Source organism: Bombina bombina, chromosome 3 (assembly GCF_027579735.1).
Source record: "Bombina bombina isolate aBomBom1 chromosome 3, aBomBom1.pri, whole genome shotgun sequence".
NCBI lineage: Eukaryota > Metazoa > Chordata > Amphibia > Anura > Bombinatoridae > Bombina > Bombina bombina.
The window spans coordinates 1,025,039,802-1,025,111,890 of NC_069501.1; the positions used below are offsets into that span (position 1 = coordinate 1,025,039,802).

General features: G+C 38.4%; 1 protein-coding gene across 3 annotated transcripts; it reads right to left on the minus strand.

Moving 5' to 3' along the window:
- Positions 1-24,520: 24,520 nt before the first annotated feature.
- On the minus strand, positions 24,521-45,071 carry METTL1 (methyltransferase 1, tRNA methylguanosine). Of its 3 annotated transcripts, none has more exons than XM_053704989.1 (6): positions 44,883-45,071; positions 44,400-44,563; positions 36,220-36,404; positions 26,314-26,427; positions 25,415-25,516; positions 24,521-25,270 (listed from the first exon to the last, which is right to left on the minus strand). In XM_053704989.1, exons 1-6 carry the CDS (start codon positions 45,008-45,010, stop codon positions 25,136-25,138), a joined length of 828 nt encoding a protein of 275 aa, XP_053560964.1. In that variant the 5' UTR covers positions 45,011-45,071; the 3' UTR covers positions 24,521-25,135. The 3 variants fall into 3 exon arrangements, with proteins under 3 accessions (XP_053560964.1, XP_053560966.1, XP_053560965.1); XM_053704991.1 differs by having other exon boundaries at positions 44,868-45,020; XM_053704990.1 differs by having other exon boundaries at positions 44,851-45,020.
- Positions 45,072-72,089: the final 27,018 nt, after the last annotated feature.

Consider the following 72,089-nt stretch of genomic DNA (forward strand, 5'->3'; position numbering starts at 1 on the left):
TATCAGTGTGTTAATGATCATGTAAATAGGCTTATTTTATTTATTTTTTTAAGCTGAAAACAAAGTTATGCTTCTTAGTTATTTGTTTAAAGGGACATAAAACACTGCTTTTTTGTCTACAGATAACCTCTCTCATGCACAGAAAAATAAAAAAATCTATCCAATAATCTTTTATTCTCTGCCCTGCTCTTTCACATCTGGTTGGTTTTTTTCCACACAGTTTCTTTCATCCGTGACATCACGCTGCTTGACTCAGCATGATTCAGGTAGGCAACATCAACAGATTAAAATATCCAGTGTATAGACTGTCAAGCGTGTTTGTATTAAAAGGATATTGCAGACAGATATAGCTGTTGCTGATAGTTTTTACTACATTATTGCCAATACAATTATGTTAAAAAATACTTGTATTTAACATTTTAAAAAGTGATACGTTTACAGATGGGTTAATAAAAATATTTGTCTACAGTCTTCCATTTGCAGATAATAACAATAAAGTGCTTTAGGGCTGGATGTTTCATCCGCTTGCTCGCTGATAAAGTTTACTTAGCTTATGCCCTTAACAAATTTGACATAGAATGCAATATTGTCTATTGCATGAATTCATTTATATAGAAAATATGCAAGTGCAGGCTTTACTGGGTAGTAACTAGAAAATGCAGTATTTGGCTTAAAACATTTTTACAAAAAATTAACTTATATATCAGGTGCAAATTTTCAGTAATACAGTAATACATCCATTATACATCCATTATAGCTATATTTCTCTTTAATAAGTAATAGTATTAATAACCCCTTCCCTTATCCCATTCCCTGGATTCAGGGATACCACAAAAATAGCAATCAAAGAAAAATGAGAAAAAGAATTTACAAAAGTATTCTAAATTAAATTCCAAAAAGTAATTTAAATCCTAAAAGTACCCTATCATTTGTTATTATTGGATAGGAGAAAATCTAATATACATATATTTTTGGTCAAGTGATCTATCAGTCTAAAAAACAATATATTGATGTGACTATATGGAAACACCCCTGTTTTCTGAATGGTTAATAAATATCATTGACATATATAATGACCAATTACTATGTAATGCCGCACAGCAATAGAACCTCAGTATGTGTACTAGTGTGGATTGTATTAATCTCATATTTGTAGCTTTGTACATGCCATAATTCTTGCTATGTATACTTTTTAATATCACATCATTTATAATCATAGTATTGTGGTTATTCTCCTCCTCCCTCTAGTCATGGGTGCTGCCATGTTGAAATCTAGTTTTCACTGCATTCCAGTGCCCATGAGCAGTAACCCTGCTTCAGATACCTTCAGTGTAACCAAGGTTCCATAATGGCATCACCCATGATTAGAAGGAGGTGGGTTGTGTTTAGTGTCCCTTTATTTTTAACTTCGATAAATAATAATTTTTATTTGATACATATTTAAATAATACAAATAATAACTACAATATTAGAGCTGTATTGCATTCCTTTGCCCATTGCTGTGTGTAGGTCTCAGTCTAAGTTAATATAATGCATTTAAGCTCTCCTCAGGGACAGATCTATTCCAATTGCATTTGTGTTAACAAGGACATCCAGGAGGTAGATATAAGTTACAAATTGTTTTGTTTAGGTTTATCTTTTGTAGTCTCACTGGTCTAAATATTAGTATTTAAAATAATAAAATACAGGTATACCCCGCTCATACAGCGGGTTAGGGACCAGAGCACCGCTGTAAAGTGAAAACCGCCTTAAAGTGAAACAAGGCAGTTTTAGCTATCTTTTCACTTGCCAGTGTGTTTAAAAACTTAAAAACATGTTTAAACTAACATATATTAGAGGTGCAATATTGCTATGTTTAGTTTAACACTAGCTCAGCACAGTATTCAATAAATACTGTACCTGTAAAATAATAACAATTACTGTAGTAAAATTTGCCAGACTATAATACTAAGACACGGATTGCACTGTAATGCTGTAAACAAAGTGAACTGCGCTTAACAAAATGGTGACAGTCACTTTTCTCGCAATCTCACGAAGATTACAGCACTGTTTCAAATTTTTGGAGGTTGAACTTCAGCTCCACAAAGCGCTGTATTAGCGAAACGCTGTAAAGTGAAGCGCTGTAAAGTGAGGTATACCTGTAGTAATCCCTCTACCAACAGGAAATGACAGGTAATTTAAATCTGTTTCATTTGATTTTCTTTAGAAACCAATTAAAAGTGTACATATTTAGACCACTGCTAATATTGCCTTTCCATTGTTATATTTGGAAATGATTGAAATTTAGATTATGTATAAAGAATATGGAGAATGGCTGATCCTGGTGGAGGATTTTGTGGGGCTGGAACATTCTAGCAGCAGGGACCTGTGCTCTCTTCTCACTTTCCAGAGCCTGTATGAAGCGAGACAGCATACCGTGCAAAGGGATCCCAGCAGGAGCACGGCCATCATCAAGATAGACGGTAAGGGGACTGTAGTGGACATGAGTTAACAGCTGGGCATACAAAGGACTGCAGGGGACTTGTCTGAGGGCTCTTTACAAATACAGTAGGTTTCAGAAGATAGGACCTGGTCTAAGGGTTTATAGTTAGACACACAGGAGCAGCATTTTGGCTCAAAGGGATACGCACCTAGGCCCCGATATTTAAAGCATCAACATATATTTAAAGGGGCGTGTCCAAGCAATGCTGGCGAGCGGTGATGTCTCTCCCACTGAAGTCAATGGGAGCGTGATGTCCCCACCCGCAAAAAATGTCATGACATCCGTTATGTTATGAGAAACAAAGGCCAGCTTGCTCAATACATAAAAACAGAATTTATGCTTACCTGATAAATTACTTTCTCTTGCGGTGTATCCAGTCCACGGATTCATCCTTTACTGGTGGGATATTCTCATTCCCTACAGGAAGTAGCAAAGAGAGCACACAGCAAAGCTGTCCATATAGCTCCCCCTCTAGCTCCACCCCCCAGTCATTCGACCAAAGGTTAGGAAGAAAAAGGAGAAACCATAGGGTGCAGTGGTGACTGTAGTTTAAACAAAATTTTTTTTACCTGACTTAAATGCCAGGGTGGGCCGTGGACTGGATACACCGCAAGAGAAAGTAATTTATCAGGTAAACATAAATTCTGTTTTCTCTTGCAAGGTGAATCCAGTCCACGGATTCATCCTTTACTTGTGGGATACCAATACCAAAGCTTTAGGACACGGATGAAGGGAGGGAACAAGACAGGTACCTTAAACGGAAGGCACCACTGCTTGCAAAACCTTTCTCCCAAAAATAGCCTCCAAAGAAGCAAAAAAGTATCAAATTTGTAAAATTTGGCAAAAGTATGCAGTGAAGACCAAGTCGCTGCCTTACAAATCTGTTCAACAGAAGCCTCATTTTTGAAAGCCCATGTGGAAGCCACTGCTCTGGTACAATGAGCAGTAATTCTTTCAGGAGGCTGCTGGCCAGTAGTCTCATAGGCCAAACGGATGATGCTTTTCAGCCAAAAGGAAAGAGAGGTAGCAGTCACTTTCTGACCTCTCCTCTTACCAGAATAGATAACAAACAAGGAAGATGTTTGTCTGAAATCCTTAGTTGCTTGTAAATAGAACTTTAAAGCACAAACTACATCAAGATTGTGCAATAGACGTTCCTTCTTCGAAGATGGATTAGGACACAGAGAAGTAACCACTATTTCCTGGTTAATATTCTTGTTAGAAACAACTTTAGGAAGAAAACCAGGCTTGGTACGCAAAACTACCGCGGAACACCAGGTAAGGTGAATCACACTGTAAGGCAGATAATTCTGAAACTCTTCGAGCAGAAAAGATAGCTATCAAAAACAAAACTTTCCAAGATAACAAGTTAATGTCTATGGAATGTAAAGGTTCAAACGGAACCCCTTGAAGAACTAGATTCCAACTCCATGGCGGAGCCACAGGTTTATAGACAGGTTTGATTCTGACTAAAGCCTGAGCAAACGCTTGAACATCTGGTACCTCTGCCAGACACTTGTGTAACAGGATAGACAAAGCAGATATTTGTCCTTTTAAGGAACTAGCTGACAATCCTTTCTCCAGTCCTTCTTGGAGAAAGGACAATATCCTGGGAATCCTAATCTTACTCCATGAGTAACCTTTGGATTCACACCAACAAAGATATTTCCACCATATCTTATGGTAGATTTTCCTGGTGACAGGCTTTCTAGCCTGAATCAGAGTATCTATAACTGACTCAGAGAACCCACGCTTTGATAGAATTAAGCGTTCAATCTCCAAGCAGTCAGACGTAGAAAAACTAAATTTGGATGCTTGAACAGACCCTGTATTAGAAGATCCTGCCTCATTGGCAGTGTCCATGGTGGGACAGATGACATGTCCACTAGGTCTGCATACCAAGTCCTGCGTGGCCATGCAGGCGCTATCAGAATCACCGAAAGCCTTCTCCTGCTTGATTCTGGCAACCAGACGCGGGAGGAGAGGAAACAGTGGAAAAACATAAGCCAGATTGAAGGACCAAGGCGCTGCTAGAGCATCTATCAATACCGCCTTGGGATCCCGGGACCTGGACCCGTAGAGAGGAAGTTTGGTGTTCTGACGGGACGCCATCAGATCCAACTCTGGGGTGCCCCATAGCTGAGTCAGCTGGGCAAATACCTCCGGGTGGAGTTCCCACTCCCCCGGGTGAAAAGTCTGATGACTTAGGAAATCCGCCTCCCAGTTGTCTACTCCTGGGATGTGAATTGCTGAGAGATGGCAGGAGTGATCCTCCGCCCACCTGATTATTTTGGTTACTTCCGTCATCGCTAGGGAACTCTTTGTTCCCCCCTGATGATTGACGTAAGCTACAGTCGTGATGTTGTCCGATTGAAATCTGATGAATTTGGCTGCCGCTAGTTGAGGCCATGCCTGAAGAGCGTTGAATATCGCCCTCAGTTCCAGAATGTTTATCGGAGAAGAGTTTCTTCCCAACACCATAAGCCCTGAGCTTTCAGGGAGTCCCAGACCGCACCCCAGCCTAACAGACTGGCGTCGGTCGTTGCGATGATCCACTCTGGCCTGCGGAAACATATTCCTTGAGACAGGTGATCCTGAGACAACCACCAGAGAAGAGAATCTCTGGTCTCCTGGTCCAACTGAATTTGAGGAGACAAATCTGCATAATCCCCATTCCACTGTTTGAGCATGCATAGTTGCAGTGGTCTGAGGTGTATCCGAGCAAAAGGGACTATGTCCATTGCCGCAACCATTAGTCCGATTGTCTGCATGCACTGAGCCACAGATGGCCGAGGAATGGAATAAAGAGCTCGGCAAGTAGTTAAGAGTTTTAGCTTTCTGACCTCCGTCAGAAATATTTTCATTTCTACCGAGTCTATCAGGGTTCCTAGGAATGGAACTCTTGAGGGGGGAGAGAGAACTCTTTTCGATGTTCACCTTCCACCCGTGAGACTTCAGAAAGGCCAATACAATCTCTGTGTGAGACTTGGTTCTTTGGAAAGTTGACGCCTGAATTAAGATGTCGCCTAGGTAAGGCGCCACTGCTATGCCCCGCGGTCTTAGAACCGCCAGGAGGGACCCTAGCACTTTTGTGAAAATTCTGGGAGCAGTGGCCAACCCGAAACGAAGAGCCACAAACTGAAAATGCTTGTCCAGAAAGGCGAACCTGAGAAACTGGTGATGATCTTTGTGGATAGGAATGTGCAGATACGCATCCTTTAGATCCACGGTAGTCATATATTGACCCTCCTGGATAATTGGTAAGATTGTCCGAATGGTCTCCATCTTGAATGATGGGACTCTGTCAGGGTTACTGCTTGCTAATGATCTGTCCCTTTAAGAGCCTCCTATATCAAGCACTTCCCCCCAGCATTCATTGCTGGTTAATTGAGAAAGGATTCACAGCACAAGCGTTACACTGAGAGTTTTCCTCACTCTCCAACAGCCTCATAAATTCTTATTTAAAGAGTTACTGATAACATCTCTTATTTTTCATTCCTACATCTAGCAGCTCTTCTACTCAATTCAACACTGGAAGATATTTCATACTATAAGGAAATCAAACAAACTCGACATCAAACCCTGAAGCATTTACAAGGTAACAGGATTCAAGCAGCTTCATACACAGCACAGCAAGTAGCGGTGACGTCATCAGCTGCAGCCGCAACCGCTCTCCCTCTAAGTACCACGCTGCTGTTCATTACAAACGGACAAGTAACAATTCCTGTGTTCTCAGGTCAGACCTAATTATTTTATTTATTAATCGTTATCCTTACTTAATTTGATGAACTTTACCTGCCTAATTAAGGAATACTATAATTTACGTTACTGCTTAATTTGAACTGTTTGCATTATCAAATGCCCTGAAAGTAATACAGTTTATGAAGTTAATAAACTGTCACTTATTGGGCAAATAGTAATACATTATATGAAGCACTGACAACGAATTCATCAAGCTTCTTTTATGTTACAAACCTACTTTTGAGGAAATTGTTGGTTCTTATTTATAAAACAAAATTAAATGCTTGTTCAAATTGCTACAAATACAAACTATTACAGAATTAACCAGCCATAAGGAAGAAAGGATTTAGTGTTTGTGTACACAGAATTATCCTATACTAAACATATACTTTCAACAGCAATTATGGAACAAGATCTTTTAAGTGATAAAGTTCAAGTCCTGTCAGACAGACTAGAAGCTCTATCAGGTTCTTTCCATGAATTACAAGTGGAAAATCAGGCTTTGAAGGCCTGCTTAAGAGAGACTCTGGCACCTAAACCTGCAAGTGCAGATTCTATCCCTGAACCTATGGTCTCCCCCCCAGAAAAATTCTCTGGTGACCGTTCAAGATTCAGAGAGTTTAAAAACTCCTGCTTGTTGCTTTTTCAATTAAAGCCACGTACTTATCCCACAGAAAGATCAAGAGTGTTCACTGTGATATCATATTTGAGGGGGGAACCTAGGGCTTGGGCTGACTCTTTTTTTGAAAATGATGATGCAATACTGGGATCTCTAGATGAATTCTTTGATCAAATGTCAGCATTATATGATGACCCTTTCAAACAGGTCACAGCTGAAAACTTACTTAGATCTTTAAAACAAAGAAAGAACCCAGTGGAGTCTTACATCACACAATTTAAAATTTCTGCCCGTGATTCGGGATGGAATGAGGTCTCCCTTAAAACTCAATATCGTTTAGGATTGTCTGAGGATATAAAGGATGAACTTTCACGCACAGGTATTCCAGATTCATTGGAAGATTTCTTTTCTCTCACTATTAACATAGATAGACGGCTTAGGGAACGCCGCTCTGAAAAGGCTAGCGGTACAAAAAGCTTTCTCTCCACACCTGTTTATCAAACTAAGGAATCACCACAACCTATGGACATAGGCTTCATAAAGGGTCCCCTCTCCTCTCAGGAAAAGACTAGGAGGAAGTTGCATAGTTTGTGCATGTATTGTGCCTGCCCTACACATGAAGTAAAGGACTGCCCAGTTCTGGCTAGGAATAAGAAGGGTAGGTTGCCTAACATCTCTGAATCCCTGTTGATGAAAACCATTAAACCATCATATTTAACTATCCCTATTATTTTACAGTGGGATCAAATCAGGATAACAGCTGAAGCTATCCTGGACACCGGCTCATGTAGAAATTTTGTTGATTTTTCTTTTGTGAAACAGAATAAAATACCTCTGGTCTCTAAGAAAACTCCAGTCTCTGTGAAGGTCATTGATGGCTCTTTTTTAAAATCAGGTCCTGTCACACACCAAACTACACCATTACAGGTAATATCTTGCACACACATCACAGAAACACTCACTTTCGATGTCATATCTTCACCAATGTTTAATGTAATCCTTGGTATAAATTGGTTTTGTAAACACAAACCAACTATAAACTGGAATGACCTCAGTTTATCTTTTCCTCATCTCACTCAAAATAGTGAGACAGCATCAGATTTAATTATGCTACAGGTTGAGGATAATATTTTACCCAAACAATATGCAGACTTCTCAGATGTTTTTAATAAAAAAGAAGCTGAATGTTTGCCCCCTCACAGGGATTACGATTGTCCTATTGATTTACTCCCAGGAGTTTCAATTCCCTATGGACATATCTACCCCCTTTCTAAACCAGAACTAGAACACCTTAAAAATTATATCGATGAGAACCTCCGAAAAGGTTTTATAAGACCTAGTACCTCTCCTGCAGGTGCAGGCATATTTTTTGTTACCAATAAAGATGGCACGTTAAGACCAATCATTGATTACAGGGAATTGAACAGGCGTACCAGAAAAAACAGATACCCCCTACCTTTAATCCCTGAATTAATTGAAAGATTAAGGGGGGCCTCAATTTTCACTAAATTGGATCTTCGAGGTGCCAATAATCTTATACGAATGAGAGCTGGCGACGAATGGCTCACTGCTTTTCGGACTAGATATGGGCTATTCGAATATACAGTGATGCCATTCGGTCTGTGCAATGCCCCAGCAACATTCCAATGCTTAATCAATGATCTTTTCAGAGATATTTTGGATGTATATGTTGTTGTCTATTTGGACGATATTCTAGTTTACTCACAAAATTTAGATCAACATAGAATGCATGTTAGAGAGGTTCTCACTAGGTTACGAAAAAATAACCTATACGCTAAACTAGAAAAATGTATATTTGAATCAAATAATATCTCTTTTCTGGGGTATAACATCTCTCCTGAAGGAATCAAGATGCAAGATGACAAGGTTCAGGCCATTCATAATTGGCCGACTCCTCAATGTAAGAAAGATGTTCAACGTTTCCTTGGCTTCTCAAATTATTATAGGAAATTCATTCCTGGATTTGCTGCTATTACCAAACCTCTTACTGAACTCACCAAATTGAATCATCCTTTCAGGTGGACAAGCCATACTCAACAGGTATTTGACCTTTTAAAAAATAAATTCACTACAGCACCCATTCTCCAATACCCGGATTTAGAAAAGCAATTCATCCTGGAAGTTGACGCTTCTGAGTTCGCAATAGGGGCAATCCTCTCTCAAAGGAAATCATTCAAAGAACCCTTACATCCGGTCGCATTCTTCTCTAGATTGATGCAACCAGCAGAGTTAAATTATCCAGTTGGCGAGAAAGAATTACTTGCAATAAAGTGTTCCTTCGATCACTGGAGGCACTTGCTTGAGGGTGCAACACAACCAACTGTCATATATACTGACCACAAAAATCTGCAATATCTTCAGTCTAATCGAACTCTATCCTCCAGACAATTACGCTGGAGTCTTTACTTCTCTCGTTTCCATTACATCATTACCTACAGGCCTGGTACAAAAAATGGCAAGGCTGACGCCCTCTCTAGACAAGGTCCTAAACCTATAATACCATGCATTCCTACTACTATTGTTCCTAAGGACTCTATCATTGGAGTTATAACAAGTCTAACTACAGTGATAAAAGATGCTACTGCTATTGATCCATCAGTACCTCATACAGATCTTACTTACAATTCTGATGGCTTACTCTATAAGGACGGAAAGCTATACATACCTCCAAATCTTAGATCTTCAATCTTGAAAACAGTTCATGAGTCCCCCCTCGCTGGACACATGGGAAGGGATAAAACTTTGGATTTACTTAAGAGATCTTTTTGGTGGCCTACTCTTAACCTCGATCTCAAAGAATATATTTCTAAATGTGTTATATGTGCAACCTCCAAACCTTCTAAACAACTCCCTGTGGGTCTTTTACAGCCTTTACCTGTACCTCAAGTACCCTGGGAGGCGGTATCCCTGGACTTTATCGTGGACTTACCTGTCTCTAACAAATATACCACTATAATGGTTGTCACCGATCTATTCTCAAAGATGGCACATTTCATACCGGTTATCTCCCTACCCACTTCCAAGTTCACCAGTGAATTGTTCATTCAAAACATTGTAAGACTGCATGGAATACCTAAAACCATCCTTAGTGACCGTGGAACCCAATTCACATCTAAGTTCTGGAGAAATGTGTGTGCTGCTCTGCATATAGAACAAAAACTCACCACTGCTTACCATCCTCAGACGAATGGGCAGACGGAGAGGGTGAACCAGTGGCTAGAGCAATACCTACGTTGTTTCTGCTCTCACCAACAGGATTCTTGGGCCACCTACTTGCCCCTAGCAGAATTTGCCTATAATAATAATAAGAGTTCTACAACTGGCACATCACCATTTTTTATAAATTATGGTTTACATCCAAATTTCACACTACTTCCGAAGATTGACACCCCATGTCCTCAGGTGAATGATCTGGTTAATGACATTTCTGCTAACTTTTCTTCAATTCGTGAACATATTCTTCAGGCACAGGCATCACAACGCAGGTACTACGATCTTCGCCACAGACCTAGTCCTCAATATTCCGTAGGACAACAAGTATGGCTCTCCACTAAGAACCTCAAGATACCTTATCCTTGTAGGAAACTAGGTAAACTCTTTTTGGGTCCTTACCCTATCGTCAGGGTAAATGGTCCAACAACAGTTACACTCCAACTACCATCAACTTTTAAGATACATCCAACTTTCCATGTGTCTCTTATCAAACCTTGCAACCTACCCATAACAAATATTACATCAGAAGACCCAATACCTTCTGCTAATCTTGATTGCCAGTATGAGGTTCATAGCATTCTGGATTCTAGACTACGTCGTGGGAATCTTTTCTATTTGGTTCATTGGAAAGGTTTTGGCCATGAGGATGATTCCTGGGAGCCTGCCTCGAACATATCTGCTCCACGTCTGATTTCCCTCTTCCATAGACATAACCCTGATCGTCCTAGGCCTTGAACCTCGCTGTGGTTCTTTTTGTGGGGGGCTCTGTCAGGGTTACTGCTTGCTAATGATCTGTCCCTTTAAGAGCCTCCTATATCAAGCACTTCCCCCCAGCATTCATTGCTGGTTAATTGAGAAAGGATTCACAGCACAAGCGTTACACTGAGAGTTTTCCTCACTCTCCAACAGCCTCATAAATTCTTATTTAAAGAGTTACTGATAACATCTCTTATTTTTCATTCCTACATCTAGCAGCTCTTCTACTCAATTCAACACTGGAAGATATTTCATACTATAAGGAAATCAAACAAACTCGACATCAAACCCTGAAGCATTTACAAGGTAACAGGATTCAAGCAGCTTCATACACAGCACAGCAAGTAGCGGTGACGTCATCAGCTGCAGCCGCAACCGCTCTCCCTCTAAGTACCACGCTGCTGTTCATTACAAACGGACAAGTAACAATTCCTGTGTTCTCAGGTCAGACCTAATTATTTTATTTATTAATCGTTATCCTTACTTAATTTGATGAACTTTACCTGCCTAATTAAGGAATACTATAATTTACGTTACTGCTTAATTTGAACTGTTTGCATTATCAAATGCCCTGAAAGTAATACAGTTTATGAAGTTAATAAACTGTCACTTATTGGGCAAATAGTAATACATTATATGAAGCACTGACAACGAATTCATCAAGCTTCTTTTATGTTACAAACCTACTTTTGAGGAAATTGTTGGTTCTTATTTATAAAACAAAATTAAATGCTTGTTCAAATTGCTACAAATACAAACTATTACAGACTCTGAGGAATTTGTTTAGAATTTTGAGATCCAGGATTGGTCTGAAAGTTCCTTCTTTTTTTGGGAACCACAAACAGGTTTGAGTAAAACCCCAGTCCTTGTTCTGCAATTGGAACTGGGTGGATCACTCCCATTGTATGTAGATCTTCTACACAGCGTAAAAATGCCTCTTTCTTTGTCTGATCTGTAGACAGACGAGAAATGTGAAACCTTCCCCTTGGAGGAGAGTCCTTGAATTCTAGAAGGTATCCCTGGGCTACAACCTCTAATGCCCAAGGAACGTGTACATCTCTTGCCCAGGCCTGAGCGAAGAGAGAGAGTCTGCCCCCTACTAGATCCGGTCCCGGATCGGGGGCTACCCCTTCATGCTGTCTTGGTGGCAACTGCAGGTTTTTTGGCCTGTTTAGCATTAGTCCAGCCCTGGTAAGGTTTCCAGTTTGCCTTGGGCTGTGAAGCGTTACCCTCTTGCTTTGCAGCTGGAGAGGATGAAGCGGGGCCGTTCCTGAAATTGCGAAAGGAACGAAAATTAGCTTTGTTCTTTGTTTTAAAGGCTTTGTCCTGAGGGAGAGCATGGCCTTTTCCCCCGGTGATATCTGAAATAATCTCTTTCAATTCAGGCCCGAATAGGGTCTTCCCTTTGAAAGGAATGTTCAAAAGCTTGGATTTAGACAACACATTGGCTGACCAGGACTTTAACCATAGCGCCCTGCGCGCCAAAATGGCGAAACCTGAATTTTTCGCTGCTAACTTAGCTATTTGGAAAGCAGCGTCAGTGATAAAAGAATTAGCTAGCTTTAGAGCCTTAATTCTATCCATAATTTCCTCATATGAGGTCTCCGTCTGGAGCGAGTCTTCCAGCGCCTCAAACCAGAAAGCAGCTGCAGTAGTTACAGGAATAATGCAGGCAATAGGTTGGAGAAGAAAACCTTGTTGAACAAAAAATTTTCTTAAGTAAACCCTCTAATTTTTTATCCATAGGGTCTTTTAAAGCACAACTGTCTTCAATTGGTATGGTTGTGCGTTTAGCTAGTGTAGAAACAGCCCCCTCCACCTTAGGGACCGTCTGTCACGAGTCCCGCATGGGGTCAGATATGGGGAACATTTTCTTAAAAACAGGAGGGGGGACAAAAAGGGACACCTGGCCTATCCCACTCCCTAGTAACGATATCCGCAATCCTCTTAGGGACCGGAAACGCATCAGTGTAAACAGGGACCTCTAGGTACTTGTCCATTTTACACAATTTCTCTGGGATCACCAAAGGGTCACAGTCATCCAGAGTAGCTAATACCTCCCTAAGTAAAACACGGAGGTGTTCTAGTTTAAATTTAAAAGCCAATGTATCTGAATCTGTCTGGGGAGGAACCCTTCCTGAATCAGAGACTTCTCCCTCAGACATCAAATCCCTCGCACCCACTTCAGAGCGTTGTGAGGATATATCGGAAACGGCTACCAAAGCATCAGAATGCTCATAATCTGTTCTTAAAACAGAGCTATCACGCTTTGCAGGTAACACGGGCAGTTTAGATAAGAAGGCTGTAAGAGAATTATCCATGACTGCCGCTAAGTCTTGTAATGTAAAAGGGTTAGACGCACTAGAGGTACTAGGCGTCGCTTGCGCCGGCGTAACTGGTTGTGACACTTGGGGAGAGGCAGACGGGCTACCCTCGTTACCTTCAGTCTGAGAATCATTTTGGGCCACATTCTTAAGTGCAACAATATGATCTTTAAAGTGTATAGACATATCAGTACAAGTGGGACACATTCTGAGAGGGGGTTCCACCATGGCTTCTAAACACATTGAACAAGGATTTTCCTTAGTGTCAGACATGTTTAACAGACTAGTAGAGTACACAAACAGGCTTGGAATCACTTTAATCAAATAAAAAACACAATTTGAAAAAAACGTAACTGTGCATTTAAGAGATAAAAAGAGCACACAATTTTACAAAACGGTGAAAAATGCAGCAATCTTTCTGAAAATTTCACAGTATGTAGCTAAAGCCTTAATACGATTGCACCTCAAGTTTCAAAACGATTAACCCCTTAATGCCCCAACCGGAGCAGCGTAAAGCCAACACCTGGTTAAATCACTACAGCACCTTGCCACAGCCTTGCTGTGGCCCTACCTTCCCTTAGGGATCAGATTTGGGGGAATATAGCTTCTTTTAGGCCCTCAAACATCAGCAGGACCCTCCATGTGAAACAGCATGAACTTATCTGCAATTCTAAGTGCGCATCTGAGGCACTCTACTCCGGAGCTGTGAGGCCTAGTAAATCACTCCTAAGTGACTAAAAAACAGCCATGTGGTAATAACCCCAGAAAAAACCCAAAAGGGCTTTCAAAGTGTCTTGCAAAATGATTTTTCCTTAGCCAAACAATCGATTGCCCTGAATAAGTGTCAACCAGTATATTAGCCCTATTATGTAAGCATTCAATTCCTTACTAAGTCTGTGAACATAGCTTATCCTCCCCTCATGGGGATATTGTCAGTCTCTTCTAGCATTATCTCAGTCTTGTCTAGAAATAAATGACTGAACATACCTTATTGCAGATCACACTGCAAACTGTTCGCCCCATCTGAAGTTTTCTGGTACTCCTCAGTCCTGTGTGGGAACAGCAGTGGATTTTAGTTACAACATGGTAAAATCATTTTCCTCTCAGCAGAAATCTTCATCACTTTTCTGCTAGAGAGTAAATAGTACAAACCGGTACCATTTAAAATAACAAACTTTTGATTGAAGATAATAAAACTACAATTCTAACACCACATTAACTTTACACTCCCGAGAGAGACCCTAGTGCTTAGAGCCATCAAAGAGAATGACTGGGGGGTGGAGCTAGAGGGGGAGCTATATGGACAGCTTTGGTGTGTGCTCTCTTTGCTACTTCCTGTAGGGAATGAGAATATCCCACAAGTAAAGGATGAATCCGTGGACTGGATACACCTTGCAAGAGAAATAGAGGTTTCTGCCAGCACACAGTGGGGTTAAAGATGTAATTACAATTTATATATATTAGCTATATTCTTAAATTAAGCAGAAAAAGGGTTGTAGGTAGTTACTGGTTTGTGGCACTAGAAGTGATGGAACTTATTATAAAATGGTGTGTAGCCTCCGTGGTATTTTTCAACAAGGAGCAAAATGTTATCAGCAAAAAAGATAAGTGAAAGTTTAACAGTATCCGAATATGTTGTAATGACCTAGCCAGTTGCTAAGACAACAGTAGAGGGCGGCCCTGAGATATATCAGTTAGATGTTTGAAAGGGCCTCTATAACAAAGAGTATGAAGGACCTTGTGAATATTGATATTAGACAGCTATGGGTACAGTCAGTTTGATTAAGATGTATTAGTAAAGGTATGGTCAAGTAGAGAAGATTTTAATTAAAAATTAAAGGATTTTGTAATAAATAATAGTGTAATTGGTAAATTTCCACCATGGAGTTACTTTGCTTTGTTTTAGTGTTTCTGCAGTGATATCTTTATGTAAGCCTTTACCGATGATGTACCCAGTTATATTCAAACATATAGACACACATTGATTGTCTATGGAATAATTTATCAGCCATTACTCTGTCAGACAGCGCCTTCTACTGGTCATCGGCTCCAGCAAAGAGAAAAAAAATCTGTTTTAATATTTCCTAGATACCAAGAATATTGAGAGGGATGGAAAAAAACTTTTTTAATGCAGCAAGAAAAGAAATATAACAAAATATAAGACTAATACTAAACTAATAATAAACCTTTGTTGCTAATTTGTTACCAGTCGTTTTTTGGCACCCAAAATAGGTAAATTAGATGTTTTAATAAAAGTAGCTATAGGATAAGCATTTCTGAGACTTTTAAATAGTATTGCTTTAAAATAATGCAATATTAAAAATTATAATTTAATAAACATAACATTTTAAATTAATGATTTCCCTAGAATTATCAATCAATGCATCCATTGCTTACACTTTTGGATTCCTTTGATGTAACCCTATGACAATCATAACCCTCCTTTAATCACTTCCATGACGTCCTAACAGCACTGGGCTTTAACGCCGTTATAACGGCACAGAAAAACTTACACAGCTTCCTGTAGCCTCCCCCTTTGCCGAAAGCTGGCAACAGTCAAAAGTCTGTATCCAGCACAAAATCTCCCAAGGTGTGCACAAAGCTGTGAGGTGCAAACTGCAAAAGCACCCAAGAAACATCCAATGAACAAAATCATAGCAGCACCACTGTAGTATTTCCAATCTTTTTTTCTTTATTCCATGACACAAGTACAGCAATAAAATAGAACGACGTTTCGGGTTATGTACCCTTATTCATGTTCATACTAGGTAGGTATGAACATGAATAAGGGTACATAACCCGAAACGTTGTTCTATTTTATTGCTGTACTTGTGTCATGGAATAAAGAAAAAAAGATTGGAAATACTACAGTGGTGCTGCTGTGATTTTGTTCATTTGCCGAAAGCTGGAATCGGACTGGGAGGCGTGTCTAGCAGCCTAGGCAGTCCCCCATGATCCTATCCCGACCTTGAAATCACGTGATCGCATAAACGATTGCCTGATTTCATTTTTAATAATAGTGTTTATATTGAAACTTTGTTCTGATGTTAACACTAAAGCACCAGCACAAAGGGGTAAAAGGTTCAGTAAACACTGAGATTTTAATTTAAAAGGTTTAATTATGTATAATAAAACAACTTTGCAATATACTTTATTTTGCCCCTATTCATGTAATGTGGCTTTTCTAATTCTCAAACCTGGAAAAGCCCAAGGCAGACATATCAAGGCTAACACTGCTACATATCATCCCTAAATGGATTTAGCAGATAAGAACTGCAAAATAATGTACTTTATGCTGATAATATGTAACTGCAAATTAAAAAGATCAGTAATTGCACATACTTTTGTGAGTTGCACTTTCACACAAAGAAACCCGGACCTGAAAAGAGGCATATTCGGCATTTGTTGTGCACATGAAATAACAAATGCACTTTCAACAGATAATGCAATAAGGATTATAAATGTTTTAAAGGAACAGTGTATACTAATATTTTCTCCCATTTAAAGGGACAGTCTACAACAGAATTGTTATTGTTTTAAAAGTTAGATCACATTAATACCTATTCCCTAGTTTTGCATAAAATTCAGTTATATTAATACACTTTTTACCCCTGTGATTACCTTGTATCTAACCCTCTGCTAACTGCCCCCTTATTTCAGTTCTTTGGACAGACTTGAATTTTAGCCAATCAGTGCTGACTCCTAGGTAACTCCACGTGCATGAGCACAGTGTACTCTATATGACACACGTGAAATAACACCCTCTAGAGGTGAAAAACTGTCAAAATGCATTCAGATAAAGGCGGCCTTCAAGGTCTAAGAAATTAGAATATGAACCTCCAAGGTTTAGCTTTCAACTAAGAATACCAAGAGAGCAAAGCAAAATTGGTGATAAAAGTAAATTGGAAAGTTATTTAAATTTATATGCCCTATCTGAATAATGAAAGTCTATTTTGGACTAGACTGTCCCTTTTAATGCATTTCCCAATTATCCATTTAGCTACTGGAATGTATTGAATTGTTTACAAATAAGCTCATTCGCCTTTATTTTAGCATTTGAAATAGACGATTGATATTGTTTCCTCACCCACACTGAACATTTCTGAATTCAAGTTCTGGTTACACAAAAACATGTAAACAAGACAGCTTAGTTAAAATAATGCTCCCTTTTTGGTGTCTGTGACAGAGAGAAGTACTAAAATGATTATTTTCCATTGTTCTTTCTAAGGGCTTGATGATCAAAAACTTACCGCCATGGAGAGAAATCACACAACATTTTGGGATTTTTCTTTAAGACCTAATACTTTAATAGAATCTCTGATTCACATAACCCTGCATAGTGAGATAAACACCTCTCTCTGAGAGGAGAGCTTTAGATCATTGGGCCCTAAGTAAACAGTAAAAAAGAAGATGAGGATTTGTGTAAAGGATTAGACAGATAATATAATGAGGTCTGCTCTAACTGCTAGCTCAACCCATTTCATTGGGTTGTGGATTCAACTAGCAGTAACAGCTACCTGGTAGCTAAGCCTCTGCAGACTGCCTTCTTATTTCATTTCTTTTGACAGACTTGAATTTTAGCTAATCAGTGCGGACTCCTAGGTAACTCCACAGGTGTGAGCACAATGTTATCTATATGGCACACTTGAACTAACACCCTCTAGCTGTGAAAACTGTCAAAATGTATTCAGATAAGAGGCGGCCTTTAAGGGTTTAGAAATGAACATATGAGCCTACCTAGGTTTAGCTTTGAACTAAGAATTCCAAGAGAACAAAGCTAATTTGGTAATAAAAGTAAATTGGAAAGTTGTTTAAAATTGACATGCCCTATGAGAATCATGAAAGTTTAATTTTGACTAGACTGTCCCTTTAAAGATGCAATTTCCCATACGTTTTAAACTCTGCAGTTGGTATAACAAGTCATTGTAAACACATTAAACAAACCAATTGTACAGTACACTGTCCCTTTAAGTTTGTGTTGTCTGATGTTTATAAAATCCTTCCAGCTTTGTAATTTGACAAGTGTTAAAGGACCCTGTAATTGTGTTAAGTATTGAAAATTTGGATTGTGATCATAAAAACAGGACACGCACATGTTAAAGGCCATTTTTCACTTACACAATGATAAAAAAAAAAGTGCTGCCAATAAACAATGTAAATGGCTGTGTCAGCTTTGAAAATGGCTCATAGGCAGTTAACTGACAGTGATCAAATTATAGTTTGTGATAAATCCCATTTATTGGTTACATGAAAAAAACTGTACTAAAAAGGGACAGTATACTTGACATTTTTTTATTGTTCAAAAAAAGATAACCCATTTTTTTACCCATTTCCCAATTTGCATAACCAACACAGTTATATTAAAGGGACAGTTAACCCAAAAAAAATCTCTTTAAAATTCTTCAAATTTATCAATTTTTCCTGCTAGAGTATTAAACGGTTGACTATTAGCTAATTTAAAAACTTATTTTGGCATTTGAAATAGCTGATTTAGCCTGTGGAATACCAACCTACACTGAACGTTTTTATACTGGAGTCTAGGCTATTGAAAAGCCTAAGTAAACACATCCAGCAGAAGAAATTACACTCCCAGTGGGGTGCAGGATAGTTACAGGGAGACTCCGGTCAAAATGTAAATGCACATAGATGAATAACATCTGAATAGAAACATATTTGCAATATACATGCATTAGCAAAAATGTTTCTAGTAAAAGTCATCACTGATTTAGAGTTAACATTTTTCTCTGTGCGTGCATGTGAAGCATAGCTAGATATTCTCAGTGCACCAGCATTTTAAATACTGAAGCTTCTCAGAGTGCCAGTGGGGCTTGTATCGTGTCAGCAATTAAAAAAAAATTAAATCATCAGATGATACAAGCACCTTAGGCTCTTTGAGTTAGTGCTGTGTTTACAATGCTGGTGCACGGTGCATACTTAAATACATTTTTGAAACAGCTATAGCTTTTATTAGAAAGATTTTTGCCAATACATGTAAATTACAAAAATGTTTCTATGCAAAACTGAAATGCATCCATGTGGATTCCAATTTTAGCTGGAATGTCCCTTTAAGTTATAAAACATTACATTTTCCATTGTTCTCTCTAAGTATTGAGCTTTGGTTACAGACAAATATAAGATAAGGAAGCAAACTGTGTACACAAATTGATAACATAATGAGATATAATTTTACCTACAAGCTCAACCCATTTCAATAGACCATGGATAAAAAGTACAAAACAAGCTAATTCATATACACAAATTAACCTGAAAATGCAATTTCTCATACATTTTATACTCTGCAGCTGGTATGAAAAGTCATTGAAAATACATTAAGGGAAAAACAATATTACAGTATACCGTCCCTTTAACATACTTTTTACCTCTGTAATTATCTTGTATCTAAGCCTCTGCAGACTGTAACTTACCTCAGTGGTTTTAACAAACTTGCATTTTAGCCAATTAGTGCTGGTTCATATACAACTCCACCGGAGCAGGCACAAAGTTATCTATATGACACACGTAAAACTAGCACTGTCTGAATGTGAAAAGCTAATAAAATGCACCGAGACTTGCCCAGTCAGAGATTTTGTAGGCATATAGTCAGGTGCATGAAGAAACGATTATACCAAACAGGTGCTAATGGTCATCATTTTAACATGTAGGTTGAAACACAATCATTAACTGAAACAGCGAAAAAAACTGGGTGAGGAACAGCTAAACTCTAAATGTGAAGTTGCTGAAGACAGTTTAATATCAAAAGTCATACACTATGGCAAGATTGAGCACAGCAACAAGACACAAGGTGGTTATACTGCTTTAGAAATTGCAAGGCAGTGGTTTCCAGATGTGCTGACAAATAGGCAACATTGAGGTCAGTGGTCGGTCAAGAAAACTTAAAGGAACAGTCTACACCAGAATTTTTATTGTTTAAAAAGACAGATAATCCCTTTAAATACCCATTTCCCAGATTTGCATAACCAACAATTATATTAATACACGTTTTACCTTTGTGATTACGTTGTATATAAGCATCTGCAGACTGCCCCCTTATTTCAGTTCTTTTGTCAGACTTGCATTTTAGCCAATCAGTGCTGACTCTAGGTAACTCCATGTCCGTGAGAACAATGTTATCTATATGTAGGGTGACCATATTGCCGCTTTAAAAAGGGACACATATGAAAAATACATATGTCAGGGCTGTTTTCAGTGCTGTTTAAATACATGTTTTGTATAAGAACCCTGACATATGTATTTTTCATGTGTCCCTTTTTAAAGCGGCGATATGGTCAGCCTATCTATATGGCACACATGAACTAATGCCCTCTAGTTGTGAAAAACTGTCAAAATGCATTCAGATAAGAGGCGACCTTCAATTGCTAATACATTAGCATATGTCTACCTAGGTTTAGCTTTCAACTAAAAATACCAAGAGAACAAAGCAAAATTGATGATAAAAGTAAATTGGAAAGTTGTTTGAAATTACATGCCCTATCTGAATCATGAAAGCTTATTTTTTTTATTTATTTTTTTACTGGACTGTCCCTTTAATGCAGCAGATGAAAAACACATCAAGCTTACTGCCCTTCACAATAGATGTCATCAGGCAAAAACTAGTGGGACCCCGGTATACCCATCTACTGTCTGGAGAAGTCTGGTCAGAAGTGGTCTTCATGGAAGACTTGAGGCCAAAAAGCTATACCTCCAATGTTGAAACAAAGCCAAGCTACTCAACTATGCACGAAAACACAGGAACTTGGGTGCATAAACATGGCAGAAAGTGCTCTTGACCGAGGAGTCAAAATTTGAAATAATTTGGCTGTAGCAGAAGGCAGTTTGTTCACAGAAGGACTGGAGAGCAGTATAAGAATGTCTTCAGGAACAGTCATACATGGTAGAGATTCCTTGCAGGTTTGGGGCTGCATTTCAGCAAATTGAGTTGCAGTACCATCAGGGAGGCATCGAATTAGCCCCAAATGTATTCTCCAGCATAACGACCCAAAACATACAAAGTCATTAAGAACTATCTTTAGCATAAAGTAGAACAAGGAGTCCCGGAAATTATGGTTTGGCCGCCACACAGCCCTGATCTCAAAATCAATTAGTCTTTCTGGGATTACATGATGAGACAGAAGCAAGTGAGGCTGCCTAAATCCATAGAAGAACTGTAGTTAGCTCTGCAAGATATTTGGAACAACCTAACTGCAGAATTTCTTAAAACTGTGTGCAAGTGTATATAGTAGAATTGATGCAGTTTTAAAGGCAAATTGTTTTATCACATCAAATATTGAATTGATTTTTCTTCGGTTCCCTCGCTTTGCTTTTTGTCAATTTATAAAAATAAACTATCAACATTTCTATTTTTCTGAACGCATTCTTACTCTACAGCTTTTTTTTCCTCACACCTGTCAAAAACATTTGCTCTGTATTGTAGATTTGCTAAAGTAACTATAAAATGAACGTAAATGTTGTTAATGCTTAGCAAAGCTCTGTATGTATAATTCTGGTCAATGTCCACTTCACATAAGGAGAGGGGCAGGCATGCTTGCTTGAAAATGCAACATACTAGACGTGCATACAGATCCTTCGTTAGGATCCAAATGCGGAAGGTGGCGGCCACTCGTGACTTTTGTCTCTTTTAGGAGCCAGATTTATTCTTGTGGAAGTTCAACCCACTAAAATCTGGATTTGCACAAATCGTAGTGGGTTGCACTTTAACAAGAATAAATCCAGTTCCGAAAAACTTCTCTCAGCTAAACATATGAGCAATTACCAGGTTTATCTTTACCTAAGATATATTAAAACTATGAATCTATCAGAATTTGAGATGCAGAGCAGCAAATTAGAATTTCCTTTTCCCACTGTCAATAGAATAATCTCAAATTAAAATCAAATATGTAGGGAGCTAGCCATCGGCAAGAGCGGCTGCACAGATTAGGACCTCCGGCTCCAAATAGTATATAAACTTGATAATTAAGGGTGCAGCCCAATTCAAGGAGCCTAAATGATAAAATAAGGTGTGGGAGGCCTAGGAGGCACGGTCAGATAACCCGGGAGCCGGGTGAAGTGCCCGATAAAGAGACTTTCACATGGAGACGCAGACTGAGGCCTATCTGTAGTTTAGAGCCTAGGAAGGAGTATGTGGCGCGCCAACTCCTGCAACACCGGGGCTGAGCTCTACACTAGATATAACATCATGCATCGGTGCTGTGCCTTGGTTCGGGAGATATTCCTCATCTTAATGGCACCTATGGAGCACATCGCAGAAGAAAAAGCACTTGCCCTCCTGGAGGAACATTTTGCTACATTAAATGCGTGGCTGGATCGCCGCATTGAAACGCTACTCATCCCTTCTGAGAATAAGCCCCAGGACCCGGCTTCCTCCCTGCGTGGCCGAGTCATAGTTGCTGAGAGCAAGAAGCAAGTGAGTGCCGCACCGGGGATCCAGGCCGATGCCATTACTTACCTTCGGGGTCTCTCAATGCATATGGCAGCCTGGCCCCTGCGTGGGTGTGAGAGTGAAACAAGAGAGCAGGAATACCTGTTTAAAGCCTCTCCGTCAGGACTACAGAAGATGTCCTTATCCTTTCAGATCCCGAGGCGAATAATAGCTCCAGGGGGGCTGTGTGAGATTCGGAGGGAGGCTGTCTCTCCGGAGTCCTGGCCAAGCGCGTTTGAACATATGGAGCCCTTACAGATGTCCATAGGGGTTCTGCCGGTTGGATGCGCCTTACAGTTGCTGGAATGCAGGGTGGGTGTCGGCTGACATTTTGGATGCTCCTGTGGTGGGGGTGCCTCTTGATTGAGAAGTATTGTGATTCTATCATAGCATCCTTTCCAACAACAAGTAACTTTTGAGTTTGTTAAAATGACTGAGGACTTTATGCAGGCTTTGCTCCTACCAACTTATTGAGACTCAAATGTTTTTTTTTGTTTTGTTTACATCTATATATGTAGGTTCTATTAGCCTCCTGCTTGTAGTGCTAAAGCTGTATATATGTTCTTATGTTTACGTATGCATTCTTGTACTTAAAGTATAGTAAAATATATGTAATAGTATGGTTGCCTAAATATCATATCCACATAAGCTTTCCCAGGAGTTCCCTGACTAGGCTTTGCTTGTTGCCAGGGAGCTCCCCCCTAGCTAGTATCTGGGAATACTTAGTATATATTTTGGCTTGGTAGGGAGAGCTTAATAGTATACGCCATAGGTGTATATCTCCTCCTCCCCCATAACTCATTAGTACACACAGATTTGCTCTGTCAGCGGCCGGGATGGGGCGATCTGTCCAGATTCTTTTTGTCTTCTAAGGAGGTGTAGGAAATCATAGTCATAAGCATGCTCCCCTCCCCTATATTGATGCAACATATTATAGATGCTGGTTCTGCTACTTCTCTTCTAGCCTCCTTATTTATCGACTTGCTGTGCTAATTTGCTACTAATGTCGATGGCACAATATATGTATTTTTCATCTCACTATGTACCCCCCCGTGTAATTATATACACCTCCTATGTTTGAACATAACTGTGTAAGGGCCAAGAGGGGCCTCTAGAAGGTTAGGAGGCTAGCATAAAGATCATTTTATTGAAACCCTCATATGGTGTACCTGGGTAGATAAGGCCCAAGAGTGGCCTGTAATATTTTAGAGGGCAAAATAAGAGGTTTATTAATTAGCACCTTAAACATTTCCCTTAGTTCTACTAAGCAAGGCACCCCTAATTCACTGGATGATATATGCGCTGCATTGTGTACATTTGAAAGGGTTTACGATGCTGCAGCTATAGGATCCTCCTGAGACTGGTCAGTAATTGCCCAAGGTTGTTTGGGTAATCTTTGTATAGTTTGGAGGTTAGATTAGATGTCTCTTCGCATTAGGGGTATGTGAATTTGAGGCTTTATAGAAGCCTATAATATTTTGAGGAATATAATAGTATATTATAATGTATATCTCTCCTTACAGATGCTTAATTTTCAACTTGTTGGCGGATATTTGTATTGAATTGTGCATATTCGGTGCTTATTTTTTCTTTGTATTGTTTAAACCTCAATAAAAACATTATAAAAAAAAAAAAAATCAAATATCTAAATGTGTTTAGCATATGGATATTCTGCACAATTATGGCTTTAAGTAGAAAACATTTGTTTATTATTTTGTATTTTTTGTTTAAAGTTATCATTTAATAGGTATGGTGTACACAAGCAGTAACTTCACAAACCAGTTGACCCAAACCCACTAAGATCTAAGTCTATTAGGATTATAAAATGGGACAAAGAAAAACAATTAATACCTACTTACCTAGATTTCCATTTAAGGTGCCAAGCATACTGTTTTAAAAAATAATGAATTAGATTGTGGTTCACACAGTTACTTTAAAATACTTTATTGTCCCACCACTGATTTTTATCACATTCCATATTTAAATGATATATTTATATTAGAGAGCTTTCAGTACATGAGAATATTTTTCATCTTCCAACATATAAAAATGTACAAATAAAGCACCATGCTGCGATTCTGACAGCAGTTTAAGGCATCTCATTACCAGGTGTGCCAGAGAATGGGTATTTCAGCTGCATGTAGCAGTGTCTTAGCAGCTGGCCTATACAGTAATTTTGGTAGTATTCTAAATGTGGGGGGAGAATCTTTGACACAAGCTTTTGTATTTCAATACTTCCGTAGGTCACTCATAAGACAAGCTCCGAGACTACCAGCACAGAAAAAAACTCCTAGACTTTCTGCTGCTGGAATAGAAGTGAAGTGGAATATTATACAGCAGTGGTACATGAAGTCTTAAAAATGTATGGCGGCATGTCAAGGACTATATTACGGTTTCCAAAAGTAGCATCCTCTAACACAGAAAGTGAGAAACAGCTACTTTATGCCTGTAAACATCCCAGAGACGAGGAGTTCTATGATCTTTAGTCCATGTGTCATTAGTGCTAGCCCAATACACAAGACTGGATGAAATACAATCCATTGCTAGGAGTCTTCGTCTATGAACTTTGTGTTCTCTACACGACAGAAGACTGCCAGGAAGTTCTGGCCTTTGTTACGCTGGACTTTTTTGCCTTCTTCAGTGGAGGTACCCAGCTTATCTACAATGATATCATCAACCTATGAAAAAGTAGACGAAAATAGAGTGTTAAAATGGCAGTACTGCAGAAGGCTAGAGAAGAAGGAAAAAGGCCCAGTAGATATTAAAAGAGAGGAAGCATATGCACAAGCTGACACTTATTTCTTTATTAAGCTTCTTCTTACCAGTTGATCTTTTGAGACACGTTCAAAAAGTGGGTGCTCTGTGAAATGCTTCACTATCCAGTCATGAACCTCTTCCACATCTGTTATAGTATACACCAGGCCCTGCAACACAAGGCACACATCATACAGTGGTTCCATGTACTGTTAATAGCATGATATTATAGGTTTGTTGTTGACACTGTGTAATAGCATGTGACGTAATCAGCTCCTATGTAGCATGGAAGGGGTAACTGTGTGTGCATAAATAGCCGGAATGATTTGTACATGATACACTGCTGTCTCTGCTTGGCTTACTACCATGTGCATGCTCTTTAACGGACGGATTATAATTAATATACATATTTTTTATCACTCCTCTTCAGTGTAAATGTAGCCAACAATCAGCAAGCGCTACCCAGGTGCTTAACCAAAAATGGCCCAGCTCCTAAGCTTAAATTTCTACGTTTTCACAATTAAAGATACTAAGAGAATGAAGAAAAATTTATATTAAGTAAAATTAGAAGGTTGCTCAAAATTGCATGCTCTATCTGAATAAGGAAAGAAAAAATTCTTGCTGAGCCTATATCTTTGTAATAAAGTTCTGGTTCATAGAAGTCCACAAAAGTGTGGAAATGACTACTTTGTGATTAATAAGACAAGTGTTCAAATTCATTTTCTATTTGCAAAGTGGGATCAATACTCAAGATTCTATTTTAACCTTGACACAAACATTTATTTTCCTTTTTGCTGTAAAGAATTTATTTGGGCGATATTGTACAAGAGGCTGATAATCTGAGCTAATGTTTGCATTATCACTGAATTTCTATATAATGCAGATCCCTCTTACAACCAGAGCATTGTAATCTTTATTTCTTTATTGCAGAGATGAATCATACATTTTTTTATCAAATGTAACTCACCCCTACTCGCAGGACATAAGCGTACTCAGCCAGTAGAGTCGAACTGATGATTCTCCATTTGTGTTTGGTCTTCTTAAAGTGAGGATCAGGAAAAAGGAAGAACATCTTGCCGAGCTGTAACAAACGTAGCTTTTAATTGTCTAAATGGTTTTAAATTCTACATCTTTAAAAATGGCAATATATATATTTTTTCCCCATCAAGAAAATAAAAATGTTCTGGCTAGAATAAGTTTCAGGAAGACGATAACCATAAATTATAGGAAATTAACAAAATAGGTGATTAACAAAAATCAAGTATTTCATGTAAAAACATCCCTCAACACTATAAAAGCAAATACAAATAATGCAAAGTAGCTTTGACATTAAGTAAAAAAAGAATTTATGCTTACCTGATAAATTTCTTTGACACGATGAGTCCACGGATCATTATTAATTACTGTTGGGAATATCACTCCTGCCCAGCAGGAGGCGGCAAAGAGCAAAACAGCAAAGCTGTTAAATATCACCTCCCTTCCCTCCCACCCCAGTCATTTGACCGAAGTAAAGGAGAGAAAGAAAGCAACAAGGTGCAGAGGTGTCTGAAGTTTATAACATTAAACAACCTGTCTTAAAAACAGGGCAGGCCGTTGACTCATCGTGTCAAAAAAGAAATACATTTATCAGGTAAGCATACATTTTCGTTTCTTTTTAATGACACGATGAGTCCACGGATTATCATTAATTACTGTTGGGAATCAATACCCAAGCTAGAGTACACAGATAAGGGAGGGACAAGACAGGAAACCTAAACTGAAGGCACCACTGCTTGAAGAACCTCTCTCCCAAAATCTACCTCAGCTGAGGCCAAAAGTGCAAATTTATAGAATTTTGAAGAAGAGTGAAAAGAGAACCAAGATGCAGCCTTGCAAGTCTGTTCCACAGAAACTTCATTTCTCACTGCCCATGAGAACTCAACAGCCCTCATGAAATGAGCCGTAACTCTCTCTGGAGGTTGCTATCCAGCAATCTCTTAGGCAAAATAAAAGATACTCTTCAGACATAAAGAAAGAAAAGCAGCCGTAACTTTCTGTTCCTTACGTCTTTCGGAGAAAACCACAGATAAGGAAGAAGACTTACAAATTCCTTAGTCGCCTGCAAGTAAATTTTTGTCTAAATAGTGCCAAAACCTTTCCTTCCAAGAAGAAGGATTAGGGCACAAGGAAGGAACACCAGTCTCCTGATTAACGCTCCAGACAAAAACTACATTATGGTACGTAAAACCACCTTATCTGAAGAAAACTAAGGCAAGGTGACTCACACTGTAATGCCGAGAGCTCCGACACTCTACGAGCAGAGGAAAGAGTAATATGAAACAAAACTTTCCAAAATAATATTTAAAGGAATGCATCGGCTAAAATAGAGCCCCCTGAATACTCCTAAGAACTAAATTAAGACTCTAAGGAGGAGCAACTGGTTAGAATACAGGCCTGATCCTAACCAAGGTCTGACAAAACTAATGTACGCCTGGGAAATCCTCCAGGCGTATAATGTAACAAAATATGCAAGGCAGAAATTTGACCCTTTAGGGAACTTGCCGATAAACCCTTCTCCAAACCTTCTTGGAGAAAAGACAAAATTCTAAGAATACTAACTCTACTCCAAGAGTAGACTTTGAATACACACACACCAATATAGATATTATCCGGAATGATAATCTCAATGACCGACTCCGAAAATCCACGCTAGGATAAAACCAAGCATCAGAGAAACTAAATTTGGATGAAGGAATGACCTTTGAAAGAGAAGGCCCTTCCTCAATGAAAGTCTCCAAGATGGAAGAGATGCATGACCATTAGGTCTACATACCAATCCTGCTGAGCCATGCCGATGCATTAAGGATCACCGACGCCCTCTCCTGTTTGACTCGAGTTAGAAGAGCAAAAATTAGGAAAAAAGGGTATGCAAGACTGAAACTCCAAGGATCGCCAGAGCATCCATCGGAATAGCCTGAGGGTCCCTTAACCCGTACCTCGAAAGTCTAGCATTCTGCCGAGATGCCATGGAGGTCCAAATCCGGCTGACCACATCTGAGATCAAGCTGGAAATCCAATCCTGGAATGTGTATCGCCGTCCTACTGGGACTTCCATGTTCCCTGAGTCTTTAGGGAGCCTCCTGCTCCCCCCATCCCAGAAGACTGGCGTCTGTAGTCACAATCACCCAAAAGGGTCTGCGAAAGCAGGTTCCCTGGAAGAGATGATCCTGAGACAACCACCAAGGTAGAGAATCCATGTCTCCTGCTCTAGCTGTAATCGCAGAGACAGATCCGCATAATCTCCGTTCCACTGCCCGAGCACGCCTAACTGCAGAGGAGTGAGGTGGAAACGAGCGAACGGGATGATGTTCATTGCCGCAACCATCAGCCCAATTACCTCCATGCACTGTGCCACTGATGGCTGAGGAGAGAACTAAAGTGCTTGACAAGAATCGAAAACCTTTGATTTCCTGACTTCTGTCAGAATAATTATCATTGATAAGGAGTCTATTATGGTTCCCAAGGAAACTATCCTTGTAAATGGAACTAAAGAACGCTTTTCCAAATTAACCTTCCATCCGTGAGTAAGGATAAAATTTCCGTGTGTGATCCTGCTTGTTGAAAAGAAGGCACTTGAACCAAAATGTAGTCCAGATAAAGAGCCATTGCAATGCCCCGCGATCGGATCACCACGAGCAGGGATCCCAGAACCTTTGAGAAAATTCTGGGAGCTGTTGCAAGCCGAATGGAAGAGCCACAAACTGGAATTGTGTGTCTTAGAAACTTGTGATGGTCCCTGTGGATGGGAACATGCAAGAAAATGTCCCTTAAATCCACCGTGGTTATAAATTGACCCTCTTGGACCAAATGAAGAATGGAATTAATAGTTTCCATCTTGAAGGACGGCACTCTGACAAACTTGTTTGGACTTTTGAGATCTAAAATTGGTCTGAAGGTTCCCTCCCTCCTTCTTGGGAACCACGAACAGATTGGAATAGAATCCCAGACTTTGTTCCTGCATTGGAACAGGAACAACCACTCCCAAGTCAGAGAAGCCCCGTACACAATGTAAGAATGCCTCTCCTTTTGTCTGGTCTACAGATAATCTTGAAAACAGAAAACCTGCCCCTGGGAGGAAAGGTCCAAACTTTAGTTTGTATCCCTGGGACAAAATGTCCACCACCACGGTATCTTGAATATTTCGAATCTAAGCCCGAATAAAGGAAGCCGGCCCCCCACAAGATCCGATCCCGGATCGGAGGCATGCCCTTCATGATGTCTTTGATTTAACAGCAGACTTCTTGGATTGCTTTCCCCTAGTGCAAGCCTGATTGGGTCTCCAGGAAGACTTGGATAGCTCATGCTTGGAAGAGGGAGAGGAAAGATTATCCTAGAATTTTTCGAAAGGAACTAAAATTACTCCAACGTCCCTTTTATTTATTTCTCTTATCCTGAGGGAGGGAATGTCCCTTAACTCCCGTAATATCAGAAATTATCTCTGTCAAAACAGGTCCAAACAAGGTCTTTGCTTTGTAAGGAGTCGCCAAAAGTTAAGACTTAGATGAGACATCCGCAGACCAAGATTTTAATCATAACGCTCTGCGGCCTAATATGGCAAGTCTAAAATCTTAGCTCCCTATTAACAAACTGAAGGGAAGCATCTGTAATAAAGGAGTTGGCTAACTTAAAGGCCTTTATCCTATCCTGTATAACTTCGAGGGGAGTGTCTGTCTGAATAGAATCAGACAACGCGTGAAACTAGTATGCTGCTGCACTAGTGATGTTAGCATCGCCGGTTGCCATAGTAAACCGAGGTGTACATACATTCTTTTGAGCAACCCCTCTAACTTCTTATCCATAGGATATTTAAAGGAACAACTATCCTCTATGGGCATAGTAGGTCTCCAGTTAGCATGGAGATTGCCCCTTCTGCCAAGACTCCTTAATAGAGTGCGCTATAGGAAACATCCGGATAAAAATAGGATATGGAGAAAAAGGGATACCCGGGTTTCTCCCATTCCTAGCAATAATCTCTGTAGCCCTTACTGGTACAGGAAATACTTCCACCATGGGGGGCACATCAAAATACTTGTTTAGTTTACTGGACTTTTTAGGATTGACTACGCAGTTAGTCTCAGAGTCGTCCAAGGTAGCTAAAATCTCCTTAATTAACAAACGGAGGTGTACAAGCTAAAATCTGAAGAAAACAACTTCAGTATCAGATAAAGGTATTACACTTTGAGTCTGAGATTTCCCCCCAGATACTACCACAGTATCTTCCCCTTCCAGCAAGAAATTTTTCGGAATAGCCACTACTGTATTTGAATACATTTCCTCTTACGTTTTCCCTGCAGCATGGGAAAAGCAGACAATGCCTCAGATACTGCCGATGACATTAGAGAAGCGATGTTTTCCAATGTAACTCCAGGTGAGTTTGAGAGGAAGCGCAGGACACTGTATGTGTGGGAGATAGTTTTTGGGACACTTGAGGAGAAAGTTGCGGCATATATTGAACATTGTCATTAGACACCTGAACAACATCCGCCTTACAAGAAGTTGGCCCAGAAAAGTCTATCCCTATTTTTTTTAAATACTCTCACCACATGAGAAACAGAAAGAGATTGGTGGTTCCATATTGGTATCAAAACAAAGAACAAGAGACATTATGAAGGGCCTCTTGGTCCATACTGACTCACAATGGATGAAATAATCAAATAAAAAAGTCTTACATTTTTTACTAAAAATTAAAAACAGAACAAACATTGTCTCTTTAAATTTTAAAATGTAAGTTTCTTTTTTGTGCAGAAAAAAAGGCTAAATTGGTACACCAATACTGTAGAACCCTTCTACCACTCAGCTAAATTTGCTGAGGTTCCTACTTGCCTTTCTGACACAAGATACATTCCCTCAGAAAAAGGACGGGAACTCAGCAGTAGCACTGTCCGGTCCCAACACTTCCAATAACAGGAAGTGTTAAGGAAGTGGTGCACAACCCAAATTGGCGTCACACATAGCTCCGCCCATCGTGGGCATTTCCAAAGGCAATCTCCCGGTCGCCATTTTAATGCTTTAAAGTCACTGTGAGTACATTAACCTTCTGCAAAGCCTGAAAGCAAACTGGGTCTTCAGCTTCTAGACCGCTGCTTAGTCCTATATGTGAACAGTGAAACACCACCTCATAATGAGCTTATCTCCTCAGTCCCAGTGATATAAACCCCCGGGAGCAGTGAAAAATCACCTAATCATGAGTCTATCTCCTCAGCCCCAGTGCCTGCTTAAAAAGGTGCTGTCTATAAATCTCCTCCTTTTGTATATAGGAGGCTCTATGTCCCAGGTAAATAAAGTGCTCCACTTCCTCTGGATCCTTTTATTCTTTTTCTCAGACCCAGAATAAAAAGTTGGCACTTACCTTTTAAATCTGCCAGACAGCAAGTCAGCTCACCAGGTTTGAGAGGTCCTCTCACTCACATAGCCCTGTGGAGAAATGATAAAGCCTGAGTAATCTTATTTAGGCTATCAGGATTAGGGCAGCATAAATATATGGGAGGCACAGTGAGAATTATGTCCCACAGGTTCCCAATGCTTTAAAGCCACCACTGCCCTACTGAAGAGACTGATATGGACTACGGCTACACCCCAGGACAAAGCAGCACAATCTTGCACTACTTAAAAAATAATAAAATCTTGCTTGAAGAATCTTTTTCTAACACCTAACTTTACCACTTCCTTGCTCTAACGTAGGCAAAGAGAATGACTGGGGTGGGAGGGAAGGGAGGTGACATTTAACAGCTTTACTGTGGTGCTCTTTGCCGCCTCCTGCTGGGCAGGTGTGATATTCCCAACAGTAATTAATGATGATCCATGGACTCGTGTCATTAAAAAGAAAGAAATAATAATCTAAAAATAACCCTTTTACTCAAACACAAAACAGAAAGACAGTTATCTTGTTTCATTAATGACCAAAATAAACTTTGAAAAATTGCACATTAAAGTCAAGGCTGATGCTGGAGACAGATTTGTTGAGGGAGATGAGGATGTAGCAGACTTCAGCATAATTATCCTCTAAAAAAAATTTTGTGCAAGAAATTTTCAATTACAATAATGCCTATATGAAAAAAGTTTTTACAGATAATCTTTATGGCACTTATGACCCGTGGAGCATACGGTCATCAGTCGCACACATGATGAAGGAGGCTAGAGTTCTGAAGACATGAACAATTAGGGAATAAGTGCACATGCGCTAGACTCAGGTGTTCAGCAACTCAGTGTACAGTAGTAACGTTTACCAGGATTTTTTTTTTTATTTTTTTTTTAAATGTGTATTGTAAAGATGCTTCCAGTCTAATATGAAATATGCCATTCGGAGTTTTAAATTGACCCCGTTTTTGCTCAACTGATCCTCGAGGTTTGTTTGATCACTGGCTGACTGATAGGATTTCCCCCATCATGCACAAGCATATAAACAATATTATTTTGGTAAGTAGTTTTAGAAGAAGAGAAAAAAAAAAGGAGAAGAGAAAAAAAAAAAAAAGGAGGAGGTTCAGTCCATTGGGGTATAAAGTTCTTAATTTGAAGATCCAATGCACGTTGCTTATTTTAGCTTAATGATGGAGAGTGAGGCAGTGAGTAAACCTGCACTCTGTATAATGAATAAGGTGGTGAGATTTTATGATGTGGTATATATATATATATATATATATATATATATATATATATATATATATATATATATATATATATATATATATATATATATATATATATATATATATATATATATATATATATATATATATATATATATATATATATATATATATATATATATATATATATATTGTATTTTCAAAATAGGACTGCACTCGCTGGATTTAAGCATAAAACTTATTTTATTGTGGTAACGTTTCGGAGTCCACAGACTCCTTCCTCAGACCAGTACAAACATGCAAGTGAACATAGTGCCTTATATATACACAATAAGCCCCACCCATCTAATAATACCTGTGTGAATTGCGCCAAAAACATGGTTGTCATGGTGATGACCCCCTCAACCAAACAATATTGCCATACTACTAAGCTAATAAAATAGTAAAATATATAGAGCAGAAATACAAACATATCATTATAGCAATGTATATCCATGTAGACCAACATTTGCAGTATCAGGTTACACTGTGTTAACAATAATTCAGCACGTCATTCATGTAATAAAGTCACATTAAGCATGGAACAATTGAGTCACAATAATCTATCCCTAATTTATAGCTAGTTGGTTACTTATATGAGTCTGTATGTGTCCATAATTGAGGTTATTACACAGTCATCATATCACATATTGTTTAAATAAGCGTTACCCAGAATTGGAGAATCCTAGTAAATCTCTGCCACTGCTTTTGTAAACGCATCATGTTTGTCAGGTCATAACAGATCTAGATTATTGCTGATACTCATAGCAGACACCTCCGTATAGGAACATACCTTATGTATAAATGCCAGTATCCCCAGTCTGACTATTGATCTGCCAAAAAGAAGTGTTGCTGTCAAGTGCCAAGTTATGTGTCTCAGAGACGCTGTGCAGTGAACTCCGGCGTCTGGTGTAATTCCTCAAACCGCATGGCTAATTAGCATATGCGGCTGACGTCACCCGGCTTGCGCTACTGCTTGTAGTCATGGTAACCGCGGTGCGTTTTATACAGCTTCAAGCCCTGTCAGTATTATCAGAGTGATATGAACAGATTAGTGAGTGTTAGGTGGCCATGTAACAATACCTAACACTCACTAATGTGTTCATATCACTCTGATAATACTGACAGGGCTTGAAGCTGTATAAAACGCACCGCGGTTACCATGACTACAAGCAGTAGCGCAAGCCGGGTGACGTCAGCCGCATATGCTAATTAGCCATACGGTTTGAGGAATTACACCACAGACGCCGGAGTTCACTGCACAGCGTCTCTGAGACACATAACTTGGCACTTGACAGCAACACTTCTTTTTGGCAGATCAATAGTCAGACTGGGGATACTGGCATTTATACATAAGGTATGTTCCTATACGGAGGTGTCTGCTATGAGTATCAGCAATAATCTAGATCTGTTATGACCTGACAAACATGATGCGTTTACAAAAGCAGTGGCAGAGATTTACTAGGATTCTCCAATTCTGGGTAACGCTTATTTAAACAATATGTGATATGATGACTGTGTAATAACCTCAATTATGGACACATACAGACTCATATAAGTAACCAACTAGCTATAAATTAGGGATAGATTATTGTGACTCAATTGTTCCATGCTTAATGTGACTTTATTACATGAATCACGTGCTGAATTATTGTTAACACAGTGTAACCTGATACTGCAAATGTTGGTCTACATGGATATACATTGCTATAATGATATGTTTGTATTTCTGCTCTATATATTTTACTATTTTATTAGCTTAGTAGTATGGCAATATTGTTTGGTTGAGGGGGTCATCACCATGACAACCATGTTTTTGGCGCAATTCACACAGGTATTGTTAGATGGGTGGGGCTTATTGTATATATAAGGCACTATGTTCACTTGCATGTTTGTACTGGTCTGAGGAAGGAGTCTGTGGACTCCGAAACGTTACCACAATAAAATAAGTTTTATGCTTAAATCCAGCGAGTGCAGTCCTATTTTGAAAATACTGTGAATATTACTGACCTGGCACCCTGGTTGATGACTGGAGGAGATTGAGAGTGCAGATACACATGGAGGATAGATATAGATATATATATATATATATATATATTCAGCCTATGATGGATAATCTCTTATTTCTATGCACATTCTCTATATGCATTAAATGTTTGTCACACTCTCACTTTCTGTTTATACATGTGACCTATCATCCCTGTGAATGGCCACATCAACCTATGATGCCTCTGAGCAACACCCACCTCTCATACTGTTAACGTTTTTGGCATCACGTAGGGTGGACAGCATTTGTATGCTGTGTTTTTCTAACACCCTATATACTGATCTAGTGGCTGACCCATTAGATGATGCACAATCTCCATGTCTGTTACGCATTCTACTCACACCTAGTGCACTGTTACAATCCATTTAGTATATTCACACTGATTGGTTGATCCAGTTGCTGAGGTGTGATGACCACGCCCCCTTGTGCATACGTGTGGTGTCTTCAGTGCTACATGGTGCGGGCAGAGTGTGGTAGGATTTCTGTATCTCTCATATGTAAAGCATATTTTGCCTGAATTCCAGAAATAATTTGTAGACTGATATGTTAATATTTCAAACCGTTGTATATTTGTCCATTACTACTAATATTGTGAAATTCCACATATTCTGCCCATTCTCTATATATATTTAATTTTGTTCACCCACTATGTACAAAGTATATATCGGATTGTTTACATGACTCACATGATGATTCATATGGGCAGTTCTTCTCTGATTAGGGGTGGGGTTAACACCTGTTAAATGCACTGTTTGTGGTTCACTCTTTTTACCTAGTCTGATGAAGGGGTGATTGTTTCTGTCTGCCAATAAAGAACCTATTTTGCACAAATCCAGAGAGTGCGTGCCTTGTTGGAATTGTATATCTTATTCGCTTGCACCCTGGTGGTTGATTTGGAAGGTGGGAGTGCGTGCGTATACACACACTGTATGTATGTATGTATGTATGTATGTATGTATGTATAATAATGCCCCTCTTTCTGTATTTTATTATGCATTTTCAATAACAAATATACAACCAACTCACACCAACATGCCATTATCAGAGTGCAACAACCTTTTTGCACATAGCAGTCTCAAACAAAGGTAACTGTTTTACAGAGAGAATGAAAAGAAAAAAAAAAAAAGCAATAGTAAAGATGCGCGTATTACGTTCCCGGTACCTGTGCTTTTCTGAAGAAGTTAGGCAAGTACTTCATGGCATTGCTACGGATGCAAGCAATATTCTGGTACTGGCCTGGATGAGCCACTCTTAATGACTTGATCCTGTCCTGCACGTAATCAGACACCTTCACTCTGATCTCCAACCCCAGCATGAGTGTATTAGGGAACAGCGGAGACAGCTCGACTGTGAATGAAGAGTAAATAAATAATAGTCCCAATTATACTGTAATTTTTTATATGAATTTTTTTTTTTACAAAACAAAGTAATTTTTGATCGCCATAAAGTGTTCTCCACAGAAAATTTTGCCAGCCGAGTGGATTTATGAAGTAGCTGGATGGGGACAGTAATATTTTCTAATATTATATAATTTTCTGCTATCCAGAGCACAAATTATTTGCATAATTAAAAAAAAAAAAAAAAAAAAAGTATTGAACGATAATTTGTGCAATAAAAATTTAACTTTTTTTTTTAAAATATATATTTAGCATTGGCTAAAATTTTAGCCGGGTGGTGCGTCCACTAAAAAAGGTCCTGGGGAGAACACTGCCCTATTTCTCAGGGATCAGCCAATGTTTACAAACAGATGTTTCACAAAGTATAAAGGTCATCAATGGACAGTTCTTTCATTTCCATTACTAAAGGTCAGCTCCCACACTGTCATTTAGTTATGCAAAGTTTTAGCCGTTGGCTGACGCTACAAATTAAACCTCAATTGTGTTTAAATCATACAAAATTAACTTTTACATTATACCTCATCTTCATTTTTAGGTGAATAAATTAAAAGTTAAAGTGATTGTAAATAAAAAAACTCTCCAAACGTCTCAGAATTAAAGGGAAACTAAACCCAAATGTTTTCTTTCATGATTCAGATAGTGCTTGCAATTTTAAGCAACTTTCTAAATTACTCCTATTATCAATTTTCCTTCCCTTGCTATCTTTATTTGAAAAACAGGAATGTAAAGCTTAGGAGCCAGACCTTGTTTGGTTCAGAACCTGGGTAGTGCTTGCCTATTGGTGGCTAAATGTAGCTACCAATAAGCAAGTGCTATGCAAGGTGCTGAACCAAAAATTGGCCGGCTCCTAAACTTTACATTCCTGCTTTAAAAATAAAGATAGCAAGAGAACGGATAAACATTAATAGAAGTAAATTAGAAAGTTGCTTAAAATTGCATGCTCCGAGTCATTAAAGAAAAAAATGGTTTTAGTAGCTCTTTAAATGTATAGTATTGTACGGCACTTTAAAATATATACTTATATTTTTGTAATTCTTCTACAAATCCTCTGCCCCCATTTCATTTCCTGGTCTCTATATTTATGATGTAGAGAGTGGTCCCACCCACTCTCTACATCTGCAGCAATGCACGCCCCAGAGTCCGGAGAGAACACATGCATTGTTATAAACATTGCTTGCTACTGAGCGCTGATTGTGTTTATTTTATAAACAGCACATATATAACATAATAATCAATATAATAAACTGCGCATTGTGTTCCAATTTCCCTTTGCAAGCTATAGCGCATGAGTATCTCATGCACGTGCACAGAGGAATGTAAAGTCAAGGTAATGCACAAGCATTTCTGAAAGTTGTTTTTTTTTCTATTTTTTTTTTTTTTTTTAATGTATGGCTAGGGAACTGATTGGCTAACTTCAGTTAGAAAAAAGGTATTTTTCAACAGAGCGGTGTATTAGTACACCATGAATACATTAACTAGAGATATACAGTATTTTCACAAACAGATAATAAAAAAAACCTACATATACATTTTTATTACCATTTCAAATCTATTGGCACGTTATGTTAAATTTACTATCACTTTAATATGCAGCCTTTATGGAAAATGAAGACTGGATCCTATCAGTGGCATAAGCTGCCTATTACAATCTATTTAATAAAAATAAAATATATATAAAAAAAAATGGTTTTATAAAAAATAGGTGGTGATATTAACAGACAAAAGCAGCTATTTTAAAACAAAATAAAGACAAAGGAGAACTTTTAACACTTAACTCCAGCAGAAATAAAAATTAGATAATTGGGAACACATTTAAGGATATAAAAGTTTACACTACAATGTAATTGCACTATTGCTTGCAGAGAAATGTGTATTTAACATCCACAAAGACCTTAAACACATAGTTCAAGTCAACATTAAAGGAAATCATGATTTATACATGGTGGGTATGTCCTCTAATATTACCCAATTGGTCCCAGGTACTGAAATGCATTAATACTCTAATGCACCACCCAGACTCCACTGCACACTTAAAATGGATACTAACCCCTCATATTTTCTTTCATGATTCAGATAGAGCATGCAATTTTAAGCAACTTTCTAATTTACTCCTATTATCAATTTTTCTTTGTTCTCATGTTATCTTGATTTGAAAACGCAGTAATAAAAGCTTAGGAGCCGGCCCATTTTTTAGTTCAGCACCTTGGTAGAGCTGCTGATTGGTTTGCTACATTTAGCCACAAATCAGCAAGTGCTACCCATGTGCTGAACAAAAAATGGTCTGGCTCTAAAGCTTACAGTACTGCTTTTTCAAATCAAGATAGCATGAGAACAAAGAAAAATTGATAATAGGAGTAAATTAGAAAGGTGCTTAAAATCTCATGCTCTATCTGAATCATGAAATAAAAAAATTGGATTTAGTATCCCTTTAAAAACTAATATTAACCCTTTCTTGCCGGGGTTAAAGTGTCTACATCGGAACAACGGTTCCGATGTAAACAATTTGAAATCTCGCAATCGTGACTACGATATTTCAATGATGGGATTGCGTCAGTAGGGCGTCCCTATGATGCTAGGCACGCCCCCCAGACCACGATCCCATCAGGGAAGCCAAGCCATTAGGGCTTTTTATTCAGTCCATCGGCGCTAAAGCCCAGAAAAATTTGGACGGAATACAATGCCGTAACAGCGTTAAAGGGTTAATTACAGTGATGGTAAACTTGCAGCTACCGCAACGTTGCATTGAAATCATTGCGTAAAATATTAGCTTTATTCATCTAAATACATATACAAAAAAATGTTAAAACCGTGCACTCCGTCAAAAACTAGTAAGCTTACTAAAGGTGTTAAAGGGACAGTCAAGTTCCTCTTTCAAAAAAAATAAATAAATAATAGATAGATAGATAGATAGATAGATAGATAGATAGATAGATAGATATAGATAGAGATAGATAGTTTAGCAGATTGAGAGCACTCACTTCAAAACCAACTTGCCAGGGTGCAAACAGAAAGCAAATAGTAACAAACAACGGCTTGCACTCACTGGTATTTAAAAAAAAAACCTGCCTTTCATGTAACGTTTTGGGGACCGTATCCCCTTCCTCAGACAGTGAATCAAACATTTATAGAACACACATCCAATAAACACAAACCCCACCCCCAATTAAAGCAAAAAAACACTAAGTGGTAGTCCTAGCAACATCAGTAAACAAAAATATCATCAGATCATCATATCATAGAAGAGGAAAATAAGTGAACAAAAATATCATGAGATCCTCATAATAAAGTAGAGGAAAGTAGGTGAACATGTATAGTATTGCAGCAACATAAAAGTAAAACTTAACAAGCCAGAGATCACATTTGCATATATCCAATGGGTTAAACACATAGGCAAATAAACAATTGAGCTACACAGTGTAGGTTAATTAAATCCCTATACAGGACCTTCAAACACATATATATATGTTAGCTCATCAAATGTACCCAGTGTGCCAACTGAAATAAGCAGATTACCTGGAGCTTTACACCCAAAAAGTGGGCAGAGATACGCCACAGAGCTCTCGTGCTGGGAGAGTGTCAGAACGGACGCACGTGTGACATTACAGGGAGTCAGCTGTGTAAACAAAGCCCATGCCTGCTGCTCCACCGATCAAACTTGCGCTGTCAGCACATACAAGAGAGAAAGGTTGCCATGGAGCAGGGGAGCGCAGCAATAGCCGAGCATAAATGGCAAAGAGATAGCACAAGAGGGGAAAAAAAAAATTAATAAGAGAAACAAGTGAGATTACCGTTAAATACAAATTTCAGGTTATTATACTAAATGTACAAGATCTTTAGAAAGACTGAAAGCCAAAACGCGTAGAAACCTGAAAGAAAAAAAAAAGCTACCAGCTGACGCTGACATCACGAGGAAAGAAAGAACCTGGTTAATGGAGTCTCTGAGAAAGATCAACCACCACACTGGGATCTGGGAGAAACAGATCCTGCACCACAATACACTGGGATCTGGGAGAAACAGATCCTGCACCACAATATCCGGTTACCTTGCCAGTAACACAGAAGCTGTGGAAATACTGAAGCTGCTGACCAAAAGTCCGGGATACTTACCAACCTAGAGAACCCAGGAGCTACAAACTCGCGTCACAAACTCGAGGGATAGAAGTTTATTTTACTGTCTGGTAAACTGAGGCTGGAGGACACAGCGCTCCACCGGAATCATCTGTCCAGGAAGAACAATTTGCCAAAACAGTGCACTGTTTATCCGGAGGAAAATCAATACGAAGAACGGACGCCAAAAAAAGTATGCAAAAGACAGCAACATTAAAGGGACAGTACACTGTAAAATTGTTTTTCCATTAATGTATTTTAAATGACTTGTTATACCAACTGCAGAGTATAAAATATTTGAGAAATTCCATTTTCATGCTTATTTGTGTATATGAAGTAGCTTATTTTGTGCTTTGAAACCACAGCCTATTACAATGGGTTGAACTTAAAGGTGATATCAGATCTCATTATGTTCTAAGTTTGTGTAAACAGACTTGTTTCCTTATCTTTTATTTGGCTGGAACGCCAAAGCTCAATACATAGAGAGAACAATGGAAAATTATAATTTTATTACTTAACTATCCTGCATCTCACTGAGAGTGTAATCTCTTCTGCTGGCTGTGTATACTTAGGCTATTCAATAGCCTATATTCCAGTATTAATTTGTTCAGTATAGGTGGCGATACCACAGGCTAAATCAGCTATTTCAAATGCTGAAATAGGAGTAAAGGAGCTACTTGTAACCAATTTAATACACTCTAGCAGGTTAAAAGGATCATTGGGAATAATTTAAAGGGGAGAAAATTTTTGGGTGAACTGTCCCTTTAAATAAGTTGTTTACAGAAATATTGAATTTTTAACTGAACTTTATCACGGGAGATTTAGATCCTCCATGGTGTTATTTTAAGAAGTGAAATTGTCTTAAGTCAAGCTAAATTTCTAAACACCACAATACGAATATAAAAAGTTTGGTTAATTTTGGTATAGATATAGATAGATAGATAGATATCAATTTAACTATACAATAAACCCTTAAAAAGAACTTAAAGGGACACTGAACCCAATTTTTTTACTTTCACAATTCAGATAGAGCATGCAATGTTTAAAGTGAAGGTTAAGTTACCTGTTTGACAATATTGAATTCAATTCTCTGTCCCAAATGAATATGACTTTCATTTATCATCTTGTATAAAATCATTGTTAACTGTACTTATCGCCCTAATAAATCTATCTTTCTAGCTAATCAAATTCAGCCCGTTTTTTTTATAAATCAAGTTCTCCTTAGATCACGTTCTCCTTAGATCCAATTGAAATTCTGGCAGTTAGGCGGCCGTCGATCTACGTCACTCACATCCCTTTTAAAGTGCGCATGCGCTAATCTCTCTTCTTGATATTGTACGCAAGGCGCGTTCCCGTTTTTTGCGCATGCGTAATAGATTTAAGTAGGACTAGCCACATATTTATACCACTGTTTGTTTGCTACGGACGTCTCAGAAACAGAAGACCATTGCTAATGATTGCTGTACTTCGGATAAATACGATACTTCTATACACACTTAGTTAACTATAGCTTTGCATGCTCAGTATCGGTAGAAACCGGAGATTCGCGCATGCGCAATAGTTATGATTATCGTGCTTGCGCTTTGGAGATGCGTATAGAGCGGGTGAGACCGCTCTATACGTCACAGCATAGAAAGTGCGGAAGTAGAGGTGGGGAGGAGTTTTCATGTAAACAGTAGGCAGATATTTATTTATAAAAAAAATAGCAAAATTGATCAAAAATATTAAAACAAACTTAGCGAACAGCTTATTCTTTTAATAATATATTAATTTATGCCTTCAAGAAAACTTTAGCTTCACTTTAAGCCACTTTCTAATTACTCCTATTAGCAATTTTCCTTTGTTCTCTTGCTATCTTTATTTGATAAAGCAGGAATGTTAGGTTAGGAGCTTGCTACATTTAGCCACCAATCAGCAAGCTCTACCCAGGTGCTGAACCAAAATGGTCTGGGTCTTGAGCTTACATTCCTATAAAAAAAGATAGCAAGAGAACGAAGAAAAATTGATAATAGTAGTAAATTAGAAAGTTGCTTAAAATTGCCTGCTCTATCTGAATCATGAAAGAAAAAAAAATGTGTTTAGTGTCCCTTTAACCCTTTGAGTGCTAATGACGGCTCTGAGCCGTCACAGAGTTTCTCACTCTGGAGCTAATGACGGCTCATGAGCACTCTCCCACCTTGCGGGAGATCAGGGGCTCCTTACTGCTCCTACCCCGGCGATTGTGCCTGTAAAGTAACCAGCATCACCGGGGCTTCACGTGATACGCAGTGACGTCACGCGCAATTACGCAGTGACGTCACCGCACAACTTTATTTATACTTAATGTTAAGTATAGGAGGAGGGGTCATACTGCTTAGAAGCTTGTATCTCAGGCATCTAAGCAGCTACAGTCCCCAAAGACCCACTGTTGGAAAGGTAATCGCCTAACAGTGTAAGTCTTGGGGGGTCTGTAAAAAATAAATAAAGTTAAAAAAAATGCTTTCAAAAATAAAATATTAGCACCCAGGTGGGAAATGGCTTAGCGTCCAAAGGGTTAAAGGTCAATGTAGGTAATAAAGAACAAAAGCAGAAATAATGGTCCTGTTATGATGAAACTTCAAAGGGGGCAATTTATCAAGCTGAAACGGACAAGGGCGCACATACACGTCCCTGTCCACCGCAGCTCAACTCTGGTGGACTGCATTACCCTGGCGGAATTCAGCATTGCACACAAGTGCTATTTTGCGCTCGCGTGCAATCCCGTTCCCCTGCCCGCGCACAGCTAATCATGTACAGGCAGGAGCTGTCAATCTCCCCGATCGAAATATACTGCCACTTTAGGGGTGGCGGAAGGTTAGGAAAGCTGATGACCGCTGCATCTTGTGAGAACCTGAAGTCGTATGGGGTTGAAAGGCTTGTGAAGCCTTTGATAAATCGACCCCTTAAAGTGATACTAAACCCAATTTTTTTCTTTCATGATTCAGATAGAGCATGAGATTTTAAGCACCTTTCTAATTTACTCCTATTATCAATTTTTCTTTGTTCTCATGCTAGCCTGATTTGAAAAAGCAGTACTGTAAGCTTTAGAGCCGGACCATTTTTTGTTCAGCACCTGGGTAGCACTTGCTGATTTATGGCTAAATGTAGCAAACCAATCAGCAAGCTCTACCAAGGTGCTGAACTAAAAATGGGCCGGCTCCTAAGCTTTTATTACTGCTTTTTCAAATCAAGATAACATGAGAACAAAGAAAAATTTATAATAGTAGTAAATTAGAAAGTTGCTTAAAATTGCACGCTCTATCTGAATCATGAAAGAAAAAAAAATGTGTTTAGTGTCCCTTTAACCCTTTGAGTGCTAATGACGGCTCTGAGCCGTCACAGAGTTTCTCACTCTGGTGCTAATGACGGCTCAGAGCACTCTCCCACCTTGCGGGAGATCAGGGGCTCCTTACTGCTCCTACCCCGGCGATTGTGCCTGTAAAGTAACCAGCATCACCGGGGCTTCACGTAATACGCAGTGACGTCACCGCGCAACTTTATTTATACTTAACAATGTTAAGTATAGGAGGAGGGGGCATGCTGCTTAGAAGCTTGTATCTCAGGCATCTAAGCAGCTACAGTAGTAATAGTAGTAAATTAGAAAGTTGCATGCTCTATCTGAATCATGAAAGAAAAAATGTGGGGTTAGTATCCTGTAAACAAATTGAATGTTTCAGCTTTAGATACCAAAGTATTAAACATATTTTACATGCAAATCTCAGATTATTCTTGTCATTTAGGAGAGGTCTGAAAATCATTCAAGGCTTCAAAATGTAAAATTTACACAAGCCATGCATCAAAAAATACTAAACTGTAATACCTAATAAACCACCATAGCCACACCCAATGTCTGCAAATTCCACTTGATGCTCTTGTTTCTTCTCTGCAAGATCATTTTCATCATCATGGCGACAGTCAAGAGTCAAAGGCTTAAAAAACTCGGGGTAGTATTGTGACCAGTCCATTGCTTCAGGCTTCACTGGGCTGTTGCAATAAAATACACAGAACTTTAGTTAACTGAATATAAACACATTTCAGTTTTCTAACACTGAAACAACTGGTTTAATTTTATCTGGTGCAATAATTTGTGCAGAATGTTTGATGTCGTTACTTATATTGAAAAGGATTAGAAACAAAGCAGTTTCTACATTATTGAATGACATTACAATCACAATGTATGGTATTTAAGAAAAGTCAACTGGTGACATACGTTTGTCTCCTAAAACCACAGTACGCTACTGTTTACTACCCCTCATTCAGCATAGCATTACCCGTCCCATGCTTGCACCTCCGTAACACTCACTACTGGAACGTGTGATCAGCCATAGGGTTAGAGTGTGCTCTCTGTCGGTAATAGCGCTTCTGGGGAAGGGACACTGCCTTCTCGGGCTGAATTGTATAAGCACATGGTTGCACTTCTGTATCGGCCATACCGGTAGATGTTCACAGTACATCAAAAAATATCTGTCAACCAACGTGCTTCTGCTGTACAGTCGACTCTAAATGTCGTCAGTCTCACGTGATTATCAATGAAGCTACTAATTTTATGTCGTTGTCGTAGCCATTTTACATTCTGGCAGTGAAACGCAATGTCCCCAAGCCTTGTGTTTACTATGCAAGTACTTTTGTGGGTATCCTCAATGTTAAGGTCAGGAAGTGCTGAAAATGTTAAGTAAATTGATTAGTATTTGTGGGTTAATGTAAAAAAAAGGAAGTGTGCAATCTATACAATGTAATCTACAGCAGTAATTTTTTTACTAGTCATACAGACACGCCCAGTAGTGATTTGGCAGTAGGGTTTTGATGGAATTATAGTTCCAGATAATAGTTTATATGGTGCTGTAGCCTATAATACAGTATTTTGTTTTTATAGGAAAACGCCTATGTCGTTCAGTGGGAAATATCCTTATTCTCTATCAAACGTTAAAAAGCATGGACATTCTGAAATTAAAGGGATATGAAACCAAATTTATTTGTTTTGTTTTATGATTCACATAAAACATGCACTTTTAAACAACTTTTTATTTACTGATATTATCAAATTGTATTTGTTCTCTTTGTATCTTTTGTTGAAAATTAGTGATGTAAGCTCAGGAGAATGCACGTATCGAGCACTATATGACAGCAGATTTGCAAGAACACTAGATGGTAGCACTACTTCCTCCAATGTAGTGCTCTAGAGATCTACCTAGGTATCTCTTCAACAAAGAATACTATGGGATTAAAGCAAATTTTATAATAGAAGTAAATTGGAAATTTATATATGTGTGTGTGTGTTTTATATTTGCTCCTTTATGTCTAGTGGTTTTGGAATGGTGTCCAATAAGCTGTGTGTCTATGTTGTGTGTTGATAGATAGAAAAGATCAATGGAGCACACTTTTACCTCCAATGTCTCCATCCAGTGTACAGGCAAATAAGCCATTTTAGTATGGTTAAGGAAGAATAAACTAACTTCAAGGCCTCATTTAATATTTCCAAGTGATAAGTGCTCTTATAAAGAATGCTAAAGGAGTGCCTATTACAAGGATACTGCAATATGCAGTCCAATAGTAAGTGATTTTTGTGATGTCCTTGTTGAGGAATGGTCTAGTTAACAGGGCTGAAGCTGCCGTTGATGTGACAAAAAGATAAATCCATAGCGCTGGACAATCTTAATAAATGTTACTGGAGTTAACAATTTTGATTTTGGCTGTGTAGCTTTTGCTTCTGTGAAGGTTGGTGAAAAGTGCTATGAAAACCTTGTGATTTGTTTCTAGGGCTTTAGTAAAGAGGCAAGAGAATCACATGAGCTGCCATAGAATTTCCGATGGACTGTAAAAGGGCTATACACAGTAGTTTCCCTTAGAGATCACACTCCTTCTGCACATTGTAGGGTTGTTGTCATTTGCCCGCTTTTCCTTCAGCTGCTTCCTACATCATGGCAAATGTCCCGGTTTCCTGAGTGAAACCAGCGACTGGTTAGCTCTTAAAAAGTGCAACCCCACCCACAGCACAATCGCATCTGCGCTCCTCTGGTCACAGCTCTGTCCACAAAATAAACGTGGACCACTGGTCACAAGACCCATCATTTCCCAATAGCTTCTGGGAAATGTAGGCAGGCATTCTCTCTATAGAGGGAAGTTTAAAGGGATATTAGACAGTGCTCTTTTGGTAAAAACAAATATGTCAAATCAAAGTAAATATATAAACGGAAAAGATTGTGTAAAAAACAGTAAATAACTTACTTGTTTTCTTGCAGAATTAGTACTTAGAAATTCTCAGTGTAGCCCTGCTCCAGTTTTTTTAAGAGCAGAGGATTTTCAAAACCTAAGTTTTAATTCTTTCAGTTCAGGGCATCAGCAAATCTGACTCCCTGTTATGTAGTCTATTGACTAGCCCAGAAGTTTTATAACATGAGGCAAAGATAAAACTTCCTGCAAAGACCTCTTGCTTCATGTGACAGGAAGCACAAATGTAGTGTAAAAAATAAATAAAAGGTCAAATCCAGTTAAAGGGACATAAAACAAGTTGGGATAGAGAAAAAATGTAATAATGTGTACTTTAATTACTTTACCTGCAAATTTATACTGCAGTGCCTCGCCATTAACCCTTTCTTTTAAGTTTCCAAATTGTACATCTCTAACTCCCCCCACACATTTCCTTGCTGGCTGCATCTTTATCCACCTTTCATTTAGTAGAATGCAGAAGTAGACACTAAGTGGCATATTTATGATTGTGCGAGCGGACATGAATCGATATAGCGTACGATTCATGTCCGCTCATGATAAATGCTCTCGGCATTTATCATTGCACCAGCAGTTTCTTGTGAACTGCTGGTGCAATGCCGCCCTCTGCAGATTCGCTGCCAATCGGCCGTTAGCAGGGGGTGTCAATCAACCAATCGTATTCGATTGGGTTGATTTCTGTCTATTTCTGTCTGAGGCCTCAGAGCAGTCGGACGGGTTATGGAGCAGCGGTCTTTAGACGGCTGCTTCATAACTTCTGTGTCTGGCGAAGCTTGATAAATATGCCCCTAATTATCTGCTGGAGCATGCCTAGAAGCAAATAAGCTGCTGTGAACTCAGTTGCAATACAATGCCTGTGTTTTTTATGCTAAACACTGATAAGGGGGGTGGATCAGACTACTCCAGACAGCATGGCTATGTAACTAATTTTGCTTATTTTTGAAAATTATTTTAAAATATTTTTTTTATGCAAGTAGATCTCAACATGTTTTATGGCACTTTAAATAGATGAATAATACATATTGCACTGATTTATATTAAGTATAAGCAACTGCTTGGTGCTTTATTATTACAACAATGAAACTGACTGTTTAACATTTCTTTAAAGTTTATCATCCTTTTAAATTTTATAATATGCACCGTCTGTATATCAAATGTAAATATAATGAATGTTTATGAAATCTAAACAAAACCAACATTGTGTTTCATTTTGTTGCTGTGCTGAGATTTAAATTTTGATACTTTGATTTCTAATTCAAATAAACCAGTTTTACTGTAAGTCATGTATAAGGCCGTTTCTAGTGTAATCAGAGACTTGGTAAATGATTTAGTAGATATTTAGACTTTCAGATATTTCCCCAAGCATGACAATACAGAACTGGGATTAACTAGTAATATATGCTAGTGTTGAAGTATTATGAAAGCATTAACAAACATGTCTTCATTCAAATTTGTTGAGACATACAGGATAAATTAAGGGGAATTATTGCATTGAAAGCACTGTAGCTCACTAAGCAAAATTTTATACAAAAAATCCTAACAAGAGAGACAAATACAGTGCAATATAAAACACAATTTTATTATGTATAGTGAACTTTGTACAACTGGTCTCAGTGTTGACAAGTGGGCTGAAACAAAATGTTCTCCGACATCGCAAAACACAAAAATTGTGAAACTAATAAAGATTTGTTAATTACTCTACATTATAATTAATAGAGTGGTATCTGTCTCGTAACCTCACAGCGAATACGTTTTATTGTGAAAACATAAGGACATAAGAAGAATGTATTCAAAACATTACAGAACAAACAAATGAAAAACTTCCTCTATAAAACAGTCCACGCTAATATATGTGAAAACAGTTAAAGAGAAATAAAGGAATGTAAGAGCTTATACTTCACAAGGTCAATAGAGTCTTTATGAATTCTACATTCTGGACCAATATGTGAAAATTGTAATCACTGCTCTAAATCGCCCAGGAACACCCACTGCAAGACACCTTTTGTTCTATCCAGCAAGACTAGTTTACCAAATGACAAAACAGATATGTGATTATTTTACAATTACATTTACAGAATCCATTTTACAAGCATTTCCTAAGATCTGTTGATGCAATTATTGTTTTCCACATTGACAGTAGTTTGCATTTGATGTGCTTGTTACAACTATAGATGGTAATGGCTGAACTGCCCTTAAACAAAACACTGGAAAATATAGGTGAAATAACCTCACATCTATGAATAGGGTTGTCCGATGTCCAGTATTCAACCATACAGCCCAGTATTTCAGCAAGCTGTCCAGTGAAATCTTTACAAAAATAGTGGACACTTATATGTCAATTTTTTTAAAATTCCTTTGTATAGCAGCTAAATCTTATGCCTCTATACATAACAAAATTGATTCAGAAAAAAGATACATTGTGCATGTATTGTTCTCTGTTTAACTGGCAGCCAGTGATAGTGTTACACACTTTTCTATAAGTGTTTTACATGGGTAAAATCAGTGTTCTATGTTGTCAACCATGGGGGGTGTAAATAAATTGCTTGCTGTGTGTTGCTGGCTGTCTAAGGGGCACAACCGGTGCTGTCTGTGCATTACTGACATCCAAGGGGCTACAATCACTGCTCCGATATGAAAACAATTATATTGCATGGTTAAGAGTAAGGTCTATGGTAAACCTTTGGGTTGTGAATATTGTGTGACCCCCACCTACTATCCATAGTATTTTATAGAGTACAGCTTTCTAGAATGGCAAAAAAAATGTTTAATAAAACAGGGAAAAGTTCAAATTTCTCTTGGCTAATACTGTATTATGATTTGTATACAAAACACAAATATACAGCTGCTGCTGCAAGGTTAGGTAGTTAAAGGGACACTGATCTTTTTTTCTTTCATGATTCAGATAGAGCATGCAATTTTAAGCAACTTTCTAATTTACTTCTATTATCAATTTTTCTTCATTCTCTTGCTATCTTTATTTGAAAAGCAAGAATATAAGTTTAGATGCTGGCCCATTTTTGGTTCACAACCTGGGTTGTTCTTGCTGTCCAGGGTACGGATCCAAAAATTGTCTGGTTCCTTCGCTTAGATGATTTCTTTTTCAAATAAAGATAGCAATTGAACGGAGAAAAATTGATAATAGGAGTAAATTAGAAAGTTGCTCAAAATTTCATGCTCTATCATAATCATGAAATAAAAAAATTGGGTTCAGTGTCCCTGATATATGACCATTATTATTTATTTATCAGTAAGGTAAGGGGTACAAAATATGCATTACTTTTAAAAAGAAAAATGATCCCTATATGATAATAAACCTACTGTATTTTTAGCTGTGGTTTCTAGAGTAGACATCCAAAAATTTTTTGCATAGCATATTATTCCTAAATCTAAACAACTTGTTAAAACGCAATACAAGAACCAGAGCAGCAGTACACAGTAGTAAATAATACAGAATACCTAAGTCTACTACTGGAGACTCAGCACTAGGAAAACACTGTCATTCAGCAACAAAGATTGCTGTACAACAGACCAGTATGCCCAGCATCCAGTAATGATCCTTTCTTCAGCCATGTGACATCAGCAGGCTTCAGCATGTATTAACAAACATCCAGTTATCAATTCACATAAGGCCCCAAACAACTTTACAGTTTTATTCATATATATTTTATTGTATAATGCTATCATATGTATTTTAATTATTGTCATGATTTTAAAAATCGTGTATTTTGCTTTTTGCGTGTTTTTCTTTTTAGGAAAAAAGATTTTGTGTTTGTGATATTATTATTTCATAAAGACAGTATCCGTGACTTTCTATTTTTTTTTATTTATTGCTGATATAAGTTCTCACTATTCTAAACGTGTTATAATAGTGTGACTGCACTGTAACAAACGTGTTCTCTTTTTTGTTGTTGTTTATTAACAATGGAGATTTCACGCTTAACAAATATATAGGCTGCCGCGTGCCGTGGGAGTTTCATGGGCGTTTCATATGCGTAACTTGTATTTTAATGGGTAAACATTGCCGTGAGTTTCTAATTTTCAAAGGACTATCCTCCATCTTAGGTGTACCTTTTCACCTTTTCAGCCATGTCAATCTCGCCAGCTTTTCAGTGGCAAGAATTTCCATTGTGAGATATCTACTGAATTTACAGTGAAAAGTAATTTACAAATGAATTATTTGAAGTGTTACTACACAGAAACCATATTTCGTTTAAGTGAATGCACAGTCTATCGGCTAGATTACGAGTTTTGCGTTAGAGGCTATGCGGTGCTAACGAGCAGTTTATGCTCACCGGTCACTTACCTACAGCGCTGGTAATACGGGTTTTTACAAACCCGGCGTTAAAAGACAAGAAGTGAGCGTTGAGCTCTTATAGGCCGATATCAGTGCTTAACACGGACTATAAAATAATGGCTGGTATCATTGCAGCTAGGTTCAGTCGGTGTTTACAGAATTTGATTCACCCAGATCAGACAGGGTTTATGTCATCAAGAAACTCATCCAAGAATATTCGTAAGGTGATTGCTTTTTTGAACTACGCGTGGAATTTAGATCAGGATTCAAATAATCTGGTAACCTTTGATTCAGCTGTCTTGACTTTAGACGCAGTCAAGGCGTTTGATTCTATTGTTTGGGAGCATCTATTTCGATCTTTAGAAAATTTTGGGCTTTCTGGTAATTTTATTCAATACATTCGTAAAGTTTACTCAAAACCTATGTCATACTTGTTGGTAAACGGTATCCGCTCACCAGAGATAATCCTACAACGTGGCACTAGGCAAGGTTGCCCATTATCCCCTCTCCCTTTCAATGCAGCGCTAGAACCTTTAGCAGTTCGATTTCAAGATACTTTAACCGGCATTTCACTTGGTTCATACCACTTAAAGACGCTGCTATATGCAGATGATATACTGTTATTTGTAGAAAACGTTCATCAAACTATTCCAGTAATTGTACAACTTCTCGCAGAGTTCAGCTCATTTTCGGGCTATTTGGTTAATTTGGAGAAAAGCGAACTCATGTATGTGGGTAAAAGTCTTCCCTGTACAGGGACTATCCCATTTAAAGTAGTGAATGTAGTTAAATACCTGGGGTTAGAGCTACATAGAAATCCGAAGTTATGGTACGCTGCAAATTACTCCTCTTTATTTGAAAAAATTAAATGGGATCTTCAGCTTTGGGCTTCTTATCCTTTGTCGATCTCTGCGAAGGTAAATTTAATAAAAATGATTATTTTCCCGCATCTTCTCTATGTTGTGCAAAATTTACCTATTTTTATATCTAATTTAAATATAAAGAAGCTACATGGCTATTTCTCCAAATTTATCTGGAAGGATAAAAAACCTAGGATAGCCCTGGCTAGGCTTATGCAGAAGGGGAGTTCGGGGGGTCTGGCTCTGCCTGATGTCAAGTTGTACAACATAGTGGCTATGGTAAAATTTGCCCTAGACTGGATTACTGAAACTAATTTAATAGCGGTGGGTCAAGAAGAGGCATTCTATATACGTCCTTTTTCGTTAAAAGCTATTTTACATTGTAACCCCAGACAGCTCCCTTCTAATATATGCAGAATGATATCTTTAAAAAATATTGTTATAGCTTGGTATAAGCTCTGTGGCTGGCTAGGAATAGATTCCTCTTTTTCAGATTTTCTCCCTATTCAGGGTAACCCTCAATTCATTCCGGGTATTTATCAAAAGATATTTAAATCTTGGGCAAATAAAGGTCTATTTTTAGTAAAGCAATTGATGGACGAAAATTGTCAGATATGTACAGCCGAATCTATATTCCAATCTTATGAGCTACCCAGATCAGATATGTTTGCCTATTTTCATATACGACATTATATACACGACCAGAATTGGCAGGTCGGGAGGTTGACAGCGTGGTCAGATATCAGAACTCTAATTCCAAACTTTAACTCAGGAAGTACATCTATTTCTTTGATGTACGACATCATGTTGTCAAAGCAAAGTGAAAAATACCTGGATAAGATAAGTAATTGGTTGTGTCCAGTCATCCCTGGGATTGATAATGAGAGGATTATTCAGAGCTTTAACATGTTAAATAAATGTAGGATATCTATGAGCTGGAAAGAGTCACACGTGAAGCTCTTGAATAATTTCTATTTACATCCATTTAAAATTCAAAAGTTCTTCCCTTCTAGCTTAGGCAACTGTCCACGGTGTTCTAAGCTTAAAGCAGATTTATTTCATATGTTTTGGTGGTGTCCCAAAATAAACCAACTATGGTTCAAAGTTTGTTTTTGGCTCAATGCTCTCTATGATTTAAATGTTTCTATCACATTACAAGAAGTAGTCTTATTGTTCACCTCATTTGATAGTAGCTATCCCCGCACGACTCGTATTTTTAATACGACTATCCTTGCGGTTCGCCATCTCATTCTTAAGAATTGGAAGGCGAGCAGAGTGGTGAGTTTTTCGCTGGTTCAAAAAGAAATACAAGAACAAATTATCTTTGAATCATATCATCTACAGGACGCCTCCGAGAAGAGAATCAAAGACTTTCTCCTAGGGTGGCTTCCAATTATTAAGTCCTACCCATTCCCGGTAAAGACAGATCCTTTACCCGTTCCGCTCGTCCATTAGTTTTTGCAGAATTAGTACTTCTGAAAAAATTTCCCCCTTCATGGTTAGTGCAGGACCACAACTCATCTGATGATGTGTAAGGGCGTTCGGAGGGGGTCCGGCGGATGAGGCTACAACTTTCCCCTTTTTTCCCTTTTTTTTTTTTTTCTCCCTTTTTGTTTCTTGTTTATTTTTTTGTTTTATGATATAATGAAAAATCCAACGAGACTAAGTGTATTACCGCAAAATGCATGAAATTTTATTTTCTTTTTCTTTATGTATAAATATGGCTGGAGTGTTTCGCGGCTCATGTTGAAGATATGATGTTTGTTTTGTGGAGATCAATAAAATTCATATAAAAAAAAAAAAGAAGTGAGCGTTGAGCAAAATTTTGTTCAACATCTCACTCCAATACCAGCGCTGCTTACATTAGCGGTGAGCTGGTGTAACGTGCTCGTGCACGATTTCCCCATAGGAATCAATGGGGAGAGCCGGCTGAAAAAAAGTCTAACACCTGCAAAAAAGCAGCGTATAACTCACTAACGCAGCCCCATTGATTCCTATGGGGAAATAAAATTTATGTCTACACCTAACACCCTAACATGAACCCCGAGTCTAAACACCCCTAATCTTACACTTATTAACCCCTAATCTGCCACCCCCGACATCGCCGCCACCTACATTATATTTATTAACCCCTAATCTGCCGCTCCGGACACCGCCGCCACCTACATTATACTTATGAACCCCTAATCTGCTGCCCCTAAATGTCGCCGCAACCTACATTATATTTATTAACCCCTAATCTGCCATCCCTAACATCGCCGCCACCTACCTACATTTATTAACCCCTAATCTGCCGCCCCAACGTCGCCGCCACTATTCTAATTTTATTAACCCTTAAACCTAAGTCTAACCCTAACCCCCCTAACTTAAATATAATTTAAATAAATCTGAATAAAATTACTATCATTAACTAAATTATTCCTATTTAAAACTAAATACTTAACTATAAAATAAACCCTAATCTAGCTACAATATAACTAATAGTTACATTGTATCTAGCTTAGGCTTTATTTTTATTTTACAGGCAAGTTTGTATTTATTTTAACTAGCTAGAATAGTTACTAAATAGTTATTAACTATTTAATAAACTACCTAGCTAAAATAAAGACAAATTAACTGTAAAATAAAACCTAACCTAAGTTACACTAACACCTAACACTACACTATAATTAAATTAATTCCCTAAATTAAATACAATTAAATAAAATTAGCTAAAGTACAAAAAAAACACTAAATTAAAGAAAATAATAAACAAATTACAAGATTTTTAAACTAAAAAACCTAATCTAATCCCCCTAACAAAACTAAAAAAGCCCCCCCCAAATAAAAAAAGCCCTACCCTACACTAAATTACAAATAGCCCTTAAAAGGGCCTTTTGCGGGGCATTGCCCCAAAGTAATCAGCTCTTTTACCTGTAAAAAAAAATTACAAATCCCCCCCCAACATTAAAACCCACCACCCACACAAACAACCCTACTCTAAAACCCACCCAATACCCCCTTAAAAAACCTAACACTAGCCCCTTGAAGATCACCTTACCGGGAGAAGACTTCATCCAACCGGGCCGAAGTCCTCAACGAAGTCAGGAGAAGTCTTCATCCAAGCCGGGCAAAGTGGTCCTCCAGACGGGCAGAAGTCTTCATCCAGATGGCATCTTCTATCTTCATCCATCCGGAGCGGAGCGGGTCCATCTTCAAGACATCCTACGCGGAGCATCCTCTTCTTTCCACGGCGACTGAAGAATGAAGGTTCCTTTAAGTGACGTCATTCAAGATGGCGTCCCCTAGATTCCGATTGGCTGATACAATCAGCTAATCGGAATTAAGGTAGAAAAAAAGATGCAATCAGCCAATAGGATTGAGCTGGCATTCTATTGGCTGATTTTATTAGGATTTTTTCTACCTTAATTCCTATTGGCTGATAGAATTCTATCAGCCAATCAGAATCTAAGGGACGCCATCTTGGGTGATGTCACTTAAAGGAACCTTCATTCTTCAGTCACCATGGAAAGAAGAGGATGCTCCGTGTCGGACGTCTTGAAGATGGACCCGCTCCGCGCCGGATGGATGAAGATAGAAGATGCCGTCTGGATGAAGACTTCTGCCCGTCTGGAGGACCACTTCGCCTGGCTTGAATGAAGACTTCTCCCTGCTTCGTTGAGGACTTCGGCCCAGTTGGATGAAGACTTCTCCCGGTAAGGTGATCTTCAAGGGGTTAGTGTTAAGTTTTTAAGGGGGTATTGGGTGGGTTTTAGAGTAGGGTTGGTTGTGTGGGTGGTGGGTTTTAATGTTGGGGGGGGATTTGTAAATTTTTTTACAGGTAAAAGAGCTGATTACTTTGGGGCAATGCCCCGCAAAAGGCCCTTTTAAGGGCTATTTGTAATTTAGTGTAGGGTAGAGCTTTTTTATTTTGGGGGGGCTTTTTATTTTTTTAGGGGGATTAGATTAGGTGTAATTAGTTTAAAAATCTTGTAATTTGTTTATTATTTTCTGTAATTTAGTGGGGGGGGTTTGTACTTTAGCTAATTTTATTTAATTTTATTTAATTGTATTTAATTTAGGGAATTAATTTACATATAGTATAGTGTTAAGTGGTGGTGTAACTTAGGTTAGGTTTTATTTTACAGGTAAATTTGTATTTATTTTAGCTAGGTAGTTATCAAATAGTTAATAACTATTTAGTAACTATTCTACCTAGTTAAAATAAATACAAACTTGCCTGTAAAATAAAAATAAATCCTAAACTAGCTATAATGTAACTATTAGTTATATTGTAGCTATCTTAGGGTTTATTTTATAGGTAAGTATTTAGTTTTAAATAGGAATAATTTAGGTATAGTAATTTTTATTTAGATTTATTTAAATTATATTTAAGTTAGGGGGGGGTTAGACTTAGATTTAGGGGTTAATAACTTTAGTATAGTGGCGGCGACGTTGGGGGCGGCAGATTAGGGGTTAATAAATGTAGGTAGGTGGCGGCGATGTTAGGGACGGCAGATTAGAGGTTAATAAAATTTAACTAGTGTTTGCAAGGTGGGAGTGCGGCGGTTTAGGGGTTAATATGTTTATTATAGTGGCGGCTATGTCCGGTTTTGCAGATTAGGGGTTACAAATTTTATTATATTGTTTGCGATGCGGGAGGGCCTTGCTTTAGGGGTTAATAGGTAGTTTATGGGTGTTAGTGTACTTTTTAGCACTTTAGTTAAGAGTTTTATGCTACAGCGTTGTACCATAAAACTCTTAAAGGAACACTGTACCCAAAATTTTTCTTTTGTGATTCAGATTGAGCATGAAATTTTAAGCAACTTTCTAATTTACTTCTATTATCAATTTTTCTTCGTTCTCTTGCTATCATTATTTGAAAAAGAAGGCATCTAAGCTTTTTTTTGGTTTCAGTACTTTGGACAGCACTTTTTTATTGGTGGATGAATTTATCCACCAATCAGCAAGGACAACCCAGGTATCTAAACTTACATTCTTGCATTTCAAATAAAGATACCAAGAGAATGAAGAAAATTTGATAATAGTAGTAAATTAGAAAGTTGCTTAAAATTTCATGCTCAATCTGAATCACGAAAGAAATTTTTTGGGTACAGTGTCCCTTTAACTACTGACTTTAAAATGCGGTACCAGTCTTGACAGGAGAGGGTCTACCGCTCACTTTTTGTCAGACTCGTAATACCGGCGCTATGCAAGTCCCATTAAAAATAGGATACGCAATTTACGTAAGTGGATTTGCGGTATTTCCAAGTCTGGCCAAAAAAGTGAGCGGTACACCTGTACCTGCAAGACTCGTAATACCAGTGGGCGTTAAAAAGCAGCGTTAGGACCGGCCAACGCTACTTTTTAACCCTAACGCAAAACTCGTAATCTAGGTGTATGTTAGTGTAAACATACTTTAAATACATGCCCCCCCCCCCCCCGCAGTGTTAGCAGACTTTTACTGAAACTGCAATCCCTATTATTTCCTATGAAAGACACTTCCTACTTGTCGGAATAGAGAGAGTCAGACAACTTTCTTTGAATATATCCCCAGACACACGGCTTGCGAGACTGGCAAGGCCAAAAGGGCTTGTGAGTCTGGCAATGTTTCGATCCTCAGGGCCATGAAGAAAAGGTAAAGCAGGAAGAGGGTTAGCAAGATATACTCCTAAGTCACTACTATGTCACGTTTTGTATATTTTTGGCTGCCACCAGTTCTAGCAATAAACAGAATAATTTCTGGTTAATAGAAATCTGTAAAATACGTTTTATAAGTGTGCCAAGATAAGTAGATTAGCTATTCACCTGCAGGAGTGGTTGCCAACTTGTATTGCTCTAGGCTATATACTAATGTGCCAGTTTTCCTGTAAGTTTATGTAGCAAGGTTCCAGGTGCCCACTGCACTGATGTTTCTGTGGCAGACTAACAACTTGCTTTAGACTCTAGGAATTGGTTTGGATTTTATGATTACATCTAGATTTCTGTGTTTCCAGCTATCGGTGCATGATAGTAATAATAGATAACTAAACTGGCAAAGGACAAGGCCGGTTTGGCCTACCAGGATACCAGGAGATTCCCCCTTGGGCTGCAGTAGCTGGGGCTGGAAAGCTATAATTTAAAGCGGTAATTCATGAATGCAATTGGGTTGTAGGGTGCCTATATAAGAACAATCTGGTACTTTTCTTATATTTTCTTAATACAAACTAATATAATATAATCCTGAAAAAAATATTGGGGGAATGAGTATCCCAGTAATACCCTTTGAGAAAAATGGGGTATGCGCCTTCTACTGACGCAATGAAAAATAGGGCTGGTTTCCAAAGTTTCCAGGGCTGCTTTTTATTCCCAGTCCGGCCCTGGCTGAAGCTAGCTACATTTTCTGTATAAAAATGAAATACTTTACAAAACACAGGTAGTTGTGTGGTTGCATGTATTGGTTGGTCAAATTTCAAACAGCTAACATTATAACTTATGTTAAAAATTCACTTATTTTGTTACAGTAAGAAAAATATAAAGCAAAGCTGTTTCTTACTCAATCATCAGACTGATTTTGACTGATATGTCAATTAGTTTTTGATATTTTTTTCTCTGTATAGTGTTTAGCAAGTGGGAAGAAAATTAGTACCCACAAAACAAATACTTTGCTTTATACACTGATAAAATTGCAACATTTTTTATGAACATATTCTCCTTTTAAGTATTTCTCTCCTATTGCTGATGTTAGGAATATTTTTTTATAGTTAAGATAGTAATTGCCAAAAGCTATGACCTGTACAAAAAAACATTATTATTCTGCCAACATAGCTGTGCTATGACAAGGAATAAGCTATCACACAACTACATCAAACTTACAAAAGCACAGTTTTACTGATTGTTAAGAAACAGATTACCCTGCCCAATTGATCATGAAATTACCTCTGTGAGGTGCAATACTTTTCTGCAAGTTCATCAGCAGGATTGTTGTGTAATTGGTACCCACTAGTGATGTCGCAAACAGTTCTTCCGCGAATAGTTCGCAGCGAACATAGCATGTTCGCGTTCGCAGCAGACGGCGAACATATGCGATGTTCGATCCGCCCCCTATTCGTCATCATTGAGTAAACTTTGACCCTGTAGCTCACAGTCACAAGACACATTCCAGCCAATCAGCAGCAGACACTCCCTCCCAGACCCTCCCACCTCCTGGACAGCATCCATTTTAGATTCATTCGGAGCCTGCATTCTTAGTGAGAGGAGGGACAGTGTAGCTGCTGCTGATTTAATAGGGAAATCGATAGCTAGGCTAGTGTATTCAGTGTCCACTACAGTCCTGAAGGACTCATCTGATCTCTGCTGTAAGGACAGCACCCCAAAAAACCCTTTTTAGGGCTAGAACATCAGTCTGCTTTTTTTTTTTTCCCTGTGTAATCTAATTGCAGCCTGCCTGCCAGCTCAGGCTCACAGCGTATACTGTGCCCACTTGCCCAGTGCCAACACTCATATCTGGTGTAACAGTAGTGTACATTTAAAAAAAACAAAAAAACTTTTTTTACTTTGAAATAATAGCAGTCATTTTCCTTCACACGTGTGCGTTTGAGGTCCTGCCAGGGCACAGTGTGACACCAGTGCAAGTAATATCTGCTAAAAAAAGTAGTGTACATTTAAAATAAAAAAAACACCTTTTTTTAATTTGAAATAATAGCAGTCATTTCCCTTCACACGTGTGTGTTTGAGGTTCTGCCAGGGCACAGTGTGACACCAGTGCAAGTCATATCTGCTAAAACAGTACTGTACATTTAAAAAAAAAACCAACAACCTTTTTTTCATTTTAAATAATAGCAGTCAGTTTCCTTCACACGTGTGCGTTTCAGGTCCTGCCAGGGCACGGTGTGACACCAGTGCAAGTCATATCTGCTAAAACAGTAGTGTACATTTAAAAAAAAAAAAAACCTTTTTTTAATTTGAAATAATAGCAGTCAGTTTCCTTCACACGTGTGCGTTTCAGGTCCTGCCAGGACACAGTATGACACCAGTGCAAGTCATATCTCCTAAAACAGTAGTGTACATTTAAAAAAAACAAAAACCTTTTTTTACTGTGAAATAATAGCAGTCAGTTTCCTTCACACGTGTGCATTCCAGGTCCTGCCAGGGCACAGTGTCACACCAGTGCAAGTCATATCTACTAAAACAGTAGTGTACATACATTTAAAAAAAACAAAACCTTTTTTTACTGTGAAATAATAGCAGTCAGTTTCCTTCACACGTGTGCGTTTCAGGTCCTGCCAAGGCACGGTGTGACACCAGTGCAAGTCATATCTGCTAAAACAGTAGTGTACATTTAAAAAAAAAAAAAAACTTTTTTTAATTTGAAATAATAGCAGTCAGTTTCCTTCACACGTGTGCGTTTCAGGTCCTGCCAGGGCACGGTGTGACACCAGTGCAAGTCATATCTGCTAAAACAGTAGTGTACATTTAAAAAAAACAAAAACTTTTTTTACTGTGAAATAATAGCAGTCAGTTTCCTTCACACGTGTGCATTCCAGGTCCTGCCAGGGCACAGTGTCACACCAGTGCAAGTCATATCTACTAAAACAGTAGTGTACATACATTTAAAAAAAACAAAACCTTTTTTTACTGTGAAATAATAGCAGTCAGTTTCCCTCACACGTGTGCGTTCCAGGTCCTGCCAGGGCACAGTGTCACACCAGTGCAAGTCATATCTGCTAAAACAGTAGTGTACATACATTTAAAAAAAACCCTATTTTATTGTGAAATAATAGCAGTCAGTTTCCCTCACACGTGTGCGCTCCAGGTCCTGCCAGGGCACAGTGTCACACCAGTGCAAGTCATATCTACTAAAACAGTAGTGTACATACATTTAAAAAAAAAAAAAAAAAAACTTTTTTTACTGTGAAATAATAGCAGTCAGTTTCCCTCACACGTGTGCGTTCCAGGTCCTGCCAGGGCACAGTGTCACACCAGTGCAAGTCATATCTGCTAAAACAGTAGTGTACATTTAAAAAAAAAAAAAAAAACCCTTACACTACCTGTTTTAAAGCACGTTATTCCAAACAATTTAGGAATGTTAGGTGATTTATGCCCTTTATGGATTAAAACCAGACTCTGCATCAACTATGTAATTTTCCATGGGAGTTCGCCATGGATCCCCCTCCGGCATACCACAGTCCAGGTGTTAGTCCCCTTGAAACAACTTTTCCATCACTTTTGTGGCCAGAAAGAGTCCCTGTGGGTTTTAAAATTCGCCTGCCTATTGAAGTCTATGGCGGTTCGCCCTGTTCGCCGGTTCGCAAACTTTTGCGGAAGTTCGCGTTCGCCATTCGCGAACGCAAAATTTTAGGTTCGCGACATCACTAGTACCCACATGAATTAAAACAGTAGTGTACATTTAAAAAAAAAACAACCTTTTTTTAATTTGAAATAATAGCAGTCAGTTTCCTTCACACGTGTGCGTTTCAGGTCCTGCCAGGGCACAGTGTGACACCAGTGCAAGTCATATCTCCTAAAACAGTAGTGTACATTTAAAAAAAACAAAAACCTTTTTTTACTGTGAAATAATAGCAGTCAGTTTCCTTCACACGTGTGCATTCCAGGTCCTGCCAGGGCACAGTGTCACACCAGTGCAAGTCATATCTACTAAAACAGTAGTGTACATACATTTAAAAAAAACAAAACCTTTTTTTACTGTGAAATAATAGCAGTCAGTTTCCTTCACACGTGTGCGTTTCAGGTCCTGCCAGGGCACGGTGTGACACCAGTGCAAGTCATATCTGCTAAAACAGTAGTGTACATTTAAAAAAAAAAAAAAAACTTTTTTTAATTTGAAATAATAGCAGTCAGTTTCCTTCACACGTGTGCGTTTCAGGTCCTGCCAGGGCACGGTGTGACACCAGTGCAAGTCATATCTGCTAAAACAGTAGTGTACATTTAAAAAAAAAAAAAAAAAGTTTTTTTACTGTGAAATAATAGCAGTCAGTTTCCTTCACACGTGTGCATTCCAGGTCCTGCCAGGGCACAGTGTCACACCAGTGCAAGTCATATCTACTAAAACAGTAGTGTACATACATTTAAAAAAAACAAAACCTTTTTTTACTGTGAAATAATAGCAGTCAGTTTCCCTCACACGTGTGCGTTCCAGGTCCTGCCAGGGCACAGTGTCACACCAGTGCAAGTCATATCTGCTAAAACAGTAGTGTACATACATTTAAAAAAAAACACCTTTTTTATTGTGAAATAATAGCAGTCAGTTTCCCTCACACGTGTGCGCTCCAGGTCCTGCCAGGGCACAGTGTCACACCAGTGCAAGTCATATCTACTAAAACAGTAGTGTACATACATTTAAAAAAAAAAAAAAAAAAACTTTTTTTACTGTGAAATAATAGCAGTCAGTTTCCCTCACACGTGTGCGTTCCAGGTCCTGCCAGGGCACAGTGTCACACCAGTGCAAGTCATATCTGCTAAAACAGTAGTGTACATTTTAAAAAAAAAAAACCCTTACACTACCTGTTTTAAAGCACGTTATTCCAAACAATTTAGGAATGTTAGGTGATTTATGTCCTTTATGGATTAAAACCAGACTCTGCATCAACTATGTAATTTTCCATGGGAGTTCGCCATGGATCCCCCTCCGGCATACCACAGTCCAGGTGTTAGTCCCCTTGAAACAACTTTTCCATCACTTTTGTGGCCAGAAAGAGTCCCTGTGGGTTTTAAAATTCGCCTGCCTATTGAAGTCTATGGCGGTTCGCCCTGTTCGCCGGTTCGCAAACTTTTGCGGAAGTTCGCGTTCGCCATTCGCGAACGCAAAATTTTAGGTTCGCGACATCACTAGTACCCACATGAATTTTTTTTTTAAAGCAAGTGTCTAGCAATATTTGTTATTTTCAAATTAACCACATGATATTTAGATAGTCATGTGACCTCATATGGTTAAGGAGAGTATGCTCCTTAATCTACTGCTTATAATGACAGGGCCAGGTGTCAAATTTGTCCTGGTTTATTTTTCTAAATACAGTGCAGTTTTCTTGTCCATTTTTTATTTTACAATTAAAAGATCATAAAACTCTCTATTCCAGTCTTTTTTGTTTTGAAAAAATGGATGTTAATATGTTGAACATTTCTCTTCTTTTGGACCTAGTTTCCGCGGAAAAATCCTGAAAGATTGAAATTCTGTGGGAGTTAATAATCAAGGAATTAAGTTTTCTATAGTGGGTCAGAAATAACACTTTGTCTTGATAATCGACGAACTTAAAAATAACAGGCCTTGATTTAGACGAAGTGTTATTTTCTCTGAGTACCCCTATTCTATGAGCTCTTTCTATCAAGAATGGTGTAGGAGGAGGGGGAATCATGAGTGCCTGAGGAAGTGTAACTGAGACAAATCTTAATACATCTTGGAATTCAGCTGTTTCAGGTAGGCCAATCACTCTCAGGTTGTTCCGCCTCGACCTATCTTCAAGGTCCTCAACTCGAGCTTGTAGCTGGGCGATGGCCTTATCCTGAACAGCTGATACCGAACTCACAGTGTTTATTCTGTCCTCTAGGTCAGACACTCTTGTCTCAACCTCCTCCATTCGGGCAGTAAATTGTCTGATCTCATTAGAAAGATTAAAAATCTCAGACTTTATTTCCTGTTTGACTAAGTCTAAATGTGGAGCCATCATTTTTGCCACTTCCGCGGCGAATTCCGACATATCATTAAACAAATTTAATGTATTTCGCTCTTGCGAAGTATCATGAGGTATTTCTGTATTTTTGGAGTTGCCTCTCTTCTCTTTCTGTTTTGGTGGCATAATAGGAGAAGAACTTTTTTGTTGCGAGATAAACCTCTCCATTCACCTCTATATATGTGAATTACGTATTAGGTGTAAATACCTAAGTGATAAACGTGTCTATGTGTAATAATCAGTGACTGCCCACCAAAGGGGCAAGCCGGTGAGAAAAAAAAAAAAAAAAGAAGAGTGGGCAAAAAATCGAAGCGAAAGCACTTATTGTGCCAAAAAAGTATTGGACTTGGTGATCCTTGTTGAACTTAGTGGGGGGGGAGGGGGAAGTGTGAGGTTGGTCCTAAAAAAGGGAGAGAGAAGAGAAAAAAAAAAAAAGGGATGAGCAAAAAATCACAGCAAATGCACTTATTGTGCCAAAAAAGTGTTAAACTTAGTGATCCTTGGTGGACTTAGTGAGGTGGGAAATATGAAATTCACAAAAAAAAAAAAAAAAAAAAAAAAAAGGAATCACTGATCCCAATGTGTGTATAAGGGCTGAAATAAGCCGGAAGTGTGAAAAAAAAAAACCCACAAAAAAAAATTCTTATGAATTACCTCAAAATTGACTTCAGCACAGCAATTACCCAAATTTATAGCCCAAGAGCTCACTACTCTCAGGTCTACCTTAGATTCCACAGACTCCTGAGTGTGATAATTTGGTAACTTTCAAATATAAAGTATTTATATAACTTAACGTTAATATTTGGCAGAATGCTTTTGTACACTAAACACAGTTTAGTAAGCCCTTACACAGTATTTCCTGTATAAGAGATTTGTGGGTCAAACATGTGATAGTTAATAGAGTTATATCAAAAAAGATTCTTACACATATTAAGACTAGAAGTTTAGCTTATACATCCATATACCTTCACTCAAAATCCCTATACTCCTCTGTATAAACTACTAGTATTTTTTGTACTCAAAAGCAGTATATACTATATTAAAACAAACACCTCTAGCAAAAGGCTGTATACATTAAGTCATTAGCGATACATTGGCAATTAGGTTTTATCCTTAGGAATCCCCAAAAGACCACACAAAATGATCTTGATTATTTAGCTATACTACCAGACCATTGCTGGGTGCAGAACAATAATAGTCCAGAAACCCTGCCACCCTCCCAAAAGAGAGTGGATCAGAAAAGCCTCGTCTTAAGGCAATGAACTCTCACTCCAACTGATTATGGAGGTAATGTACCGAGTTTATGCACCCTCAGATACTGCACTTACTTGTCTTCTGGCAATTCTCCGAGATGAGCTAAACACAGAGATCTCAAATTTCAATATTGCCATCAAGCAAGGAGGTGCTGCTGAATAAAGAGTGATCACTCTCTCTCTGGATACCCTTTCCCCCTCGGTGTTCCGTCAGCAACACGGTACCAGAGAGTATCGGAGAGTCCTTCTGTGTATTCTAGTGTCTTTTGCCTTTTGCCTAGCCTATCTTCGCATAAGATGTTGTTAAGCCCAGCAAGACCTCTTCACGGCAGGCTTAATATCCCTTGACTTGAGCCTTGTCCTCCTGCACCACACGTCTGGCACTCTGTATTAACAGTGGAAGATTGTAGTAGGCGAAGGGAGACTGGATTAGATGCGCTCTACTTCCACGGACCGCTGGCGCGACACCAGCAAGAAGTAGGAGTGTCGGCTTCGCGCTGCTGGATTGGCTCAGACTACTGCAGCCGGGAACACACCTTCCCCTCTGCGTTACAAATTTTGTAGCAAGCCTACTAATTCTTGCATCTGAGGGACCGTGAATCCCGCAAGGTTATTCTTCAGCTTCAAGCCCCAGCTGGTGTACAGAGCTAATTTACTTGTAGGCTTCAGATTTAAGTCAGCTTTTACCGCGGCTCTTCAACCAGCTGACCTCTAGCCACACACCGCTCTTAGTCGCCCCCGGTTAGCATCTCACTATGCAATAGTCACTTTCTTCTTGTTTCCCACCTTCGCCTCAGACCATATGTAGTACAGCACATCCGCTGTAGTTTAGCCAGTTGAAGGCACAGAGTTTGCAGCTGCCCCAGATCGGTATTCTGGATTCCCAAAACCCCCGGCTGTGAGGGTTTGACAGTGTGATCTTGGCGAAAGAGCAATTTCAGCCTTGCAGAGACTTCTACTCCGTGATCCCCAGATCAGGTGCCGGGTCTATTAGTCCCTTTAGGCCAAGGCACAATTCGGAGGCTGGAGATTGCTAGAGTGCTTAGTCAGTAAGGACAGACGGAGCCGACAGCAGCTACCTGCCAGATAGCTGTTCGTTCCGCCCCCAGCCGGAAGTCTCCGCGGAAACTAGGTCCAAAAGAAGAGAAATGTCCCCTTTTTTCGATAAATTCTTGAAAGCAGAATGTAGTGTTAGACTGGTTTATCCAGCTAAGCTCTTAATCAATAAGGCAGGGGTCTTATATGTGGTAAACAACAGTGAGGAAGCTATGTCTCTATGTAAAAAAATGGGCATAGCATGATCAGTAGATATTGAAGAAGATGGCATGGAAACTCATTAATAGTATCAAGAATGGAATATACTGTTCCTTTTAACTGGATGTGTTATAAAGTTGTATATATAGTTGGGTTTTTTTTTTTTTTCTTTCTTGCTCCCCCCACATCCCTTTCCCCCGGGCCACTCTTCCCCCCGCACAACATTGTCCGCTGTTCAAATGTGAATACAGTGATGGGACATCTGACTGCTTTTTTTTTGTGGAGATATGTTAGATACGCTTAAGTGGGCGTCTTGGAATGTGGGGGGTATAAACTCCCCAATAAAGAGGAAGACCATAATTAAACATCTAGCAAAACTAAAACCAGATCTTGCCTTTCTACAAGAGACTCATCTAAAAAGTTCGGAATTGGGGAAACTTCAAACTAATTGGGTAGGTGAAGTAATTGCGGCTCCATTTAACACACGTAAAAGAGGAGTAGCTATTCTCATAAATAAAAACTTAGAATATAAATTAGAATCTTCCATTATAGATCAGGAAGGTCGATATTTAATTATAGAAATCACAATTAATAAAATACATTATGTATTGTGCAATATATATGGGCCAAACAAAGTGGACAAGACATTCTGGGACAAGATGGTTCTATATCTTTACAAATTTATAGGTCAGAATCTTATAGTGGCGGGGGATTTCAATTTAATAGCAGATCCTATTTTGGATAGGGCAAGTAAAGGTCATAAGTTTGTTCGTGACAGGAAGACCCATATCCTTAAAAAATTTCTTACTCAATTAGGATTAACAGACATTTGGCGTACACAAAACCCAGATTTGAGAGCTTTCACATGTCTAGCAAAAGGTCAGCAATCCCTGTCCAGGATAGACCTCTTTCTGGTTTCAGAATCTATGATCGGCTTAGAATGGGAAGCAGATATAAAAGAGATAACAATCTCAGACCATGCAGTGATCACATTATCACTTAATGTACGCCAGAGTCAAACTACTACTAATCAAAATATTTTTTTTCCTAAGTATTTAGTGAATAATATTAACTTTCAGAATTGGTTGATCAACCAATGGAGAGATTATGAGAATATCAATAAAGAATATAAAAATAAACCAGAGCTGTACTGGGAAGCAGCTAAAGCTGTAATAAGAGGTAACATTAAGGCCTACATGTGTAAACTTAAGAAAAGAATTAGACAACAGGAGACACAACTGAGTAACCAAGTAAAAAATGCGTACAGACTATACTTGAGCGACCACACAAGGGATAAATGGCGAAAGTATATAGATGCCAAGACGGCGCAAGACATATTTACCAAACAAAAAACTGCGTTAGATATACAGAGACAAAAAGCCCTGTATGGAGGTTTTGCGGGCAGATCTGCCAAATTCTTGGCTAGGCTCACTAAAAAAAATCACAGGAACCCCATAACAGCTATTAGATCTAATACAGTTAGGTTTACCAATAATGCGGATATTACTAAGATCTTCTATGACTATTTCAGTGCCCTTTATAGAGCTGAAGAGTACTCGATAAATAAGCAGAGGGCATTCTGGGATAAGATCAAGACGCCTAAAATTGCTCCAGAAAGTTTGGCAGAGATAAATAAATCGATCAATACGGAAGAGATTGTGGCAGCTATTAATTCTGCTAAAACAAACAAAGCAGCTGGGACAGACTGTCTTCCCATTGAATTTTATAGGATTCTCCAACCACATTGTATCTTAGCATTGGAAAAATTGTTTAATTTTTATTTTATAGGGAACAATAATTGTTCACCATATTTCGCAGCGGCGGTCATATCTTTAATTCCCCAAAAAAATAAAGAACCAGATCTTCCAGATTCATATAGGCCAATATCCGTATTAAATACGGACTACAAACTGTTAACATCTATTTTAGCAAACAGATTAAAACCATACCTAGGTTCAATTATCCATGAAAATCAGTCAGGGTTCATGGCAGGGAGAAATCCCTCAAGGAATATACGAAAGGTCATGACCCTGATAGACTTTTTCTGGAATAAGTTTAGAACAACAAGACATAGTGACACGGTGGATCTGGCCTTATTAACGTTAGACGCAGAGAAGGCGTTCGATCGTATCGCCTGGAGACATCTATTTTATTCCCTAGAACAATTTGGTCTCACAGGACATATCCATGAATTTATACAGTTAGTATACTCTACCCCCATGTCATCACTACTTATTAATGGACAGATCTCCCAACGGATGATTTTACAACAGGGCACGCGTCAGGGTTGCCCATTATCCCCACTATTGTTTAACATATCACTAGAGCCGTTAGCAATTTTACTTCGACAGAAATTAGAGGGGATCCGGGTCGGAGATCAGAAAGTAGTATTATTAATGTATGCGGATGACATACTTCTATGTCTGAGTAATATTGAACAAAGTCTTTCCTGTTTACTTGAATCGATTGAAATGTTTGGCGTAATTTCGGGCTATAAAATCAATCTCACTAAATCCGAACTACTATGGCTTAATAGGAAAGATCACTATATTAGTCATCCATTTACTGAGACTTTACAGATATCCTATCTTGGCATCAAATTAAGTGCGAATCCAGATGAGTGGTATAAGTCAAATTTTGGCAAGTGTTTCTTAGAATGTAAAAACAAAATGGAAGGTTGGAGGAATCTACCCATTTCTCTAACAGCCAGGGTCATACTTATAAAAACCATTCTTTTTCCCAAATTATTTTATCTCATACAAAATATTCCAATCCCCATTCACAATATAGATATAAATAACTATAATAGGGCATGCTCCAATTTAATCTGGAAAGGGGCCAGACCGCGTATCTCTGCCTTACGTCTCATGTGTAATAAAGAAGCGGCGGGTTTAGCTCTTCCCAATTTACAATTCTATAGCTTGGCCGCACGGATGAAAGTAGCGGTTGATTGGTTAACTGAATGTGACCAGGTTTCGGCAGTCTCCTGGGAGACAGCTCTGGTGGCTCCTTTTCGGTTGGATGCCATTCTACACTGCCCAATGAATGCACTTCCATCCTCACTTTTTGTGCTCAGTACTTATAGGTATATCATTCTAGCATGGCAAAAATGTTGCTCCCTTGCGGGTTGCTCACCCTATGTCTCCAAATATCTACCTATTATAGGGAATCCTAATTTTGCACCAGGTTTGTCAGATAAAGTTTTCAGGGTATGGTCTTCCAAAGGAATGGTATTTGTTGCGCAAATGTTAGATGCGAATCTCGCGCCTTTAACCTTTAGTGAATTAAAACATTTATTTGGGCTTGAGAATAAAGACTTTTATGCATATTTGCAGTTAAGGCATTTTTTTTTTCAGTTAAAACAAAACTATGGAATAGAGTGGGCTCTCTCGGAACTCCAAGTTAGAATAAACAACTTTCAAGGCGGCCTGTATTCTATAGCCCCTTTTTACAACTTCTTGAATCAGGGACCTTCTGATGTACAGAGAGAGTTCATAGCGGCAAAATGGAATAAGTTCTTCCCTGAGGTGAATAGTCAGGTTATTGAGAATACCTTTAAAATAATTGGAAAAAGTTGGGTCCTGACTGTCTGGAGAGAGACTCAAATTAAATTAGCCTTTATGACGTATTTGACCCCAACCAGGCTGACCAATTGGTATAGGGTACAGACAGTATGTCCCAAATGTTCTTCCCCTAGGGCTGATCTATTACATTGTTTTTGGAGCTGTCCAAAGATTGCTCAATTCTGGCTCAGGGTAGAACACTGGATACAGGCCTCTCTCAAAATAGATTTCCATCTTCAATCGATACAGATATTTTTTTTAGTGAATCCACAAATTGCCCCTAGAAATTTCAAATTAATTAATCAGATCATATTTCTTGGCCGTAACATAATATTGAGAGCTTGGAAGGCAAAATTAGCACCTAAATTAAACGAGCTCAAAAATGCTTTGACTGTTCACTTTACTCAAGAACAATGGAATTTGCAAGATGTTACGGAAGGAAGGTTAGCCCGGTTCTTTTATCATTGGGGACCATTCATCTTATCTCTTCCAGTGGAAGTGCAAATTAGGTTGGTTAAACCTTTTAGGGATACTACATACATGCAATTACAGGTATTGGCTGGCCATTTCCCCCGAATATGGTATAACACTGGAGAGTTGGAAAGGGATTGAGTATGGCGGGGGGAGATGTGGTTTGGAGGGGGATTTTTTTTTTTTTTTTTTTTTTTCTTTCTCGATTTTTAGTTTTACAGTAGGCGTTGTAATCCCATGTTATGGTATTGCCCTGAGTTAGATCTTGTTTATTATAGGGTTATGTTAGAACATGCTGGATTTAGTTTGAAGGTTGAATATACCTCTTATAATGGAGCCATCAAGAGACATAGTCAATAAATAGAAAAACTTTTTATTTTTTTGACGTAGGGTTATATTTTGCTTTGTTTGGATCGTTTTTTTAGTTTTATAGTAGGCGTTGTAATCTTATGTCATGAAAGTGCCCTGAGACAGAATCAGTTCAATGTGGGGTCATGTTAGAACAAGCTGGATCTAGTTTGTAGGTTAAACATATTTGCCATAGTGGAGCCATAAAAAGAGACATACTCATTAAATAAATTTTGTATTTGTGGTTTTTTTTTTGTTTTTTTTTCCGGCTGCAGATATATGCACTGTTACAGAAAAATTGTAATATACTTAATTTGTGTGATTTTCTTGTTCATTGGTATTTGTTGCTATTGTTAGATTGTATATATAGCTATGTTGTTGTATAATATCAAAATATTTAAAAGAGCTAAGTAAAGAGGAGAAAAGTAAAGGAAAAAGGAATAAGAAAAGAATAGGGAATTGCAGATAAGTGTACAATATTTCATATAAAGGGTTTGGTAATTAGCCAAGATGAACCGATTCTGTTGTTCTAACTACCTTGTTTTGTTTTATAATATGTCTTACCTGGCCCTGCGTGGCATAAGAGGTGGAATTCATTTGTCTGTACACTTGTTTGGAGTTAAATAAACAAATATTTAAAAAAAAAAATATGTTGAACAAATTAGCTTTTTCCAGTGGGAGTTGTCCCTATCAGTCCGTTCTAAGGTTTAGATGTATACAATCATGCACTTCCTGTTTTTATTTTTGTGTGATATCTATAGGGGGAGGTGCAGAATACACATGGGTGTGTATAATCATATCATAAAATTACTTTACTATACCCCAATATAAATTTAGACTTCTGGTAACTGTCGGAAATTACAGGGACATAAAACCCAACATTTGATTCAGACAGAGCACACAAATTTAAACAACTTTCCAACGTTTCCTAATGATTGGAGGCTGCACAAATATGCCTCTTGTGATTGGCTTACCAATGTGTACAGCTATTTCCCAATAGTGCATTGCTGCTTCTTCAATAAAGGATTCCAAGAGAATGAAGCAAATTTGATGATAGAAGTATATTGGAAAGTTATTTACATATGTATGTTCTATCTGAATCACAAAAGAAAATGTTTGGATTTAATGTCTCTTTAACATTATGAATCTTCTGTACAACATGATAACTAGTTAGGGTGACCATATTGCCACTTTAAAAAAAGACACATATGAAAAATACATGTCAGTCCTGTTTTAAGGACTGTTTAAAGAAATGTTTTGTATAAGAACCCTGGCATATGTGTCCCCTTTTAAAGCGGCAATATTGTTACCCTATAACTAGTCAGTGGTCCTAAAAATAAATCAAGAACTCTAATAGAATACCAGCTGTAATCAATATGAAGCTTATAAATTCCTCAACATTCAAGTGGGTAATACAGCTCTGAATATTGGTGTTAGGTAACTGAGTCCATGCATTTTAAAATGAACCACTTAATGACCACAACGTACCCTCCCTCCCTCCTGCTGGCTACCGGAAATTGTGACCGCGCTATTAAAAATGAAATCCCCATAGAAAGACCAGAAAGGGAAAAGAAGACGATTTTTTTTAAGTTTAATG

Bases quoted from the DNA above. Each gene is read 5' to 3' on its own strand.
- METTL1 (XM_053704989.1), bottom strand. From the start codon at position 45,010: ATGGCCGATACAGAAGTGCAACCATGTGCTTATACAATTCAGCCCGAG. The intron at 26,428-36,219 runs GTACCGGGAACG...CGTTTGTTACAG, and splicing joins ACTTCTTCAGAAAAGCACAG to CTCGGCAAGATGTTCTTCCT. The intron at 25,517-26,313 runs GTGAGTTACATT...CTTGTGTTGCAG, and splicing joins CTTATGTCCTGCGAGTAGGG to GGCCTGGTGTATACTATAAC.